This window comes from Pristiophorus japonicus, chromosome 4 (assembly GCF_044704955.1).
Source record: "Pristiophorus japonicus isolate sPriJap1 chromosome 4, sPriJap1.hap1, whole genome shotgun sequence".
Lineage (NCBI taxonomy): Eukaryota > Metazoa > Chordata > Chondrichthyes > Pristiophoridae > Pristiophorus > Pristiophorus japonicus.
In genome coordinates this window covers 31,469,489-31,541,577 of record NC_091980.1, presented here as the reverse complement: position 1 = coordinate 31,541,577, position 72,089 = coordinate 31,469,489, and the positions used below count along the sequence as shown (strand labels likewise).

The 72,089-nt window shown below is 44.2% G+C and overlaps 1 protein-coding gene across 3 annotated transcripts; it reads right to left on the bottom strand.

Moving 5' to 3' along the window:
- Positions 1–19,898: 19,898 nt before the first annotated feature.
- Positions 19,899–55,996, bottom strand: g3bp1 (GTPase activating protein (SH3 domain) binding protein 1). 3 transcript variants are annotated; one of them, XM_070878083.1, is made up of 12 exons: positions 55,786–55,996; positions 52,578–52,694; positions 50,716–50,797; positions 48,749–48,922; positions 47,126–47,216; positions 40,172–40,265; positions 38,634–38,814; positions 37,584–37,685; positions 36,685–36,787; positions 24,761–24,904; positions 21,591–21,709; positions 19,899–21,090 (listed from the first exon to the last, which is right to left on the bottom strand). In XM_070878083.1, exons 2-12 carry the CDS (start codon positions 52,670–52,672, stop codon positions 20,824–20,826), a joined length of 1,452 nt encoding a protein of 483 aa, XP_070734184.1. In that variant the 5' UTR covers positions 52,673–52,694; positions 55,786–55,996; the 3' UTR covers positions 19,899–20,823. The 3 variants fall into 3 exon arrangements, with proteins under 3 accessions (XP_070734184.1, XP_070734185.1, XP_070734183.1); XM_070878084.1 differs by lacking the exon at positions 55,786–55,996 and adding an exon at positions 55,031–55,437; XM_070878082.1 differs by lacking the exon at positions 55,786–55,996 and having other exon boundaries at positions 24,761–24,889.
- Between the last annotated feature and the right edge of the window lie 16,093 nt (positions 55,997–72,089).

The window sequence follows — 72,089 nt, the reverse complement described above, 5'->3', positions numbered from 1 at the left end:
GTGTTGCAGAGGGTGCGGTCCTTTCGGAATGCTAAAGGGGAGGGGAGGGGAAAATGAGTTTGGTGGTGAGATCACGCTAGAGGTGGAGGAAATAGCAGAGGATGATCCATTGAACGTGGAGGCTGGTGGGGTGAAAGGTGAAGACAAGAGGAACCCTGTCGTGGTTCTGGGAGGAAGGGGAAGGGGTGACAGCCGAAGTGTGGGAAATAGAACAGACACGGTCGAGGGCCATGTCAACCACGGTAGAGGGGAATACTCGGTTGAGGAAAAGACATAGCGGAAGCACTAGTATAGAAGCTGACATTGTCAGAACATATGCGACGGAGACAGAGAAACTGGGAGAATGGAATGGAGTCCTTACAGGAAGCGGGGTGGGAGGAAGTGTAGTCCAGGTAGCTGTATGAGTCAATGGCTTATAATGAATGTTTGTCAATTGCCTATCCCCAGAAATGGAGACAGAGAAGTCAAGGAAGGGAAGAGTCGGAGATGGACCATGTGAAAGTGAAGGAAGGGTGGCAAAGTGAATTAATTTTTTTAGATCAGGGCAAGAGAGCTGGAAACAGCACCGATACAGTCATCAATGTACCAGAAAGAGAGGTGAGGGAGGGGATCGGAGTAGGATTGGAACAAAGAATGTCCCACATATCCCATGAAAAGGCAGTCAAAGCTTGGACCCATGCAGGTTCCCATAGCAACACTTTTTTTTGATTTGGAGGAAGTGAGTGGAGTCAAGAGAAGTTGTTCAATGTGAGAACAAGTTCAGCAGACGGAGGAGGAGGGTGGTGATGGATCAAGACTGGTTGGGCCTCTGTTCACGGAAGCGGAATGTCCTCAGGACATCCTGGTGGGGGAGGAAATGTAGAGGGATTGGACATCCATGGTGAAAAGGAGACCGTTGGGGCCAGGAAATTGGAAACTGTTAAAATGGCGAAGGGAATCGGAAGAATCGCGGATGTGGGTGGGAAGAGACTGGACAAGGGGAGAAAAAATAGAATTGAGATAGGAAGAAATAACTTCTGTGGGGCAAGAACAGGCTGAAACAATGGGTCTACCAGGGCAGTCCTGTTTGGGGATCTTGGGAAGGAGGTAGGAGCGGAGTTGGGGAACTGAGGTTGGAGGCCATGGAAGGAAGATCTCCAGAGAAGATGAGATCAGTGATGGTCTGGGAAATGTTGGCTTGATGTTCGGTAGTGGGGTCATGGTCCGGGGGAGGTAGGAGGAGGTGTCAGAGTTTGGCAGAGGTCGGTTCGCCAAAAAACAGCGCCACCCCTTGTCAGCAGGTTTAATGACCATGTTGGGGTTGAATCTGAGAGCGTAATGCTGCAAGTTCAGAGGGAGGTAGATTGGAGTGAGGGGAGCAGAGAAATTGAGAAGGCCAATGTCACGCTGGCAGTTCGCAATGAAAAGATCGAGAACAGTTAGGAAGCCAGAGGGAGAGGTCCAGTTAAAACGAGAATTCTGGAGAAAGGGTCAGCTGTGGGGGGAGGACACCCTTGGCCAAAGAAATAGGCACGGAGACAAAGGCGATGGAAAAAGAGCTCTGCATCTTGCCAAGCATTTAATTCATTTGAGGTGGGTGCGTAAGGGGATGAAGCTCAGGCCTTTGCTGAAGACTGATTGTTCGGGATTAGCGAGGTGGTCAGAGCGGATAGTGAAAACATGGCAGGGGGTGAGATTGGAAGGAGGATGGGTTCAGAGAGAAGTGAAGGGGAAGGTGGTTCCAGAGGGGCGTTGTCCAAGAGTTGTTGAAGCTTACGATCCTTGACGTCTGAAAGGAAGGAAAAAATGTTTTGTTAAAGCACCAGATGAGGCGAAGGATGAAATGGAACTGCGGACCAGGACAGCTCTGAGATAGTGAGTCAATGCTGTTGAAGAGAGGTCGAGAGCGTGCATGTGGTGGCGCATGACGTTGAGCGTGGATCTCGTGATGCGGCGAGAGCAGTGGTTCGAGGAACACTGAATATCTCGGAGATATCTGTAATCCTGGATGGATCCAAAACATGAGGGGTGGAATTTCAGTTGGATTAAGTCGGCGTCTGAGACAGTTGCTGAGGAAAGAGATGTGGCTATGAAAGCGCGTTTTGGTAGATACTTGATCAAACACGAGAAGGGAAATAGAAAGCAATGAAGCTGAACAAGGTTAAAGAGACAAACGGAAATCCCAAGTGAGAAGAGAGCAGAACTTCAAGAAGAGAAGCGATAGTGAATTAAACACTAATACAAAAGCAAAATGTTGTGGAGGCTGGAAATCTGAAATAAAAACAAAGATGCTGCCTGACTCAGGTCAGGCAGCATCTGTGGAGAGGTCGAAAGGGCCGATGAAATTTAATACAAAAAAGTGTGGTGATATTCTTTCTACCAAAATGTGAGGAGAGGAAATATAAACTAAAGGATACAATCGTAAAGGGGGTGCAGGAACAGAGAGACCTGGGGGTATATGTGGACAAATCATTGCGGTTAAAAAAAAAAACTTACGGGATCCTGAGCTTCCCAAATAAAGGTATAGAGTACAAAAGCAGGGAAATGATGATGATCCTGTATAAAACACTGGTCCAGCCTCAACTGGAGTATTATGTCCAATTCTGGGTACTGCACTTTAGGAAGGATGTGAAGGCCTTAGAGAGGGTGCAGAAAAGATTTACGAGAGTGATTCCAGGGATGAGGGATTTCAGTTAGGTGGATAGACTGGAGAAGCTGGGATTGTTTTTCTTCGAGCAGAGAAGATTGAGCGGAGATTTGATACGTGTTCAACAGCATATGAGAGAGCGAGAGACCATTGGCTGAAGGGTCATAAACCAGAGGCACAGATTTAAGGTCATTAGCAAAAGAACAAAAGATGACATAAGAAAAAACATTTATACAGATAGAGTGGTTAGGATCTGGAGTGCACTGCCTGAAAGGGTGGTGGAGGCAGACTCGATCACTGCTTTCAAAATGGAATTACTGAAAAAGATAAAATTGCAGGGCTCCAGGGAAAGGGCAGGGGAGTGGGACTAACTGGAGGTGCTCTTGCAGAGAGCCAGCACGGGCTTGATAGGCTGAATGATCTCCTTCCGTGCTATAACCAGTCTATGATTCTATGCGTAACATACATATCCGCTCCATCATCAAGACTGCCTAAATCGCCCGAATCCACCCCCGCTTCAGCTTATCTGCTGAAAACCTCATCCATACCTTGTTTTTATTATCTGTAGGCTGGACTTTTCCAATGCTCTCCCGGCCAGCTTCCCATTTTCTATTCTACACAAACTTGAGCTCATCCAAAACTCTGCTGCCTATATCCTAAATTATACCGAGTCCCATTTATCAATGATCCCAGTGTTTGTTGGCCTGACGTCTCGATTTTAAAATTCTCATCCTTGTTTTCAAATTGCTCTATGGCCTCGCCCCTCCCTATCTCTGCAATCTCCTCCAGCTCTACAACCCTCCAAGATCTCTGCGCTCCTCTAATTCTACACTCTTACACATCCCCGATTTTAATTGCTCCATCATTGGTGGCTGTGTTTTCAGCTGCCTAGGCCCGAAGCTCTGGAATTCCCTCCCTAAATCTTTCCGCCTCTCTATCCTCTAAATTATAAATTACAATTATATAGGTGAGGTCACACCTGGAGTTCTGGTCTCTTTACCCAAGGAAAGACATACTTACCTTAGAGGGAGTGCAACAAAAGTTCACTTGACTGGTTCCTGGGATGAGGGGATTGCCCTACGAGGAGAGATTGAGTAGACTAGACCTATATTCCTAGAGTTTAGAAGAATGAGAGGTGATCTAATTGAAACATATAGGCTCTGAATTTGCGGTCAGGAAAATGCCTCAGATCCACAAATAAAATCATTGCGTACCTGGTGGCCCGGGAGATAGAGATTCGCGGTCCTGGGCCTCTCCAGGTACCCGTGGGTAGAGGCCCATGTATCCCAGGGGCACATGTGGTTCGCAAGTGCCCAGGATTATGTGGGCCGACCTAACCAATAAAAGGGAATCCCCATTCATGTTTATCGGGATTCCGTATGTACAGGAACTCCATAATCATGAATGGGAATACCCCAAAAAATACATCTACATTTCCAATAAAAAAACATTTTAAATTACATATTTAAAATCCATTAAAATGACATTTATTTAAATAGTTAAAACAAAAATGTAACTTTTTAACAAATAAATTGACATGTTTCAACTGGGCTAAAAATCAGCTTACCTTATTGCACAGGGTTTTTAATGTGCAACTGATTTAAAAAAAAAAAAACAAATTAAAATGTTATCAGACTCTTACGCTGGTAAAAGCAGGTCTTACACTTGCTTTTACCAGGCGTGAGAATTTCAAGGGCATTCGCTGGGCAGTAGCCCAACGCTGCCCGCTGATGCCCCTTTCCCGGGTATGCGTTGGATCGGTCAAGAAAATTCTTGACAAATTGTAGGTTTCGGGTTTTTTGTGCATGCGCTTGTCGGGCACATGCGCCCCTTAAACGCATCAGTAGGAGCTGCAAATTACGGCTCAGAAGATTAATGGGCTTGACAGAGCTAATGCTGAGAAAATGTTTTCCCTGGCTGGGGAATGTCTGGAATATGGGGTTACAGTCTCTGAATAAGGGGTCAGCCATTGAGGACTGAGATAAGGAGACATTTCTTCACTCAAAGGGTTGTGAATCTTTGGAATTCTCTACCCCAGAGTGCTGTGAATGTTAAGTATATTCAAGACAGATAAATTTGGGGATAGTGTAGAAGGTGGCGTTGAGGTAGATCAGTTATGCTCTTGTTGAATGGTGGAGCAGGCTCAAAGGGTCAAATGGCCTATTCCAGCTTCTATTTTATGGGATAGAAATTCCGACATCCCGGGTCCGTACGAAGTTTCTACGGACCCGGGAAGGCATTGGAAAAGCTGGTTTTCAGCGTGCATTGCGCATGCGCTGAAAACTGGCTTTTCCGATCTGTCAAGCTGGAGCTCGACAGATCCTACACATCGGGAGCGAGGACATTTGTATGTGCAAAATTGCGATATTTACGCATATCTTGCCCAGCAATTGTCCTCAAAAATCTTGCGCCTGAAAAAGTAGGCGCATAGCCTACTTTTACAGGCGGAAGGGTTTTAAAACACGCAAACATTAAAGTAAAGTTATGAAAACATATTTTATTGTTTAAAAACCCTCCCCACTATGGTAAGTTTATTTTAAGGTATAATTTAAAAAAAATTTAAATTGGGAATTTTTTTAAAATAAGACATTAACTAATTTAAATGAATCTTATGTAGTGTATATTCTATTTTTTATTAGTGTTTTTGGTGTTTGGGAGGGTTTCTCATTCATAATAATGTGAACTCCAACTTATTGAGTTCCCATTATTATCAATGAGAAAATACTTACCTGTGATTGGGTGTCCAGAGACACATCCCGACGAGCACACGCTGTGACGCGCAGGGAGAGGAGGCCTGTGGATCGGGAACTCGAGCGGGCACAGCAGCTTCAGGGTAGGTGTACATTTTTCCACTAAAATCTAGTCGAACGCCCTCGGAAAGGAGAAAGCGGAATTTCTACGCTATTATGTTCTTAAGTCGCTCCTTAAAACCTCGCTCTTTGACCAAGCTTTTGGTCATTTGTCCTAATAGCTCCTTAAGTGGTTCAGTTCAAATTTTGTTTGGTAAAGGAAGAGCACCATGTGACTCCTGTGATGCGCCTTGTGATGTTGTACTTTGTTAAAGGTGCTATATAAATGCAAGTTGCTGTTGCTGGCCTAAAAGTGGAAGAGGCCAGGGACCTCCCAGCTGGGAGAGAAATCCAACTTTGAAGCCCTGAACTTTTCTCGGCTTTGAATCAACAACAGCGGAGGCTTTCTTGTGGGCTGTCTACCATCCCAGCGGGTAGGAATAACTCATCGTACAGGCGGTCCAGAGAAAGAAAAAAAAAGGATGGGAAAATTATAACTCCTTACCAAAAAAAGGAAAGAGCACCACGTGACTGCTGATCTTGGCTCAGATGCAGTGATGGACACTCTAGTAAATGGTCACATCTAACTGTTATGGAGAACCAAGGACTGGGAAAGTGGTGTCCTTAGGTGGGTCAGATCCAAAATTACTCGTATTGGTACAAAAGAACTTTCTTTGCTTTTGCTGCAAGACAAGATCATTTTCAAATGGATTGTACATTGCATTTTATCAGTGGTTTCAAACACTCTCAACTCTAACACAATAGTTATTTTAAAAAAAAATGTCTTCCATTTTACTTTTTCTTTGCCCTCTTATTGATCATTCTAGGAAAATCTATGCAACAAACCCTTGGCAGAGACACCAAAGCTACAGTTTGCTTTTATTTGTATTGTGCTTCATTCCTGTTCCTGAATTGCTTGGTCTTAAGATTTTTAAAAACTCAGTCCCTATTGATAGTCTCAACAAATTGGTTTGGAAGAAACGCTGGAAGTGAAAAGACAAGATGATTGGATTTTGCTTAATTGTATTTTTTCTTTCTCCAGATCAGTTTTAAATGCACCACATAATGGGATTAAAAAAAAAATAGGATTTGTAATCCTTGTCCAAAAAAAGAAACAAATTCCGCATCTAGTTTATCTGGAGCACAGCAAGTGCTAATATGGCTTAAGCAAGTTGAAATCGTCTCTCCAATTGCTTTAGGTATCTCCAGCATTACCCATAGAACAGCTCCACTGCAGTTTTAAACTATTTCAGAATTGAATTCTGAAGCCTCCATTAATTGAGAAGTTATACAGGACTCGCGTGTACATGAAAACCCCAGTTAAAATTAGCTTTGCACAAGGAAACCCCATCAGTTCTTCCAGAAGATGCAAGCACTCCAACTCAATTACCTACACATGGTCTAATAGCTCTTGACAAGCTCTCTGAATCATGATATCCTCAATCTAGAATATGGTAGCCAATATTTAATTTCAATCTTGGATAATTTTCATATCACAGCAGTAAGGTGTGCAGCCTTGTGGTAAGATGGCCGCGTAAATTCAGTAATCTTCCACTGATCATCAGTGAACAATATATTTCATGCATCCATCTGGAATTGATCGATGAAGACAGGGCAAACTCATTCCTTTGATAAAGTCAATGACACATAATCCAGCTGCAATATTCCTTCCCAATGAAAGCTGCAATTAGACTGGATCTGTGTGAAGCAGCTTTATGCCCCCATTTATGAGAGTGGTGGTATAACTCTAGAAACAAGACCTGCCCAGACTAGCAAGGGCGCCAACACCAATCAGTACAAGATCCTTGTTAGAAGTCTATTTTGCACCAGCATGTTGGTGCCAAGGGAAGTATAATTCCAATCTAGAGTGAATCAGAGTTTATAAAGTGCTCATGCAAACTGTTACATTTAGTACCGAGTGTTTTTAATTTTGTGGGAAAGCAGACCCTGATATCCACTCTCTAATAATAACCACTGGGATAGCAGCGCTTGGGTTGTACACAAGTGCAATTTGCAGCCAAGCACAGCTTGCAGTGTAGCTCCAGTCTTGCCAGCTCTCTACAGCTACTGATTTCTACAACTATTGGTCTGAGGCTAGTAGACACGGTAGTCTAACTGCACAGAAGCCCCGCATATATCCGCAATGCATGGATAATACTGTACAGAAAAGTTGATCTTATTTATTGTGACATCAGTTAAATCCTCACTGACTCTGAAATGACAATGCACTGTTTAGGGGCAAACTACTTCAGAACATTAAATCCAATCTTCTTTGCACTTCGATAACACCACAGTACTGGTAGTACAGGATTTTGGACAACCCTGCACCATAACTCCCAAAACGTTGTTCTATCTTCTTCTCAAATGTGACCCAAGGAAAAGCATTAGCAAAGTGCTCAGATATGCCACTTTACTCAAAACTGACATCTAGCTTAACCGTCTCCTTTCATTGGTTAAGAGAGCACATCCCATCTTGGGCACAGAAACAAAGAAATCTACAGCGCGGAGGCCATTTTGGCCCATCGTGTCCGCGCCGGCCACCAAAGAGCTGCACAGCCCTCGGCAGCAGCCCTGAAAGTTACATATAAATCAATGAACAATGGCGGATAGGTAAAGAGCACCCAGCCCAACCCACACAACTGCAACATCCTTTGCACCAAAACATTCTACACCCCACCCCAACCAGAGCCATGTGATCTCCTGGGAGGGGAGTGGGGGGGAAATCTCTCTGACCCGTCCAGGCGATCGAAACTAGTGCAGGAGATCACCCTGGCCATGTTCGATGCCCTACAGTACTCACCATCGTTATCTGCGCCAGCCAACAGGTTATCCAGTCTAATCCCAATTACCAGCTCTAGATCTGTAACTAAGTGGCCATTCAAGCACCTTTTAAATGTGGTGAGGGTTTCTGCATCCATCAGCCTTCCAGGCCGTGAGTTCCAGACCCCCACAACCCACTGCGTGAAGAAGCCTCCCCTCAAATCCCCTCTGAACCTTCCACCAACCACCTTAAACCTATGCCCCCTCATAATTGGCCCCTCCACCAAGGAAAATAGACCCTTGCTATCCACTATATCCAGGCCTATGAAAATGTTGTACACTTCAATGAGGTCTCCTCTCAATCTCCTCTGTTCCAATGAGAACAAAGCCTGCCTATCCAATCTGTCCTCATAACTAAGATTCTCCATTCCTGGCAGCATTCTAGTAAATGTCATCCTCTCTAGTGCAATAACGTCCTTCCTATAATACGGCAACCAGAACTGCATACATTACTCCAGCTGTGGCTTAAGCAGAGTATTATACAATTTAAGCATAGCCTCCCTGTTCTTGTATTCTATGCCTCGGCCAATAAAGGCAAGCATTCCATATGCCTTCTTAACCATCTTAGCCACCTGGCCTGCTATTTTCAGGGATCTGTGGACAAGCACACTAAGGTCCCTTTGTTCATCTACACTATTAAGTGGCCTACCACTTAATGTGTATACCCTTTCCTTATTAGCCCTCCCAAAATGCATTCGCTCACTTCTCCGAATTAAATTCCATTTGCCACTGCTCTGCCCATCTGACCAGTCATCATCATAGGTAGTCCCTCCGGGTTGAGGATGACTTGCTTCCACACTAAAAATGAGTACTCAGGTGACTGATGAACTCATTTTAAACAATGGAAGATGCCTGTGTGTGAATTATTTTAATGTAGGGTGGTCGTTGCACACCAGCCACCACACGGGCTTGACTGAGCAAGGTCTTGGTCCAGTGGCAAGGGGATCGAAGACGACTGGAGACCAGGTTCCGCCCCGCAAGTGCCAATACATACACACAAACTCAAACATACACCTACTGTCTGACTTCCTTCCTCCTTCCCACAGGATTTCTCTACATGGAATTCATAGTTCACAATGTGAGACTCACAGCCTCGCTATTGCCCCGTGCTGCGCCATCCCTTGGTCTTGTCCACGCTGCTCCACCTCTGGGCTCCGACATCCATGCCTCGTCCCTCCCCTCCGCGCTGCGTCACGCTTCACCGCTCCCGGCCCGAGTCACGCCTCCTGCAGTACATGACTATCCTCAATTTCACATTCAGATGGAGGGCGAGAAAGTTGGATCGTACTAAGCTTAAATAAAGGATACTATGAACGTATGAGGGCAGAGTTGGGTAAAGTGTACTGGGAAAATAGACTAAAGTGTAGGACGGTTGATGAACAGTGGTGTACATTTAAGGTGATATTTCACACTCTCAAGAAAAATTTATTCCAGTGAGTGCAAGGGTGCAAGAGAAAAGATAGCTATCCATGGCTAACTAAAGAAATAAAGGACGGTATCCAATTAAAAACAAGGGCATACAAAGTGGTCAAAACTAGTGGGAGGACAGAAGACTGGGAAGCTTTTAAAAGCCAGCAAAAAAACGACTAAAAAAACTTAAGGGAAGATAGACTGAAAGTAAACTAGCACGAAATATAAAACAGATAGCAAGAGTTTCTATAGGTATATAAAAAGGAAAAGGGTGGCTAAAGTAAATGTTGGTCCCTTAGAGGACGAGACCGGGGAACTAATAATGGGAAACACGGCGAAGGCAAAAACTCTGAACAAATATTTTGTATCAGTCTTTACGGTAGAGGACACTAACAATATTCCAACAGTGGATAGTCAAGGGGTTTGGGGGGGGGGAGGAACTTAACACAATCACAATCACTAAGGTGGTGGTACTCAGTAAGATAATGTGACTAAAAGCAGATAAATCCCCTGGATCAGATGGCTTGCATACTAGGGTCTTAAGAGAAGTAGTGGCAGGGATAGTGGATGCATTGGTTGTAATTTACAAAAATTCCCTGGATTCTGGGGAGGGCCCAGCAGATTGGAAAACTGCAAATGTGACACCCCTATTTAAAAAAGGAGTCAGGCAAAAAGCAGGAAAATATAGACCAGTTAGCCTCACATCTGTGGTTGGGAAAATGTTGGAGTCCTTTATTAAGAAACAGTAGCAGGACATTTGGATAAGCAAAATTCAGTCAGGCAGAGTCAACATGGATTTATGAACGGGAAGTCATGTTTGGCAAATTTGCTGGAGTTCTTTGATGTAACGAACAGGGTGGATAAAGGGGAACTAGCGGATGTGGTGTATTTGGACTTCCAGAAGGCATTTGACAAGGTATCATATAAAAGGTTACTGCACAAGATAAAAGGTCACGGGTTGGGGGTAATATATGAGCATGGATAGAGGATTGGCTAACTAACCGAGAAAAGAGAGTCAGGATAAATGGTTCATTCTCTGGTTGGCAACCAATAACTAGTGGGGTGCCGCAGGGATCAGTGCTGGAACCCCAACTATTTACAATCTGCATTAACGACTTGGAAGAAGGGACTGAGTGTAATGTAGCCAAGTTTGCTGACGATACAAAGATGGGAGGAAAAGCAATGTGTGAGAAGGACACAACAAATCTGCAAGAGGACATAGATAGGCTAAGTGAGTGGGCAAAAATTTGGCAGATGGAGTATAATGTTGGAAAGTGTGAGGTCATGCACTTTGGCAGAAAAAAAAATCAAAGAACAAGTTATTATTTAAATGGAGAAAGATTGCAAAGTGCCACAGTACAGCAGGACCTGGGGCTACATGTGCATGAAACACAAAAGGATGGTATGCAGGTACAGCAAGTGATCAGAAAGGCCAATGGTATCTTGGCCTTTATTGCAAAGGGGATGGAGTATAAAAGCAGGGAAGTCTTGCTGCAGTTATACAAGGTATTGGTGAGGCCACACCTGGAATAGTGCGTGGAGTTTTGGTTTCCATATTTACGAAAGGATATACTTGCTTTGGAGGCAGTTCAGAGAATGTTCACTAGGTTGATTCTGGGGATGAGGGGGTTGACTTGAGGAAAGGTTGAGTAGGTTGGGCCTCTACTCATTGGAATTCAGAAGAATGAGAGGTGATCTTATTGAAACATATAAGATTATGAGGGGGCTTGACAAGGTGGATGCAGAGAGGATGTTTCCAGTGATGGGGGAGACTAGAACTAGAGGGCATGACCTTAGAATAAGGGGCCGCCCATTTAAAACAGAGATGAGGAGGAATTTCTTCTGAGGGTTGCAAATCTGTGGAATTCACTGCTTCAGAGAGCTGTGGAAGCTAGGAAATTGAATACATTTAAGACAGAGTTTCTTAAAAGATAGAGGGATATGGGGTTATGGGGAGCGGGCAGCGAAGTGGAGCTGAGTCCATGATCTTTGAGTGGCGGAGCAGGCTCAAGGGGTCGTATGGCCGACTCCTGTTCCTATTTCATATGCTCTTATCCTCTTCATTATTAACCACACAGCCACTTTTAGTGTCATCTGCAAACTTCTTAATCATATTCCCTATATTCAAATCTAGATAATTGATGTATACTACAAAAAGCAAGGGACCCAGTACTGAGCCCTGCGGAACCCCACTGGAAACATCCTTCCAGTCACAAAAATATCCAACCATTACCCTTTGCTTCCTACCTCCAAGCAAATTTTGGATCCAACTAGCCACTTTGCCCTGGATCCCATGGGCTTTAACCTTCGTGACCAGTTTATGTTGTGGGACCTTATCAAAAGCTTTGCTAAAGTCCATATACACTACATCGTACACACTACCCTCATCGATCCGCCTGGTTACCTCCTCAAAAAATTCAATCAGGTTAGTCAAACACGATCTTCCCTCAACAAATCCGTGCTGACTGTCCCTAATTAATCCTTGCCTAAATTTAGATTTATCCTGTCTTTCAGGACTTTTTCCAATAATTTTCCCACCACCGAGGTTAGGCTGACAGGCCTTTAATTACTCAGCCTATCCTTTTCTCCCTTCGTAAACAAGAGTACAACATTAGCAATCATCCAGTCCTCCGGCCATGCCCAAATCCAAAGAGGACTGGAAAATGGTCAAGGCCTCTGCTATTTCCTTTTACTTCGCTCAACAGTCTGGGATGCATTTCATCCAAACCTGGGGATTTTTCTACTTTCAAAGCTGCTAAACCCCTTAATAAGAACATAAGAATTAGGAACAGGAGTAGGCCATCCAGCTCCTCGAGCCTGCTCCGCCATTCAATAAGATCATGGCTGATCTGGCCGTGGGCTCAGCTCCACTTACCCATAACCCTTAATTCCCTTATTGGTTAAAAATCTATCTATCTGTGACTTAAATACATTCAATGAGCTAGCCTCAGCTGCTTCCTTGGGCAGAGAATTCCACAGATTCACAACCCTCTGGGAGAAGAAATTCCTTCTCAACTCTGTTTTAAATTGGTTCCCCCGTATTTTGAGGCTGTGCCCCTTAGTTCTAGTCTCCCCGACCAGTGGAAACAACCTATCTGCCTCTATCTTGTCTATCCCTTTCATTATTTTAAATGTTTCTATAAGATTACCCCTCATCCTTCTGAACTCCAACGAGTAAAGACCCAGTCTACTCAATCTATAAGAAGGTAACCCCCTCATCTCCGGAATCAGCCGAGTGAATCGTCTCTGTACCCCCTCCAAAGCTAGTATATCCTTCCTTAAGTAAGGTGACCAAAACTGCACGCAGTACTCCAGGTGCGGCCTCACCAATACCCTATACACAGTTGCAGCAGGACCTCCCTGCTTTTGTACTCCATCCCTCTCGCAATGAAGGCCAACATTCCATTCGCCTTCCTGATTACCTGCTGCACCTGCAAACTAACTTTTTGGGATTCATGCACAAGGATCCCCAGGTCCCTCTGCACCGCAGCATGTTGTAATTTTTCCCCATGCAAATAATATTCCCTTTTACTGTTTTTTTTCCCCCAAGGTGGATGACCTCACATTTTCCAACATTGTATTCCATCTGCCAAACCTTAGCCCATTCGCTTAACCTATCTAAATCTCTTTGCAGCCTCTCTGTGTCCTCTACACAACCCGCTTCCCCACTAATCTTTGTCACACTACACTCTGTCCCCTCTTCCAAGTCATCTATGTATATTGTAAACAGTTGTGGTCCCAGCACCGATCCCTGTGGCACACCACTAACCACCGATTTCCAACTCGAAAAGGACCCATTTATCCCGACTCTCTGCTTTCTGTTAGCCAGACAATTCTCTATCCATGCTAATACATTTCCTCTGACTCCACGTACCTTTATCTTCTGCAGTAACCTTTTGTGTGGCACCTTTATCGAATGCCTTTTGGAAATCTAAATACACCACATCCATCGGTACACCTCTATCCACCATGCTCGTTATATCCTCAAAGAATTCCAGTAAATTAGTTAAACATGATTTCCCCTTCATGAATCCATGTTGTGTCTGCTTGATTGCACTATTCCTATCTAGATGCCCCGCTATTTCTTCCTTAATGATAGCTTCAAGCATTTTCCCCACTACAGATGTTAAACTAACCGGCCTATAGTTACCTGCCTTTTGTCTGCCCCCTTTTCTTTTTAAAAAACAGAGGTATTACATTAGCTGCTTTCCAATCCGATGGTATCTCCCCAGAGTCCAGAGAATTTTGGTAGATTATAACGAATGCATCGGCTATAACTTCCGCCATCTCTTTTAATACCCTGGGATGCATTTCATCAGGACCAGGGGACTTGTCGACCTTGAGTCCCATTAACCTGTCCAGCACTACCCCTCTATTGATAGTGATTGTCCTCTGTTTACTTCATCCAGAATTTCACTCCTCGATAGCAGTATCTGCATTGCCCCTTTCCTTTGTGAAAACAGGCGCAAAGTATGCATTAAGAACCATACCAACGTCTTCCGCCTCCACATAAAGATTACCCTCATGTTCTAATAGGTCCTATCCTTTCTTTAGTTATACTCTTGATCTTAATATATTTATAGGACATCTTTGGGTTTTCCTTAATTTTACTCGCCAAGTATTTTTCATGCTCTCAGCATTCCTAATATCCTTTTTAATTTTACCTCTCAACTTTCTATATTCCTCAAGCTTCCAGTGTTCAGCCGTCAGTATATGACATAAGCTTCCCTTTTTTCTGTATCCTCCCCTGTAAATCTCTAGACATCCAGGGGGCTCTAGAATTATTATTCCCACCCTTTTTCTTTAAGGGCACATTTTTGGCCTGAGCTTTCCGGATCTCCTCCTTGAATGCCTTCCACAGTTCCGACCCTGATTTACCCACAAGTAGATGTTTCCTTCAAAGAAAAAAAATGTTATGTTGAATAGAGGCATTAATTTTCAAAAATATTCAATGGAGTATTTGTAACAGAAAAGAGTCTTCTGATAATTGATTTTTTCTTTTGGCAAAATATCTAATTTATTCAACAAATTAAGTAAAAACAACAAAGTAGGAATGTTATGCTCATAAAATTTCAGTTAACTGATCATTTAAATTAAGAACTGAATTAAGAGTTGACTATTAGCATGGAAGTAAAGTACTGACATTTACATTAGGATCAAAATTATTTTAAAATTTATTAAATTTACAAATGCGATTTGCTGGGCTTCTCTAAAGATCCCTATGCAAACAGAACGAACATGTTAGGAGTAACGCAGACCATGAAGAATATCTACTTCTGATTTGAGTGTGAACAGTCGCTGCTCATCCTTAATTTAATAGTAATAATTCTTAGTCATCAAAAACTTGAGAGAAAACAAATCAGAGCTCCCAGGTAATGTAATAGGACTCCATTTACAAGATAAAATGTAATCATAATCCTATCACACCTCTCATTCTTGGCATTGTGTCAATGCTTATGAATTGCACAGGATCTTTCTGGAATAATACAGGATACCTAGCCAAACCAAACTAACTTGGGATGGGGTGGTGGAGGGGAAAGAGTTTTACACATCTCCAATTAAACTGCAGACATCAGCATAATTGTGATTTTAAAATCCTTTTAATTTGCTGCCTTTATACCTGTACTTAAATGCAACAGAGTTCGCAACAAAAAAAAAATCCAGGAAATTATTTAAAACACAGTTGCATCTTTCGAGATAAACATTATAGTCACATTATTGCAGGACATCCATAACAATAAGAACAACCAGTGGAAAAATGAGATGCGGCCATTCAAGCTACCAAGCCATTTCAGTCTGATTGTACTGCAGGTAGCGAACCAACCGTCCAGTTATCCTTCATTGTTGAATTCCTTCCCCCACACACCCCATTCCCCTTCTTGCCCTTGATTTAAAATTTGCATCACCTCCATCTCCTGCAACCATCAGGCATCCTTTTGACTAGATCTAACTTATCCTCATTGCAAATTTCCCATGGGCTTTTAAATATGGGAAAAGTTATCAGCAGCTTCCCAAATAAAAAAAGCATGGTCTTATCATTTGATTAATTTGCACTTTACTCGCATTCTTTCTTTTATTAAAATTTATTTTATTAAAGGGAGTAAGTGGTTCATTTGACTTGTCCCCATAGCCAAGTGAGCAGAATTCAGATGCTCTTATCTTCTGCAACTTTTTAAAATATTCCTAGTGTTAAGAACACAGTACATTAGCGATTGTGCTCATCACATCCCTGAGTTGGTACTCCACATGATTGTGGCAAAGATCCCAACATTGCTTTGCATTAATTATAATCTTGCACTGCCAGCATTCAAGCAGCAGTATTTAGACATGGAACAGGTGTAAGAGTACAGTACACTTGGTATGCACAGATAAGGTTAGGGCAGCCAGAAACACTACTTTTATTAAGCAGTTGGGCTTCTTACTTTGAACAGTTAATAGAATGGACAAACACTGCAACAAAATCAGAAACGCAATCTTATATAAATGGATTTATGGTTCCACTACACATCATAGAAAATCTCCACTAGTTAGCCTGTAGTGGCTAGTTTTGTAAGATTTACTTTGGTGTAGAGAAACATTGCTATCTATTATTGGAGAGAAAGTTACGTTCAACAGCGATCAGTAGATGTTAAATATGAGATTTTCCACAAAGTGTCTAGTACAGATGTAGATATAGAGGACAATCTGTTTCCCACTTTTTCTCTGCCCCCGACTCAAAAATTCCTTCAAAACTCCCGTTCCCAAACTTGCACTTAATGAACTATCTACCTGTTAATCAATTATTTTACCTACATGGAAAAAAAACATTGGAAATACTTTTCATTTAGCCAGCAGCATTTCTTTTCACTCCCATGAACTAATATGAACAATTCCCATTTTGGTCAGCAGGTATTAATTACTAGCCTGCCCATCTTCAACAGAAATGTACAGGAAAAACCATCCGTTCCAATTTATAAATGTGCCTTTTAGTATGGAAAATGAGGTGGCAGAGTCAGAATACCATCAATAACATGGCAAAAAGTTTGAATCCATCTTAAAATGACAACTGTAAATGCCCTACGTGAAATTAAATTGCATATTGAGCCATTGCACTAAACTGCCTGGCACTCACGTTATTCAATGTTCACACCAGTGAGCTGCCCGAAACAGTCCTGCAAGTTCGTATACGCTGATGACATTGCCTTGGCCACGCAAAACATGATTCTGTGCCACTGAAGAGACCCTGACTCGTGATTTAGAGGATGGAGGCCTGCTTACACCGATGGTGACTTCAGCCAAACTCACAAAAGACTGTCACCTCGATATTCCATCTCCACATCCATCAAGCAAATCAAGCATTGAAAGTCTTCTTTTGCAGTGCCGAGATAAACCATGCCAAAAAACCCTCTTATTTAGGAGTCACGCTTGACCACACCAAGTCATATAGACATTTCCAGAACCTTGGGAAGAAACTAAAAAGTAGGGTCAATTTGATTCAGAAACTCGCTGGATCTACATGGAGAGCAGACGCTCAAACACGCTGTACGACAGCACTCGCCCTGGTGTACTCTACAGTGGACCCCTGCTCTCCGGCATGGCTATCAAGTCGCATGTCAAGTCCGTTGATGTCCAACTGAATTCTACTATAAGAATTATCACCAGTACGCTTTTATCAACACCAACACCATGGCTGCCCGTGCTTGCAAACATCACACACCTACAATGCAAATATGCAGTCTCCAGAGAATACCGCTACACCAGAAAGACATGCCGATCCAGGCCGACTTGAACAACCTACCACCAACCCGTCTCAAATCTAGGCCATTTTGGACTGTCGCCAAAACCCCTCCCCTCAGCCTTGATGACCTATGGTGAAATGCTTGGAAGAACTGCAACATACGGAATGGATTCCTTATAGAGGATCTCATAGTACAACCTGAAGGATCAAACATTCCTCGCAAACAGTGGACAGACATCAACTGTCTCAGAACTGGTCATGGTAGATGCTGCTACCTTCTCCATGGATGGAAGATTAAAGCGTCCCCATCATGCGACTGTGGAGCTCCTAATCAGACCCTGGATCACATCATTGAACACTGCCCTCAGAGGAAATTTTCAGGCAGCCTACAAGATATCCACGCTGTTACACCGGAAGCTTTGGCCTGGATATCCAACTTAGATATTGACATTTGATCTGCTTTGCTACTACCATACAAAAGATGACGACAACTGCTCACAATTCAATATAAATTGCCAATCTTAAAGAGATCTGGTCGCTGAGAATTTCAGACAATAAGCTGGCTCCATCATACTGACACTTGCTGCAGAGAGCTTAAATAGCTTTCATCTGGAGAAATGGAAAAGCCCCATTTAAAACACTAGATAAAAAAAAAACAATTGCTTCAGGAAAGCTCTCTGGTCATCAGTTGAGGCCTCAATTTTTTTTTTAAATGGAGAACTTGTTTCACAGCAAACTAGGACAGGTAAAGCTCTGCACGTATATGTGGCAGTCACAGGTAAATGATCGTGGATGGAGGCAGTAGTCAATGATTCTAAAAGGTTTTCCGGTAATGCTAAATTATTTTAAAATACATACAATTTATTTCTCACTTGTGCCTGCTAACCAAATTCTTTTGCTCTGAAGACAAAGATTCATGGACACGTTTGGTGACAACGGTGTCAATAATGGCTTCCACAGGCACTCCCCGTATCTCTAATGCCCCAAACTTAACACTAAATCCCAAAAGCCCAAATCATGCAGCGCAGGACCTGCTATGCTTTCAGTCGTGACATTGGAATTTAGAAACCGTTGGAACTGGTGACCGGCCTTTGGCCAATAATCTCCTTCTTCGCAAATGAAAGCCACTTGCACCATCCCACCACTGTTAATGGGGACACATTCTTTAATTTTTATGGCCCACAGTCTCAATATAGCAGTGTACTTATCCATCAGTAGACAAATTTTCTTCGTATAGATATATAGGGGTCATATTTTTGCCCAACATAGAACTTTACAGCACACCAGGCCATTTGTCCGGTCAAGCCTGCGCCGGTTCACCACCCATTCTCATGCTCTTATCCTGTAGCCTTTAAAATACTTCTTTGTCAAATATTTATTTCCTTCCCTTTTAAAAGCTATTATGGACATTGCTGTTCCTCACTATTTCTGGCTAGGCAACCCTCTGCTTAATAAATTCTCCTTACCTCCCTTTGTTTTCCCGATGATCATAAATGGATTTCCTTAGTTACCAACTCGTCAACCAATGGAAAATAGCTCTTCCCCCCCGCCCCTCCCTAATTTAGCTCATCAGAAACCCTCTGAATTCCACAGCTTTTTTTCACTTTGAGTTATTAGCATCGAACTCCGATCAAGTGCCAATCTTGAAATGAGCTGCTCGGTCATTCTGAAACATGTCTCATAAACCCATCTCCTCATCTCCAATACAAAACATTGCAATAAGCTAAAGCATTGACTGTTCATTGCTTTAGTGAAGTTGTCAGTTAGCTACTGTTCTACTTTGGTTCCAGTGTTTGGCTGTATCAATTGGGAAGGAAAAAGTACCCGAAAACGAAGTCTCCACATTTGTGGTCCTGGCACTGACACATTAAAAAAGTACAACGTTTTTCATAAGCAAAGCAAATGCAATTCATGTCCTAACTGCTAAATAAAACTAATTCTCCAACTAACAGAAAACTGTTTACACATTCTAAAAGCAAACTCAGCTGAAGCTCAGATGAAAACAGGTTCCAAAATCCATTTTATTCAAAGAACTGAACAAACATTGCTTTGCAAGCAATCGAAACGGAAAGAATAACCTACAATGTATGCGTGGAGTAAGCTCCTACAAAAGCAATGCAAGATCTACTACTACCCACACAAGCTGCTCATCAGCAACTGTTGCTGTTTGTTATAGGACTATAGCTTTTATGTAAAACTGCAAATACAACCAAGAGCTAAATGCGGCTGTAGGACCTAGGTTTCATGGTCATGATCTGTGCTTGCCATTCCAGTGTATTAGACAAAAAACATTTCTAAACAAGGTTTCTTTTGAAACAGCTGTGTTTTAAAGACAAACTATTGAAGGGTTAAGAGGTTAGAAGGAACTTGGGTCTACATTGTATAAAATTTAACTGAATTGAATTAAGAACCAATGCAATGCAGCTTAACACTTCCCAGCTTCTCTCATTTTCACTACAATTTTACTCAGTCAGCTAACCAAATGTCCATCCCAAATGGCCACCTTCCCTGAACAAACACCACAAAGCCATGCATATTGAATAAAGCAATCTACATTTATTTGTACAACTTTGCCAAGATTGGAATGAGAGATAAATAGAAGGCACAACCATACGCTTTACAATACAAACTAAACCAGAAAAGTTTTTCTCCAATTTACAGTTTTAAAAAAAATTCACAATTCCAGAGGAAACGTGTCTTGATGTCAAGTATGTCAGAGTTGAATGTTTTTAAAAGTCCCACTGTAAAAGAGATTCTTCCAATGATGAAAACAAAAAGTTAAAAGAAAAAAAGTTGAAGACTTACATCTATTGTATTAGTCCACTCCTGATCTTAATAGCACAGCAGTTCTGCACAGGAACTGGTAACTTTCTCCAGTTTACAGCATTGCAACTTATTACCAACCATCTAGTGATCACATTGGTTTCGGTCCAAATACAGATAGCACCGTACCCCCTTTATCAAATAGGAGAACACTATGCCAAGTTGACAAGAGTGCTTTAAAAATTGCCGAGTGCTACATTACAAGTTTTTCTGAAGGTGGATGTCTGTGCGGGGAAAAAAAAGCGACCAGGTTTCCAATTTTAAAAATCTGCACCAAATTTCACTCTAAGGGCCAACACGTTCCTGGAGCAGCTGGGAGGCAGCAGGTACTAAAATCCAGTTCATAGCTGTTAGTCACCCCAATCCACTGCAGTCAGAATCTGTCTTCAAGCAAGAGATTCTGGTCTTAAAATCCTTTTTTTTTTTAAAAAACAAATAAAAATTTCAGACAGGATGTTTCGTGGGACGACGACTACTACACAAGTCGAGAACAAAAAAAAAAGGCCATTTTCTGTACTGAAAAAAAAATGATAATCTGTACAGGTCGAAATCACATTCCAAAAACAAAGCTGAATCACAAGAGCATGAGAGAGAACATTAGTACCATCAGCTCACACCAATAGCCAGTGAGGGTACTTTCAGTGGCGTGGCCCCGAGAATCGAGGCTCCCCTTGACCACCTCCTCTTCCAGCTCCTGGTCCGGGTTTCTGCGTTAGCCCTCCTCTGGACAGGCCGCCCCGGCCCTCCCGATCACGCATCATTCCACCGCCAAGACCACCACGGGGTCCACCAGGTCCTCTTGGTCTATTTTCTCGGCGGTCATCGCCCCTACGTTCACCTTCACGAATAGGCCGGGTTTTCTTCTCCTCCACATTTAGTCGGAGTTCTCCTCGGAATTTAATGGGCTATAGGGAAGGAGAGTAAAAACGAACAGATAGTCAATTTAGGCAAAATGCTTTCTGGTCTCATCCATACAAACAATGACATCTACTTAACTGTGAATTCTAACTAGCACAAAAAAGAAAATCAGGAGTCTACATTGAAATAATTTTCAACCTAACTTGCAGCGCAGGAGTATAAACCTGGGTTTCAGAGCAGCCATGTACTTTTGAATTAATTTCGCTTTGCAAATCACCAAGACCAGACTCACTGGATTTACTAAGTAAGATATTTACATCTCAGATCATAAAATGTTAACTTGACAGCAAAACGGATAGGTTTCCCACAATTGTATTTTATGTTTTATGATGAATGATAAACAGGAAAAGCTCAACTTTATTTTAAAAAGGTAGGTGAGGGCCTGGGAGGGGGGGCAAGGAAATACTCCAGACATTAAACAATAAAGAAATTGACCAGCTGCTTACATTCTTGGAGTGCGAGAAGAGTGCTCCCTATTATACATTACCTTGCTGCTCAGGATCTTCTGAACTGGCTCTGGATCATCAAAAACCACAAAACCAAAGTTGGGCAGTTTTCCCCCACTACTCTTGGTGTTAATGCGGAGTTCCACCACATTGCCGTATCCTGCAAAGAAAAGGAGTTGTCACATTGTGATACCCAATACAGTTCTCACTTTATTATGCATGCAGAGTTCTGTAGTGCACTTCCTGCTGGCTGATGTCCTGTACTGTGTGGAGCAGATTAACTGTACTACAACGACAAACTAAGAGTACACATATCCAGTTCTCTCCAAGCAGTTGTTTATGACCTCAAGTACACAAATTTCACCTTTTAAGTAGCCAGAGAGCCAGTTATTCAGCACATTTCAACAAGGTGAATGCTATAGTTATGGCACACATTTAAACAGCAGGAGCAAGTATTCTACAGATTTACGGTGGTAGCATTCACTCAGGCAAGTTTGCAGTGCAAAGAGTCACTAAAGAAATGTCTCAGTTTAGTTAATTTATAGATAAAACCAATCCAGTTTAAATGCTAATCACTGTGCAGTTAAAACAATGGGAATAAAAATGGAGCCACCCCTTTCAGGCACTATCATTTACTTAAGACTGGCAACAGTGTGTAAATCATACCAGTACATATCAGGAGGCTGAATCTGGAGATTCAATGGGCTAGAGTTTCCCCAACGTGTTTTTCTGGCGCCCTCACCCGAGATGTGGTGTTTTGGTGCGCCTCCAAGCGTGCCCGAAAAAAGACGATGGTATTCTGGCCGTTCCCCGGCCTCTCTTCGGTCGTGGTGCAGTGTGGCCCGATGGATTGTGGGCAGAGTCAGGTCCCGGTGCTGAAAACAGTGCCGGGACCTCTGCACATGCGCACTAGAGTCTGCGTGCATGTGCAGTAGGTCCTGGCAGGCAAAATCTGTGAGTACGCTCTGCAGGCTGTGTGGGAGGGGCCCGAAGCACACCGTCCCTAGCCCTGGCCGAATGGGTTCCCTCATCGGCAGCCCGCTGCGTTCCCTAAGGTAGGACTTCTATTTTTTTATTTATTTGTTATTTACTGATTGATTTTGGTGCTTTAGGTGCAGGGTTCCTTCTATTTTATTTGTTAATTAATTGCTTATTACTTTTTGTGCTTTGTTTGGTGCTTGGTGGTGCTTTAAATGTAGTTACTTGAGCCGATTCCTTAACTCTAGGTAAGGTTAACTGTGTGGACAAAAGTGGCAACATAAGCTGGTCTAAGTTAGTTTGGAGCAACTATTTGCTGGCCAAACGCCTAAAACAGGGGTTAAGTGGCTGGGAACGCCCCCTTTTGAAAAAAACTTTAAAAAAACTAACTCACTTACACTGGCACAAATTAAATGGCCAGAATTGCAACTAAAAAGATAGTCCAGAAAAATCAAGTTGCTCAAAAAAAAAAGGAGCAACTCCTGGGGAAACTTGGGCCCAATAAACCTCTCCGGGACAAGTATTGAAATCCAAAACTTAAACTTGTCTGTGATATCAATCAATGCTTTTATGCCTGAAGTAGCCAGCAATTATAAGCTAACATTTATCAGACTAAAGCACAGTGGATATAATTTTCCTGTCAATCAGCTCAGAAAACAAGAGGCATGCTATTTAACTCATGTAAACATTACACAAGAGTGCAGGCACACAATGCTGAAACCAATAGGTGCCAGCAGAAAGTGATTGAAAACAGAACAAAATTCCTTACATAAAATGGTTTCCTTGATGGCTTCATAAGAGCGCACCTTGTGACCAACAGATTACTATGATGCCTGAAATAGTCAGCAATTATAAACCAACACTCATCGGACTAGAGCATATAACTTTAAACCATATGGGCCAGAAGGTTGCAAGTACTGCATTCAGTCTATGCCGATTGAACTGATCTCATCTAGTATAGCAGCTGCAATGTTAAAATTATCTAAGTACAGGAGTACTCAGGACTTCAGGCAAGGACAGGATCAAGCTCAACTGTGATGTCCTCATCATATGAACAGCCTGCTGGCGATGCCGGAGCTTACATCTAAAGAATGGCCAATTGGACATGGTATTGGAGGGGTGTGGAACGGTATAGTCAATGCCTTTAGGGGGAAGAAGAAAGTAGGAAAAAGGAAAAATCTGCATGTTATAAAGCAATAGGCTGTGATTCAAGACTGTAATCTAATCTTGGGTTCAGGTGACTGCTTGAAATGCGATCATTGGAATACCTTGATTAGACTAGACTTGCAACCACTATTTTCAATATGTTTATCAACAACAGTTTTCACTTATATAGCACCTCTAATGTAGAAAAACATTCCAATGCACTTCAGTTGTGTAGTGAAAAATGGATGCTGAGCCAAAGTAGGAGTTATCAGGAAGGGTAACCAAAAGTTTGGTCAAAGAATTTTAAGGAGGGTCTTAAGGGAGGACAGGAAGGTGGCGAGGTAGAGGGGGTTACGGAGGCAATTTGAGGGCACCGGGGCTTCGGTTGCTGAAAATAGCCACCAATCATGAGGTGAAGGGGAAGCACAAGAAGCCAGTTAAGAGTAAGAGTTTGAGGGGAGGGGTGAGGTGTAGGGCTGGAGGAGGTTACAAAGCTCAGGAAGGATGAGACCGGGAAAGGTTTGAACACAAGGACGTAACCACAGAAGGGGATGGAATCGGTGGCAGGGCTACAAAGACTGAGACAGCGGCCGAAGACAACAACTTCAGTCTCCTCAATGTATAGCTGGAGAAAATTTCAGCTCATCCCAGACTGGATGTCAGACACACAGTGCAACAGCACAGAAGCAGTGGAGGAGTTGAGCAGTGGTGGAGAGGTAGAGCACGGTGTTGTCAGCGTACAAGTAGAAGCTGACCACAAATTTGCGGATGATGTCACAAAGGGGCATCATTTAGATGAGGAAGTCAAGGATGGGATCTGGGGGGGGCGGACTCCAAATACCATTTCTGGAAATGTGCGTGATAATTATCCTGAACAGGTAGAACCTAGCAAGAGTCTGTGCCCTTAGGGGAGTAAGAAAATTAGGAAAAATAAATCAATAGGCTGTGATTAAAAACTGCAATCTAATCTTTATGCTGTGAATACAATGTTAAACTATAGGTTACAGAAAAAAGCCACACTAAAGTGATGGGATTTTAAAAAACAAGCTCCGCCCCCCAACACACTATAATGAAAAATTCAACAAACCTGTGAAAAATTCTTTCAGCTCCGTCTCATCTATATCATGGGGCAGGTTCCCAACAAATAACTGATGACTGTCTGGATATCGGATTGTGCGCCGTGTTTCCGTCTCCCCCAGTTCACTTTCACTGCGACCTGAAACAAGAAAACCTACTTTCAAAAACCTCCAGTATGTCCTTGAACACCAACTATAGCAGCAACATCATAATCAAACAATGGTGTTTAGGGTGTTGTTGTAGTTTGTGATTACTGTACTGTGAATACTGCACATTACTTGAAGATTGAACACTTCTACAAACTAGCTGTATTCTGTCTCCATTAGCGTCTGTTATAATATAAAAACCCTATAGGTCACCGAACCTAACCAGCTCAGCCCCGAGACATATAAATTGATAAAACTAAATTCACTGTACGGTAAGATTTAAAATAAAGAGGTACACCACATATCATGAGGTAAAGTAGTGTAATCAACTGGGAAAATATGGTGGATACTTCTTTTACTTTTCAGTCAAACTCTACATATCTTCCTTAAGAATGCTTTCTTAGACTACCCAGGACCAACTTCTCTTACAGCATAAATACCTCCAAATAACTGTCCAAAAATCTTTATTTGGAAGAACTTCACTAACTTCTCGATCAGCTCTCATAGCTCAGCATTCACTTGTTCATTCCTTTATCTATCTTTTCCCCTCATGTGATGTACTCGGGACGATTAAAGGAGCTGTACAAGTTGCTCTTGTTGTAATAAATGATTCATATTTTACTTGAAAGGGTGCCTTTTAAGGCAATTTTTTCAGAAAAATGGAGACTGAAATCATAAACCTGGGGAAATTCTGTACCCTAACTTGTACAATGCTCCCTTTGAGATATATCTGTTTGTCCAACTGGGAGTTCCTACCTGTTTGGGCCATCAGCAGCTAAAGTAAGCTGTGCAGTTTTAGCCCTGGTTGTGTTGACTTGTTACTAAATTCTCTGGTTGGGATAAGTGGAATATATGCACTCCATGCCAGGCAAATAGACACCCAACAGTTTTATTTACTTTTTATAATTAATTCTCAGGTTGTAAGTGGTGCTGGCAGATCCATCCCTAGTTGTCCTGAGGTGGTGGTGCTAGAACTCCTTGAACTGGTACAGTCTGTGCGAAGGTGCGGTCAGGTAGGAAGTTACAGAATTTTGACCCAGCAATAATGAAAGAATGGCAATATGTCTATCTTAGGAAGGTGTGTGACTTGGAGGGGAGCTTGAAAGTGATTGTATTCTCATGTACCTGCTGTCCTTCTCCTTATAGGCAACGGAGGTAATCTTGTAGCGTTGCCACAGTGCATCTGAGAGGAGCGGATACAAAGAGTGGGAGAATTGGCTGAGAGGAGCGGATATAAAGAGCGGGACAATCTGCTGAGAAAAGTGGATATAAAGAGCGGGAGAATCTACTGAGGTGCGGATATAAAAAGCAGGACACAGCGGACCTGGACGGCATAAAAAAAACAGGGAATGACGTCACAGGACAGCAGGTAGGTGACTGGTCCAAGAGTTCTACAGTTTTTAAAAGCTAAGAGCTGGGGAACAATAACTATTAAGTTATTAAATATTAATTATTTAGTTTATCTAGTTAAGTTAATATAACTACAAATAATCGTTTGATTAAAAACTTTAACTAATTAAATAAGCAAATAAATGAAATCTAGAGACAGCAGGACAGTTTACGTGTCGGGACTGTAGTCTGCAGGAAATGTCTCTGCCTTCAGTCACTGGCTCAGAGTTGGGCTGAAAGGCCGGTTTCTGTGCCGTATATCCTATATAATCTTGTAGATAGTATGCCAGCATACTTCAATGGAGGGGGTGAACATTTAGGCTAGTGGATAAGTACAAATAAAGTGGACTGCTTTGTCCTAGATGGTATCCAGCTTCATTATTATAGCAGTTACACACATCCAAGCAAGGGAAGAGCATTCTATCACAACTTGTGCTTTATAGTTGGTGGAGTGTCACTCACCACAAAATACCCAGCCTCTGACCTGCTCTAGTAGGCACAGCATTTATGTGGTTTGTCCAGTTGAGATTCTGGTCAATGGTAACCTACAGGGGGCTGGATGACGGGTGACTCTACAATAGTAATGCCAAAAGATGTTTAGTCTCTCTCTTGTTGGAGATAGTCACTGAATGGCACTTGCATGGCACAAATGCAACTTGCCACTATCAGTCCAAGTCTGGATGTTGTCCAGGTCTTCCTGCATTCTGGCATGCTTCATTATTTGAGGAATTACAGTGTCAGAGCAGTGGGAGGCATTTAAGGAGGTGATTGCAAGGATTCAAAGCAAGTATGTTCCCTTAAAGAAAAAAGATGGGACCAACAAATCTAGAGCCCCCTGGATGTTGAATCAGTTGGGTGGAGATAAGAAATAATAAGGGGAAGAAGTCACTGGTGGGCGTAGTCTATGAGCCCTCCTAACAGTAGCTACACTGTTGGACGGAGTATGAATCAAGAAATAATGGAGGGTTGTAAAAAAAGGAACAGCAATAAACATAGGCGATTTAATTTTCAAACTAATTGGACAAATCAAATTGGCCAAGGTAGCCTTGAGGAAGAGTTCATAGTGTGCATCCGGGATAGTTTCCTTGAACAGTACATTGTGGAACCAACCAGGGAGCAGGCTATTTTACATCTGGTACTGTGTAATGAGACAGAATTAATAAATGATCTCCTAGCAAAGGATCCTCTAGGGAAGAATGATCATAGCATGGTTAAATTTCAAATTCAGTTGGAAAATGAGAAAATTGGATCTCAAACCAGTGTCTTGAGCTTAAATAAGGGAGATCACAAAGGTATGAAGGCAGAGTTGGCTAAAGTGGATTGGGAAAATAGATTAAAGTGTAAGACAGTTGATAAGCAGTTAAGGAGCTAGTTCATAACAAAAATATATTCCAGTGAAAAAGAAAGACTTTGAGAAGGGAACACTCCTATACGGCAAGCGAGCCCAAGGTGGACAGAGGAAGCGTTTCAAGGACACCCTCAAAGCTTCCTTGATAAAATGCAACAGCCCCACCGACACCTGGGAGTCCCTGGCCAAAGACCGCCCTACGGAGAGGAAATGCATCCTGGAGGACGCCGAGCACCTAGAATCTCATTGCCGAGAACATGCAGTAAACAAGCGCAGGCAGCGGAAGGAATGTGCAGCAAACCAGTCCCACCTACCCTTTCCTTCACCGACTGTCTGTCCCACCTGTGACAGAAACTGTATTTCCCATATTGGACTGTTCAGTCACCTAAGAACTCACTTTTTAAAGAGTGGAAGCAAGTCTTCCTCGATTTCGAGGGACTGCCTATGGCGATGATGATTATTAAGAGAAGGGAGAACCATCCGTGGCTAACTAAATAAAGGACGGTATCAAATTGAAAACAATGGCATACAAAGTGGCCAAGTTTAGTGGGAGGCCAGAGGATTGGGAAATTTTTACAAACCAGCAAAGGACTAAAACAAAATAAAGAGAGGGAAGATAGATTATGAGAGTAAACTAGCAAGAAATCTAAAAACAGATAGTAATAGTTTCTACAGGTATATAAAAAGGAAGAGTAGCTAAAGTAAACGTTGGTCCCATGGAGGATGAGACTGGGGAATTAATAATGGGGAACAGGGAAATGGCAGAGACTTAATTTGTAACAAATATTTTGTATCGGTCTTCACAGAAGACACTAAAAACATCCCAATAATGGATAATCAAGGTGCTGTAGGGGAGGAACTTAAAACAATCACTATCACTAAAGAAAAAGTATTAGGTAAAATAATGGGACTAATGGTGGACAAGTCCCCCAGACCTGATGGCTTGCATCCTAGGGTCTTAAAACAAATGGCTGCAGAGATAGTGGATGCCATGGTTGTAATCTACCAAAATTCCCTGGATTCTGGAACAGATTGGAAAACCGCAAAGGCAACGCCCCTATTTAAAAAAAGGAGGCAGACAGAAAGCAGGAAACTATAGACCAGTTAGCCTAACATCTGTCTTTTGGAAAATGCTGGAGTCCATTATTAAGGAAGCAGTAGCAGGACATCTGGAAAAAAATAGTCAAGCAGAGTCAGCATGGCTTTATGAAAGGGAATAATGTTTGACAAATTTGCTGGAATTCTTTGAGGATGTAACGAGCAGGGTGGATAAGGGGGTACCAGTGGATGTGGTGTATTTGAATTTCCAGAAGGCATTCGATTAGGTGCCACATAACAGGTCACTGCACAAGATAAAAGCTCATGGGGTTGGGGAGGTAACATATTAGCATGGACAGTGGATTGGCAAACTAACAGAAAACAGAAGTCGGGATAAATGGGTCTTTTTCCGGTTGGCAAACGGCAACAAGTAGGGTGCCACAGGAATCTGAGGAAGGACGTTCTTGCTATGGGGGGAGTGCAGCGAAGGATCACCAGACTGATTCCAGGGATGGCTGGACTGACATACAAGGAGACTGGATCAACTGGAACTTTATTCACAAGTTTAGAAGGATGAGAGGTGATCTAATAGAAACTTATAAGATTCTGACGGGACGGGACAGGTTAGATGCGGGAAGAATGTTCCCGATGTTGGGGGAAGTCCAGAACCAGGGGACACATTCTTAGGATACGGGGTAGGCCATTTAGGACTGAGATGAGGAGAAACTTCTTCACTCAGAGTTGTTAACCTGTGGAATTCCCTGCCACAGAGTTGCTGATGCCAGTTCATTGGATATATTCAAGAGGGAGTTAGATATGGCCCTTATGGCTAAAGGGATCAAGGGGTATGGAGAGAATGCAGGAAAGGGGTACGAAGGTGAATGATCAGCCATGATCTTATTGAAAGGTGGTGCAGGCTCAAAAGGCCGAATGGCCTACTCCTGCACCTATTTTCTATGTTTCTACACCTATTTTCTATGTTTCTATGAATCGTCGCTGGGGCCTCAACTATTTACAATCTATATTAATGACTTGGATCAAGGGACTGAGTGTAATGTAGCCAAGTTTGCTGATGATACAAAGATGGGTGGGAAATCAAGTTGGGAGAACACAAAAAATCTGCAAAAGGATATAGACAGGCTAAGTGAGTGTGCAAACGGAGTATAATGTGGGAAAATGTGAGGTTATCCACTTTGGCAGGAAAAATAAAAAGCAAAATTAATGAAATGGAGTGAAATTGCAAAATGCTGTCGTACAGAGGAACCTGGGGGTCCTTGTGCATGAAACACAAAGTTAGTATGCAGGTACAGCAAGTAATCAAGTAAGGCAAATGGAATGTTGCCCTTTATTGCAAAAGGGATGGAGTATAAAAGCAGGTAAGTCCTGCTACAACTGTACAGGGTATTGATGAGACTACACCTAGAGTACTGCATACAGTTTTGGGCTCATTGTTTATGGAAAGATATACTTGCATTGAGGGCAATTCAGAGAAGGTTCACTCGATTGATTCCTGAGAAGGGGTTGACTTATGAACAAAGGTTGAGCAGTTGGGCCGATACTCATTGGAATTCAGAAGAATGAGAGGTGATCTTATTGAAACATACAAGATACTGAGGGGGCTCGACAGGGTAGATGCAGAGAGGATGTTTCTCCTTGGAGGAATCTAGAACTGGGGGGGGGGGGGGGGAGGAGAGGGGGGCATAGTTTCAGAATAAGGGGTTGCCCATTTAAAACTGAGATGAGGAGGAATTTCTTCTCGCTGAGGGTTGTAAATCTGTGGATTTCTCTGCCCTAGAGAGCTGAGGAGGACGAGTCATTGAAAATATTTAAGATGGAGATAAGACATATTTTTGAACAGGGAGTGAAGGGTTATGGGGATCGGGCAGGGAAGTGTAGCTGAGGTGAAGATCAGCTCAGCAGTGATCTTATTGAATGGTGGAGCAGGCTTGTGGGACCAAATGGCCTACTCCTGCTCCTATTTCTTATGTTTTTATTTTTAAGGGGCATACAGGGTAGGATAAACAAAAACGGTAAGGCTTAGATAAGAAATAGGAAATAGGAGCAGGAATAGGCCATGAGGCCCCTCGAGCCTGCTCCGCCATTTAATACGATCATGGCCTCAGGTCCACTTCTTTGCCCGCTCCCCATAACTCCTTATTGGTTAAGAAACTGTATATCTCTGTCTTAAATTTATTCAATGACCCAGCTTCCACAGCTCTGAGGCAGCAGATTCCACAGATTTACAACCCTCAGAAGAAATTGCTCCTCATCTGTTTTAAATGGGCGGTCCCTTATTATAAGATTATGCCCCCTAGTTCTAGTCTCCCCTATCAGTAGAAACACCCTCTCTGCATCCACCTTGTCAAGCCCACTCATAATCTTATACTTTTCAATAAGATCACCTCTCATTCTTCTGAATTCCAATGAGTATAGGCCCCACCTACTCAACCTTTCCTCATAAGTCAACCCCCTCATCTCCAGAATGAACCTAGTGAACCCTTCTCTGAACTGCCTCCAAAGTAAGTCATCATCATCGGCAGTCCCTCGAAATTGAGGAAGACTTGCTTCCACGCAAAGCGAGTTCTTAGGTGACCTAACAGTCCAATACGGGAATTACAGTCTCTGTCACAAGTGGGACAGACTGGCATTGAAGGAAAGGGTGGGTGGGACTGGTTTGCAGCACACTCCTTCCGCTGCCTGCGCTTATTCTCTGCGACGAGACTCAAGGTGCTCGGCGCCCTCCCGGATGCACTTTCTCCACTTAGGGCGGTCTTTGGCCAGGGACCCAGGTGTCGGTGAAGCTTAGGAAAGCATGGGCCTTACACTAAACATCCGTAAAACAAAGCAAGTATATCCTTTCTTAAATATGGAAACCAAAACTGTACGCAGTATTCGAGGTGTGGCCTCACCAATACCCTGTATAACTGTAGCAAGACTTCCCTGCTTTGATACTCCATCCCCATTGCAATAAAGACCAAGATTCACTTGCTGTACCTGCATACTAACCTTTTGCGTTCCATGCACCAGGGCCCCCAGGTCCCACTGTACTACAGCACTTTACAATTTTTCTCCAATTAAATAATAACTTGCTCTTCGATCTTTTTTCTGCCGAAGTGCATAACCTTACACTTTCCAACATTATACTCCATCTACCAAATTTTTGCCCACTCACTTAGCCTGTCTATGTCCTTTTGCAGGTTTTGTGTGTCCTTCTCACACATTGCTTTTCCTCCCATCATTGTATCGTCCGCAAATTTGGCTACTTTACATTCGGTCCCTTCATCCAAGTCGTTAATACAGATTGTAAATAGTTGGGGTCCCAGCACTGATCCCTGCGGCACCCCACTAGTTACTTATTGCCAACGTGAGAATTAACCATTTATCCCGGCTCTCGGTTTTCTGTTAGTTAGCCAATCTTCTGGCATGCTAATGTATTACTCCCAACCCTGTGAACTTTTATCTTGTGCAGTAACCTTTTATGTGGCACCTTGTCAAATGCCTTCTGGATGTCCAAATACACGCCATGCACTGGTTCCCCTTTATCCATCCTGTTCATTACATCCTCATAGAACTCCAGCAAATTTGTCAAACATGACTTCCCCTTCATAAATCCATGCTGACTCTGCCTCAGTGAATTATGTTTTTCCAAATGTCCTGCTACTGCAACATTTTCCCAACCACAGACGTCAGGCCAACCCATCTATAGTTTCCTGCTTTTTGTCTGCCTCCTTTTTTAAAAAAAAAAGTGGCGTTGCATTTGCAGTTTTTCAATCTGCTGGGACCTCCCCAGAATCCAGGGAATTTTGGTTAATTACAACCAACGCATCCACTATCTCTGCCACTACTTCTCAAGACCCTAGGATGCAAACCCATCAGGTCCAGGGAACTTATTCACCTTTAGTCCCATTATCTTACTGAGTACCACCTCCTTAGTGATTGCGATTGTGACAAGTTCCTCCCCCCTCCACCCCAATAGCCCTTTGACTATCCACTGTTGGGACATTTTGAGTGTCTTCTACCGTAAAGACTGATACAAAACATTTGTTCAGAGTTTCTACTATCTCCATGTTCCCCATCACTAGGCTTATGACAGATACCGAGAGTTCAACACTGCAGAAACCCTAGAAGAGTATAGAAAGTGCAGTGGTCCAATGAAAAAGGAAATTAGGAAAGCTAAGAGCATGAGTAACCCAAAGGTGTTTTATAAATACATTAAGAGCAAGAGGATAACTAAGGAAAGAGTAGGGCCAATTAGAGACCATAAAAGTGATGTGTGTGTGGAAGCAGAAGACTTGGGTATGGTTCTTAATACTTTGCATCTTGTTTTCACAAACGAGAGGGGCGATATAGACATTGCAATCAGGGGGAGTGTGAAATAAACAGTGAGAGAGGAAGTATTAAGGGGTTTAACATCTTTCAAAATGGATAAATCCCCAGGCCCGGATGAAATATATCCTAGGCTGTTAAGGGAAGCAAGAGAGGAAATAGCAGAGGCTCTGACCATCATTTTTCAATCCTCTCTGGCTACAGGTGTGGTGCCGGAGGACTGCTAACCTTGTACCGGTGTTTAAAAAGGGGAAAAAGGAGAGACCGAGTGATTACAGGCCAGTCAGCCTAACCTCAGTAGTGGGGAAATTAGTGGAAAAAAAAACCTGAGGAACAGGATAAATCTTCATTTGGAAAGACATGGATTAATCAAGGACAGTCAGCATGGATTTGTCAAGGGAAGGTAGTGTCTGACTAACTGGATTGAATTTTTTGAGGAGGTAACAAGGAGTCGATGAGGGTAGTAGGTTTGATTGTGTATATGGATTTTAGCAAGGCTTTTGATAAGGTCTCACATGGCAGACTGGTCACGAAAGTAAAAGCGCATGAGACCTAGGGCAAAGTGGCAAGTTGGATCCAAAATTGGCCCAGAGGCAGGAAGCATGGTTGAATGGTGTTTTTGTGACTGGAAGACTGTTTCCAGTGGGATTCCGCAGGGCTCAGTACTAGGTCCCTTGCTTTTTGTTGTATACATCAATGATTTAGACTTGAATGTAGGGGGTATGATTAAGAAGTTTGCAGATGATACAAAATTGGCTGCGGTCAACAATGAAGAAAGCTGTAGACTGCAGGAAGATATCAATGAACTGGTCAGGTGGGCACAACAGTAGCAAATGGAATTCAATCTGAAGAAATGTGAGGTAATAAATTTGGGGAGGGCTATCAAGGCAAGGGAATATACAATAAATGGTAGGACACAGAGAAGTGCAGACGAACAAAGTGACCTTGGAGTGCATGTCCACAGATCCCTGAAGGTAGGTCAGGTAGATAAGGTGGTTAGGAAGGCATACGGAATACTTGTATTCTATGCCTCGGCTAATAAAGGCAAGAGTAGGAAGGTTATGCTTGTACTGGATAAACCACTAGTTAGGCCACAGCTAGAGTATTGCGTGCAGTTCTGGTCACCACGTTACAGGAAAGATGTGATTGCATGAAAGAGGGTACAGAGGAGATTTAAGGGGGTGTTGCCTGGACTGGAGAATTTTAGTTATGAGGAAAGATTGGATAGGCTGGGTTGGAACAGAGGAGGCCAAGGGGAGACCTTATTGAGATGTATAAAATTGAGGCGCCTAGATATGGTGCATAGGAAGGATCTATCTCCCTGAGCAGAGATTTTAAACCCAGGGGGCATAGATGTAAAGTGATTGGTAAGAGATTTAGAGGGGATTTGAAGGGAAATGTATCCATCCAGAGGGTGGTGGGGGTCTGGAACTTACTGCCTGAAAGGGTGGTACAGGCAGAAACCTCACCACATTTAAAAAGTACCTGGAGATGCACGTGAAGTGCTATAACCTACAAGGCTACAGACCAAGAGCTGGAAAGTGGGATTAGGCTGGAAAGCTTTGTCAGCCGGCCCGGCCTCCTTCCATGCTGTAAATATCTATGTTTCTAATTACACATGAAGCTGAACACAGAAATCACCAAAAGTCCCACATCGATCTTATAATGAAGGGAACATCACAATGAGGCAACTGATGATTACTGGGCCTAAGACGCTGTCCTGAGAAACTCATGCAGCGATCCCCTGGGACTGAGGAGAATGACCTCCATCTTCCTTTGTGCCAGTGGAGCTTTCCATCCAATTCCCATTGACTTAAGTTTTACCAGGGCTCCCTGATGCCACACTTGGTCAAATGTTGCCTTGATGTCAAAAACAGTCACTTTCACCTGAACTCTGGAATTCAGGTGTTGTGTCTATTTTTTTAAAAACTCTCTCGTGTCCAAGATCAGACTATGCCGGTCATCAGCTTTGGAGCAGAGTGATCCTGGCAGTAGCCAAATTGAGCATCAGTAATCAGATTATTGATGAGTAAGTGGCCCTTGATAGCACTGTTGACAAGTTCTTCAATCACTTTGCTGATGATTGGGAGTAAGCCAATAGGTTGTTTATTGACCACTTTGGATTTGTCATACTTTGTGGACAGGATATACCTGGACAATTTCCCACATCACTGGGTAGATGCCAGTTTTGTAGCTGTACTGGATCCGCTTATCCAAGGGTTCTGGAGCACTGCAGCCAGGATATTGTCGGTAGCCTTTCCTGTGACCAGTGAACTCAGCCGCTTGTGGTCACGTGGAGTAATGTGAATTGGCTGAAGACTGGCACCTCTAATGGTGGGGACCCCAGGAAGAGACAGAGAAGGATCATCCACTCCATACTTCTGCCTGATGATTGGTGCAAACACTTCAACCTCACATGCTGGGCTCCATCAATTAGGGTGTTCATGGAGGCGCCTCCTTTCATTAATTGTCCACCACAATTCAAAGCAGACATTTAGCCTGATCCAATGGTTGTAGGATCACTTGTCTGCCTGTAGCCTGCTGCTTTTTGTTTAGCATGAATGCAAGTCTTGTATTGTAGTTTCAGAGTTGGCACCTTATTTTGAGGTATGCCCAATGCTGCTCCTGGCATGCTCCTCTACACTCCTCATTGAGCCAGAGTTGGTCATCTGACTTGATGGTGATGGAAGAGGAATTTACTGGGCCATGAGGTTGTCGTTACGAATGTGAATTTTTAGAATATTACAGACAAAGGCTGTAATACTTGTGCCTGTATGCCAAGAACGAATTTAGTCAAATGCTTGCAGATTTATAGGGTTACATTAACCTGAACCTACTCACGGCCAATCACAGAGATAACATTGGCCATACAAGATGTACACATTACAGCCAGTTCATCTCTCCAGATGCCTACCTTCATCCAGCAACTCACTTCAATTGTTTTGCTTTTTAAGCTTGGCTAAAAGGCCATCACATCTCCTCAAAGACCCATTTCCCACGGTCAATCTCCATTCTGACATTTTATGCTCTTAAGTTGTGCAGAAAAACATTGGTGTTTTAGGGTCAGCAGGACACAAAAGTAGCAATACTGCCAAAACAATACTGAGCCTCCAGTATAGGAGTGATAAAGCAAATCTAAATGTAAACATATGGAAGCCTGGCCTTAAAGACTGCGACAATAGCTCATAGCAGACACATGGTCAGTATTTCAATTTTAGGTTTAACTACAGAACTTAATACAAGTGAATTATAGCATATAGTATAAAATAAAAGTAACTATATTGTGCAAAATGAATTAACTATTTCTCAATCTTAATTTTGAACAGTTATAGATCATGGTAGCATAACAATTCTGCTGCTATTGATGGCCCACAGCACCTCATGACTATGCCCCCTCTTGAGCTGCTGAATTAGTTCTAATTTATCCCACTTAGAATTGTAATACCTGTACTGCCACACGACACAATGGAGCGTGCCCTCCATGTGAAGATGGGACTTGGTCTCTACAAGGATTGTGTGGTGCTCACTCCTAACCTATTCCCTCACGTTTGTTCTGACTATCTGTCACAAGTTGGGTACACATTTCTCAGCTTGATTTGGAGACTTAAATATGGTAATGACTTATGTTCCAGATATCCTAAATAAAAACTATTGCAATCACAAACTTCTTGTGTAACAGCATTTTACCTGGCCTGGGACCCCGTGGTGGCACACCTTGCCGTTCCCTAATTCGCTGATCCCGAGGCCTTGGGGGTGGAATCTGTATTTCTGGTTTTGTCTCCGGTCGTGGCTATAAATAGAAATAATTTAATAACCATCTGTTCTTCTCGTACTATACTTCTCAAAAAAAAAAAAATTATTCAGATAAATATCATAAAAAAACACTAAATTTGAGCATTCACATCCCAAGGGTGCAGCATTTAATATTAATTTAACCTTACAAGAGTGTTAAGTGTGTGGAACTGCTAGAGTCCCACTGACATCCAATCTCATTCACTTTAGAAAAACTGAGATCACAAATGCATGAAAAAGAACCCGGCAGCATGAATTCAGGTACATACATAAGCTGTAGTTTACCCAGAATTAGGTACAAATAACATTTATCAACAGAAAAGTACCGACTTTCACAGCCTAGTGTAAACATGATTTTCCACATCAAGATGGTTTCTATCAGGGACACAAGCTAAATATAAATATACACAATTCGATCTCAAGTCCCTTGAGCTCGCTGTAAGGCTTACAGAATGAGGTGGTTTCAGGTTGGATCCACCATCTATGCTGAGTGCTAGAGCTTCAGCAGGTTTACAACAATGGGCCTCAACAGCTGTGCATTAAGCAAGGGGAAAAATAGGGGTCCTGCTCACAAGCCCTGCTGTAATTGCAGAAGTGCACATCAATTGAAGGCAGAATTGGGCCTACAGATGATCAGTGGCCACTGTCATGAAGTACCAAATGGTAACTGGCACCCACTGAATTGTACCCAGTAAGCAGTCACTGCTTCAGGAAAGAGTGGGAGAAGAAAATTGGCATGGATTTTTTTGTAAGAAATAGAACTTCACTGCCAGCATTAACAGATTAATCATTACCTGTGGTGTTGGGGCTTTGACAACATGAGGTGGAATTCCAGTGGTGGGGACAATGCCACTTGGGGGCAGATTTTTACTCGTTACTGAAGCCCAGGAGAATGTCTGTGGAGATATAATAGTTAAGTTTAAGTCAGAAGCCCAGATCAAGTTATCACAGTTTAAAAAGAATGCCAATCATGCACAAAGCAACAACAAACTTTATTCAAAATATTTAGATAAGACTTTGACTATAATTGTAACAGCCCATGTATTCACTGGAGTTTAGAAGAATGAGAGGGGATCTCATAGAAACATATAAAATTCTGATGGGATTGGACAGGTTAGAGGCAGGAACAATGTTCCCGTTGCTGGGGAGTTCCAAAATCAAGGGTCACAGTCTAAGAATAAGGGGTAAGCCAATTAGGACTGAGATGAGGAGAAACTTCTTCACTCAGAGAGTGGCTAACCTGTAGAATTCTCTACCGCAGAAAGTTGTTGAGGCCAGTTTGTTAGATATATTCAAAAAGGAGATAGATATCGCCCTTACGGCCAAAGGGATCAATGGGTATGGAGAGAAAGCAGGAAAGGGGTACTGAGGTTAAATGATCAGCCATGATCTTATTGAATGGTGGTGCAGGCTCGAAGGGCCGAATGGCCTGCTCCTGCACTATGTTTCTAAAGTACAAACTTCACCAAATTGCAAAAAGCCTGACACTATTGATATGTGAATTAAAACAAACAGTCACTTTAATGATAAATCCACAAATCAAGGATAGGAACAAACCTGAAGCCCAGGATTCCTCGAATTCTGAAGTGAAAGTAAATTCAGCAAATAAAATCTCTTGATCAGTTAGCACCAGGGTTGGACTTTTTTTTTAATATAAATAAAAGCACCAAAATTTCATGTATGAATTTGCAAAATTCACTATTTTGCAGACTATTTTCAAAATCACGACCCCAAAAAAATTCAATTAAAGGATTACTGTTTAATAGAGGTAAAAATACTAATGAGTGGACTGTGGAACTAGATGTGGACGCTTCTATAGCAAAATGAAAAAAAAGTGCTCATACCCTGGAATCCTCAGCCACAACAGGTGCTGGATCGGCAGGTGGAGGGGATGGAGATTTCACCACAGGGTCCTCGGCAACTTCCTCCTCCAATACAGGCTCAGGCTTTACTTCCTCCACAGTTGGCTCTGGTTCTGGTTCTGATGCAACAATGTGTTCTTCCAAGGGCTCCTCTAAACCATTACTGTAATTGGACAATGCAAGAAGTCAAGACACACCAATCTATCCTGGCACATTTAAGTAGTTCATTAACTATTGTCCAACAATCCAAGAATCATCACCATTAATCCAGTATCATTAGTAATAATGTCTTCTTCCTAGGCAGTCCCTCGTATCGAGGATGACTTGCTTCCACACCAAAAAGGGATGAGTTCACAGGTGTTTCAATGAAGGACCTGACATTCCAGATCCCAAACTACATATTGAAGGATGGAAGATGCCTGTGCATGAATTTTTTTTCGTGTGGTGGCCGTTGCACACCAGCCACCACATGGGCTTGACAGAGCTAGGTCTTGTTCCAATGGCAAGGATTAACCAAGACGACTGGAGCCCAGCTCTGCTGCACAGATCTAGTGCGCGCACATATCGCAGTGTGGGCTATGCTCCCCCTGGGCCCTCAACACTCCTGAGGGCTCCGATCACATCACTCTACAATCTCTTGTCGCTCCTTTGCCCCAAACTTGCCACTCCTCTGCTGTTTGCTGCTTCTCCTGTTGTACCTGCCCACACTCCAATCAGTGACCTGGATTTTGGTGACGTCCAATCCTGACAGGTAACAGCAAGGACACTGGCAGAGTAGCAGTGATGGGAGAGTGAATGCTGTCATCCTGAGAGAGGACAGCAGGTTCGTGCTCCATGGAGCCACTGTCACTCCTCCTGGGGTAGCGCCTCAGCAATACTAGTAATCTGTTGGTGAACAGATTGCTAGACTGCTGTGACACCCTACAAGGTATGTATTTTTTTTCCAAAACTCTTCTATCACTTTTCAGTAATGAGCACACTGGGGGGGAAAAGCAAAGAATGAAGTTATTCATTTCTCAGCATTGAATAGAAAGGAGAGATTAACGACCCAAGAACCACTGGGATCACTTAATTCCCTCTGCAAACACAGGATAATGTACACCTGTAACCCGTCATGTCAAAATAGTCGTGACATCCAAAATCTAGGATAATCCTATTATTACAATCTGTAAACAAATAAGAGTGGCTTCATTCTCTACCATAGTGTCAAAATACTTTTGTATCCCTTACCAAAATGCAATTGAATTGCCGTGACTCAGACGGAGTTCCAAAAACTATTAAACTTGTACAACTTCAATTATAAGAGTAACCAGGATGAAGACAGAGAACTCCTCTTAATCTGCCCATTAATTCATTCCCCGGGACAGAGTTGTCCAAGCTACACAATAAGATTCCATGACGGGTAGGAACTGTTTCTAACAGAACGAGTGCCCCAAACTCAAATAAGTAACCAACCCAAATATGCAATCCCAGAGCTTGAAACTAAAAATATCAACGTAGAGCAATGAACATTCCTTTACCTCACGGCTGGGTCATAGTAAACTCCACTGTCATCTTGGACAGCTTCTGGTGATGGCTGACGCTCTTCAGGTTCCTCTACTTCTTCCTCAGACTCTGCAATAAATAAACCAGTAAGCAACTCGAGTCTCACCATACAAAGCATCCCAAGATTATACTAATGCCCAAAGAGGCAACATGTTGGCTGGATGTTTGTATAATGCCCAGCTACATCCCCTTCCTGAACCGCACCCATTTGACAAAGAAAGAAAATATGTATAGCGCCTTATTCTTTGACACAAGAATCTAGCTAATGCCCAACTGCTATTGCACTAAAGGTCTAATGTGCTGATGTTTAACTGCCATGAGAAACATTATCTATCCATGCATGAAACACCACAATGCAGTGATGCACGATCTCTGGAACATTTCCACTATGACCTCATTTTCAGATAGGAGGAAGCTTTCCTCAATGTAGTGGATTGTTTTGAGACAATTCCTTGGTGAGTGAACACTTATAAACAGCAAGCAACATGTCAAAGATGTTTGTAAAAGGGTCTATTTCAAAATCAATTCAATTATTGCCACTACTCAAGCTGCTATCTCATTCACAAGAGAGCAACAATTGCAAGAAAACAGTCAGTGACATCGCTTTGGCAGAATCTAAGATAAAACACATGGTCACTGCTCAGGCCTTTAGGAGAGTGAAATGTAGTTCCAGACATTGAACTGACCAACAGTGGGTAACTATATCATGCTCTGAAAGTACGGTACCCACCACCCATGCTTATGGAGGGCAACAATCTATATCGGGCAATTTTCCATAACCATAGAAATCAATTAAAGGTGCCGCTTACTATGCATCAAGTGTGTCAGCTATTTCGGCCAATTCATAAAGCTCTTCAAACCTTCGGTGCTAACGAAGAACATTTGAAATCCTCTAATATCCTGACATTCCAGTGGCAAAATGATTTAGACTAAACAAAAGAAACTCTTTATTTATTTTGCACAAATCAGAATAAGAGGTAGCAGTGAAAGCTGCCAGTACTGCCTACGAACTAAGCTGGTGAGGGAGTAATGGATGGCCCAGGTACACAGAGAAATTCATCTCAGTGCGTATTTAAAAAACATTTATCTTAAGTTTTAACTTTGAACTAGTTTCTATACAACCATCGCATGTTGCCAACACCTTGCCACTCCAACGCGAGTTGATCAATTTGATCAAACATTGAATTGTGGCCCCGGCTCAAACACTGAACCGGCCCTGAAATTACTCTTCAGGAGAATTTTCCTACCAGATCAGAACAAAGCCCAGAGTTGGAATCAAAACATTACTAAAACACACTTCATATTGAAATTGATAGTGACACAAAAAAAAACTGTTGGAAACTGATGGTTCCATTTACTTCAAACACCACTGATCCGATCCTCCAGCAACAGGCGGGAGCAGAGAAAGAATATACTATAACTAAAATCACAAAGTTTATTGATTTGAAGTTTAGGCACAACTTGAACAAAGCTTGTCAGTTATTTTTCTAAACTGAAGTTACATTTTATATAGATTGACCCTATCCTACATCATGGCCACAGCAGCCATTTTGGAACTACAGTGGAAGCAGCTGGTCTAGTCCCTGATCAATTTGGACCACCACCATGATATGTTTTTACTAAAAATGGATCCTGCTGCTGGAAAATATCAAGCTAGCAGGTTAAAACATCTAGAAATACTTATAATTAATATAGGCTTAAATGTAGAAAGGGCATATAGAATTGATCAGGTTGTATTTGAAGAGTCAGACAAAAGAGTAATTGGCGTCCATTTTGAAACTTCAAAAAAGACACCGATTTCAAAGAATAATGACCGATATCCTCCCCAAAACATCTCTGCACATCAGAGAAAATGATATACCGTTCAATACTTGATGTGACATCAGGACCACAGTTGCATTAACTATTACATTTTTCATTAGTCACATTCCAGAAAGACAGGGTACTTGCTAGACACAAAGGGCCAAATTTAGAGCAACAAAGGGGTAATATGGGGGTTGAAGGCAGTTACGGAAGGAGTGAGGCCAGAGAGAGATAAAAACAAGATGAGAATTTCAAATTTAAATATTAGGGGACCAGGAGCCAATGTAGGTCAGTGAGGACAGGTTTATAACAACCCTATCATTATTACACAAATAGTATACACATCATAGCCCAAGTGATAAAGATAAACTTTATAGGTATGTGTGCAAGGAAAATCCAAAGCCAACATTCCAACATTCTGGTTAAATGTACCAATGAAAGTATGACAAAAATTCAGAAGTAAACTTGTTGGAACAAGCTGTGGACCTGTACTCTAAAGCCTTCCCATTCAAGGATCTTTCTGAAAAATCTCAAATTAAGAAAATCTTTCATTGTTGCATTTTTGGCATGGCCTTCATGACCAGTCAATGCTATAGGTAAACATATCACTACCTATGTTAAGGATCGAATAACTCCATGAGGCCAAGTACGGTGAGCTAGTTCAGGCATGACCTTACTCCAGTTTATTTATTCTCAAAGTGAGGATTCAACATGGCTGCCAACATTATCTACACGGCTTGTACGTGTCAGCCAGTGACCATTAGGACTCCGACAGCCGCACCCTCCGGTGGCAGGTGAAACCCATTTAACAGACATAACATCATTCCCCCCCCAAAGTCCTTGATACAGGTTGTATTTGCAAGTTGAGAGGGTCCGGGGCCTTCCGCTCCCTGGTTGATCTTCTCAGTTCGAACCCAAGCTTGGGCGAGTTAGTAGGACCATTGCTGCATTGCGGAACAGTCGGTCCAACAGGACTGTTGGGGATTGGAGGTTCGTCTTCGTGAATGACACAAGGGTCAACTGATGGTTGGATGTGTGTTGGTTGTTCGATGAAGACATCATCTTCAATTTGTTCTGGGTTGTCTGTGAATCGCAGTTTGGTTTGGTCGATGTGCCTCTTGCACGTTTGGCCATTTAACAGTTTGACTACAAACACCCTGTTCCCCTCCTTGGCCAAAACCATGCCAGCAACCCACTTTGGACCATGACCATGATTCAGGACAAACACACGGTCATGAAAAGCAATGTCATGTGATACAGGCGCACGATCGTGATACCATTGCTGCCATTGCCTTCTGGTTTTGACATGATCATTGAGATCCGGGTGTACAAGGGAGAGCCTGGTTTTGAGGCCATTAACAGCTCAGCAGGAGGGACCCCGGTGAGCAAGTGGGGTCTCATCCAATAACCGAGCAGAATGTGGGACAAGCGTGTCTGTAGGGAGCAGTGGGTCACGCGTTTTAGGCTCTGCTTAATGGTTTGGACAGCCTGCTCCGCTTGACCGTTAGACGCGGGTTTGAAAGGGGCAGACCTGACATGTTTGATGCCATTACGGGTCATAAACTCATGGAACTCAGAACTGGTGAAACATGGTCCATTGTCGCTGACAAGGACATCGGGCAGGCCATGGGTGGCGAACATGGCCCGGAGGCTTTCAATAGTGACTGTGGATGTGCTGGACGACATGATTACGCATTTAATCCATTTGGAGTAAGCGTCCACTACCACTAAAAACATTTTGTCAAGAAAGGGGCCAGCAAAGTCTGTGTGGATCCTTGACCACGGTTTGGATGGCCATGACCACAGACTCAGCGGAGCCTCTACAAGCGCGTTACTCAGTTGCATGCAAGTGTTGCACTGATGCACGCATGACTCCAAGTCCGAGTCAATGCCGGGCCACCAAACGTGAGACCTGGCAATGGTCTTCATCATGACAATGCCTGGGTAGGTACTGTGTAAATCTCATGAAAGTTTCCCTGCCTTTTTTTGGTATAACAACACGATTACCCCATAACAGATAATCAGACTGAATATACAATTCATCTTTGCAGCAGCTATAAGGCTTAATTTAATCCTGCAATTCCCCCGAGAATGGCAGACCAATTTCCATTTAGGACACACCTTTTTACGCTTGACAGTACAGGATCCTGGCTGGTCCAGGTCCTAATTTGGCGAGCCATCACGGGTGACCCCTCACTCTCGAAGGCATCCATGACCAGCAAGTCCGTGGATTGCGGCATTTCCACCCCAGTTGTGGGCAATGGTAGCCGGCTAAGCGCATCAGCAGAGTTTTCAGTGCCTCGTCTGTGGCAGATGATCATAAGCATATAATGTCAGTGCCCATCTTTGGATGCGGGACGAGGCATTGGTGTTTATACCTCTTTCTCTCAGAAAACAATTAAATGAGCAACTTGTGGTCCGTTTCAAGCTCAAACCGAAGCCCAAACAGGTATTGGTGCATTATCCTAACCCCATATACGCATGCTAAAGCCGCTTTCTCTACCATACTATAGGCTCTTTCAGTCTTAGGACAGACTTCTGGACGCATATGCAACTGGTTGGAGTTTGCCTGATACAATGGCTTGCTGGAGTACACAACCGACCCCATAGGATGAGGCGTCGCAGGCCAGCACTAACCGCTTACATGGGTCATAGTGTACCAGTAATTTATTGGAACATAGCAGGTTCCTGGCCTTCTCAAAAGGTTCTGTCTTGAGATTTGCCCTAAAGCCAGTCATCATCCTTTCTCAGCAACATGTGCAAGGGCTCTAGCAATGTGCTCAATCTAGGTAGAAAGTTACCAAAATAGTTGAGAAGACCCAGGAACGAACACAGCTCCGTCTCACTCTGGGGAAATGCACTTGGAGCATTTTAGCCTGAGTCCTAATCTGTCCAGACGACATAGAACCTCTTCCAGGTTGTGCAGGTGTTCGGTATCGTTGCGACCGGTGATCAGGATGTCATCTTGGAACACGACGGTTCTCGGGACGGACTTCAGCAAACTCTCCAAGTTTCTCTGAAATATGGCTGCCGCCGAACGAATTCCGAAAGGGCATCTGTGGCACATAAACAGTCCTTTGCAGGTGTTGATGCACATCAGTTTTTCAATGATTCGACCAGCTCCTGTAAGCGGAAGTCAGGTCCAATTTGGTGAACGACTCTCCTCTCTTCTCCCCACCCCCCGCTAGCGTTGCAAACAGGTCGTCAGCCTTGGGTAACGGGTACTGATCCTGCATCGAGACTCGGTTGATCCTTACTTTGTAGTCACCGGAGATCCTGACCGCGGCATCACTTTTCAACACCGGGATAATTGGACTAGCCCAGTGAACTCGACTGGTGATATGATTCCTTCCCGCTAAAGTCTGTCCAGTTCAATCTCTACTTTCTCCCTCATCATGTACGGAACCGCCCGAGCCTTGTGATGGACAGGTCTTGCATCCGGGCCTAGGTGGATCTGCACCTTGGTTCCCATGAAGTTGTCGATGCATGGTTCGAACGAGGGAAACTTGCTCAGCACTTGAGCACACGAAGCATCATCCACTGATAAGGCTTTAATATCGTTCCAGTTCCATTTAATTTTCTAAAGCCAACTCCTGCCGAACAGCATTGGACCACTGCCTGGAACGATCCACAACGATAAATCATAGACAGCTCCATCGTACGATACCTTTACTGCCGCGCTGCCAATGACTGGTACGAGTTCTTTGGTGTAGGTATGCAGCTTCACATTGATTGGGCTCAGTTTGGGTCTTTTTGCCTTAGTGTCCTACAGCTTTTCGAAAGCCTCTGGCTCATTATTGACTGACTCGCGCCAGTGTCCAATTCCATGGATACCGGAACCCCATTTAATTTAACTTCCAGCATTATTGGAGGACTTTTGTTAAAAGAATGTACCCAATACACTTCTTTGTCCTGTACCTCGGGTTGAGTTGCCTGTCCAGCGTGGATCAAACGGCATCGATCATCCTCAGCCATGTGGTGTGTTGCAGCACGCTTGCTCGGTTGCGGACACATTCGCTGAAAATGCCCCATCGTTGCACAGCCTTTGCACACGTATTGCTTGAATCGGCATCGATGGGCCTGATAGCCCCCGCAACGCCAACAAGGCGAGATTTGATTCACCCCCGATGGCGGACTTTGAGCAGTTACAAGTCGGACGAACGCGGAGTAGGCCCTGCCATGTGCAGCTCTGCCTGCCGACGATATTATTTTATGCACAGTACTTGCCAGTGAGTTTCGATGCTGAGAAGATATTGGTTGAGTTTTCGTCCGTGGACATTCATACCTGGGCGATTGTGATGGCCCTACTCAGGTCGAGAGATTCAGCAGCTTGCGAAGGATGACCTCGTGGCCAATGCCAAGCACGAAAAAGTCCCGCAGCATTACCTTCAACGCAGCTCCAAAGTTGCACGGCCCAGCGAGACATCTCAGGTCAGCGACAACTTCCGCCATGTCCTGATCCTCGGAGCGATTGTGCATATAGAAACGATACCCCATGATGATGCGTTCCTTCGGTTTAAAGTGGTTCCGAACCAGCGTACACAATTCATCGTAAGTCTTATCTGTTGGTCGAGTCGGAGAGAGTAGATTCTTGATAAGGCCATAAATTTTTGACCCACAACAATGAGGAGAACCGTCCTGCGCTTAAATGCGTTATCTGTTCCTTCCAATCCGTTGGCTACGAAGTACTGGTCGAGGCGATGAGTGAAATCCTACCAGTCTTCCCCTTCCACGAATCTCTCCAAAATACCAACAGACATGGTTGAGTGAAAGTTCGTATTTTTAACTAGTCACCAATTGTTAAGTATCGAATAACTCCACGAGGCAAAGTACAGTGAGCTAGTTCAGACATGACCTTACTCCAGTTTATTGATTCACAAAGTTAGGATTCAACATGGCTGCCAACATTATATACACGGCTTGTAACGGCAGTAAAACCCAGTTAACATACATAACAACCCATGTTTATGTTTACTATACTATTCAACTGCATTTCAGACAGACAGCAAACTACAGGTTAAATGTACAAGTGCAGTAAAGTTGAAACTCTCATAATTAGTGAGGGATCAGTATGGCTGGATGTGTCCACTGCTAACTAGAGAAATTATTGAAGAATGTTTGCTTACCTTCAGGGGGCTCAGTATCTGAATCCCCAAAGACTTCATCTTGATAGCGGAAAATATCATTGTGGACATAAAACTTGTTTGCAACAGAACCCTGAGGAAAAAAGATGTGGCAACAAATCATAGCAATGAGCATTAATCATTTCCTTCCCCTTACAAAATCTTATACTGTGCATTTCGCTCTGTACCATGTTCAATGTGAGCATCACGTTTAACACTTGGGCAGTACCGTAGGCATCACTGAAGAATGGGCTTGGAAATTAAATCAGGTTATGGTGATTTCTTTTTCCCCCCCTTGCTGTTTTTTTTCTGTTCTGAAAAGACAGACTCCTTGATGGATAGATTCCACAGGCACCCTCCATCACCTCACCCAAGTGGCCAATTTTCATAGGTGAACCGTGACAGCGAGTTTCAGCATGCTTTGTAACCAGTGATCATCATAGACAAGCTTTGATCCTGCCCGCCCACATTATGCAGAAAGGTACACTTTCAGCAATTTAGCAATCAGGAAGCCTTGCGTTTTAAGAGCATCATCGTCATGGCAAAAATCTGCTAACTAGACAGTACAGGAGATGCCACAGCACCAAAGTATCATCATCATAGGCAGTCCCTTGGAATCGAGGAAGACTTGCTTCCACTCTTAAAAAGAGTTCTTAGGTAGCTGTACAGTCCAATACAAGAGCCACAGTCTGTGTCACAGATGGGACAGATAGTCGCTGGGGGAAGGGGTGGGTGGGACTGGCTTGCCGCATGCTCTTTCCGCTGCCTGCGCTTGATTTCTGCATGCTCTCGGCGACGAGGTTCGAGGAGCTCATCGCCCTCCCTGATGCACTTCTTCCATTTAGGGCGATCTTTGGCTAGGGACTCCCAGGTATCAGTGGGGATGTCGCACTTTGAGGGTGTCCTTGTAAAGTTTCCGCTGCCCACCTTTGGCTTGTTTGCCGTGAAGGAGTTCCGAATAGAGCGGCGCTTGCTTTGGGAGTCTCGTGTCTGGCATGCCAACTATGTGGAGCTGATCAAGTGTGGTCAGTGCTTCAATGCTGGGGATGTTGGCGTGGTCGGGGTTGCCAACGTTGGTGCGTCTGTCCTCCCAGGGGACTTGTGGGATCTTGCGGAGATATAGTTGGTGGTATTTCTCCAGCGACTTGGTGTCTACTGTACATGGTCCATGTTTCTGAGCCATACAGGAGGGCGGGTATTGCTACAGCCCTATAGACCATGAGCTTGGTGACAGTTTTGAGGGCCTGGTCTTCAAACACTTTTCCTCAGGCGGCCGAAGGCTGCACTGGAGGCGGTGTTGGATCTCGTCGTCAATGTCTGCTCTTGTTGATAGGAGGCTCCTGAGATAAGGGTAACCAAAGTAACCAATAAAAATACTAGCATGAGTTTTCCAATAACCAAATTGCCCAGGTTCAAAGTCTTCAACTCCAGATATGATTTAATTATTTGAAGTATTTTGTGCTTATGGAAATATAATAAAAACAAGTTTAAAAACAAGAACTTCAGCAAGTCACTGTGTAGAAGACTTCTATGAAGCTTATTGCCCCTCTCCCTATCAGATGTCTTACACACTTCAAAAGAACCCAAGGTAAATGTACTACAGTATTATAATACTAGCTCCCTTACCTCAGGTGCTAGGACGAAAGTCTGCATGAAGCGCCTCATGGGCTGTCTGTTGTTGGACAGCTCACCCATAACTTGTACTACCACCCCATCGTTCAATGTAGCATGAGCATCTACATGTCTGATCTTCGTGTGGCAGTCACGGAACTGAAGAGACATAACTTTCTTGTGGATTTCCTACAGAAAGAAAGAAAGCAAGCCAAAGTTTTCAGATTATGAGATCCTACCATTGACAAAGAATGTATTTTGATATTGCTTTAAACATGAAGGCTGGTCAGATGAAAACAATCCAGGCAAACCTTAAATTTAAGTTTGACATTTCAAACTGCTTGGATCTGCCTGCACATAGATCTCTTGTACTTCATATTGGTAAAATTCTACATTAAGACAAATTGCCAATGTGAATTTGCTACCAAAATAGAAAATAAGGGAAGGGTCACATCTGAACTGTATCTTGTCTGTTCTCTCCACAGATGCTGACTGACCTGCTGTATGTTTCCAGCATTTTCTGTTTCCGCTTCCGATTTGCAGCATTACCTTCCTTTTCACTTGATAGGAATTATGTGCTGTTTTAAAGAGTTTAGACCTAGGTTATATAAACAGAATTAACATTTCAAGTCTGTGACCTTTTGTCAGAACCTGAAACGTTAACTCTGTGTGTCCCTCTCCATAAATGCTGCCAGACCTACTATTTCCAGCATTTTCTATTTATATTTCAGATTTCCAGTATCTGCAGTATTTTACCTTTAAAATCACGTGATACCTCGAAAAGAAAAGAACTGAGCGAACAAAATGTTGAGCTATGTTACCAAATCAATAGAACTCAAGTCTGAGGCCATCATGCTGATCCTCTGCTCATTACTCCACAGCTTGAAAACTGTGCTCAATGCTAGTCAATGAAAGACATGGAAACATTCAATCGCTGGAAGAGATGCAGAGAAGGGCAATGAGACTGATCCTTAGTGTCAGAATAGTGCACGGAAAAATGTTTAAAAAAGCATGGGACTCTTCAGTCTTGGAAGGCGGCATATGACAGGGGGTTTGAGCATATATGAGCAGGCTGTAGCGATTTCTGGGGTATAGTTCTAGGAGTATCGGCAATCATCCAACCTAAACAATGAACACTAGCAAATTATTCCACAAAGGAGGGAGAGGAGGAAAATAAAAAAAGTCATAACCATGTCTAATTCTGTCCTCACCGAATGTCTACATACATACTATCCAGCAGTAAGTGACTTGCAAGGAGCAGTCACCTCTAAGTGTGTCCTTCATTATCCGGGTATTGCTAACTCTGTTTCTACACCTGTACTTGACCCTGATGAAAAATCTCATCAGTTTTAATTGCGTAGACACAAAATTAGAATCTACATGTAGCATTAGCACAGCAGTGTAATTTGTCTGTCAGTCAGTCTTAAGGAGCTCAATGTGAAGGTTTATTTATTACTTAATCCAACCCTACTGCTAAAGGTAAATAACTAGGTAAGTTGGGACATTTCAAGAACATACCAATTGGTAAATTAGTATCAGTGCACATTTTCCAATAACATTGGCATTACATAAATGATTAAATCAAGGAAATATATTTCTAACTAAAAGTTTTAATACCAAGAGCAATAGCAAGACAATTGGAACAAGCTCTCTTTAGCAGTAGGATTATTAGGTAATGGAATATTAAAGCCTCAACTATATATGTTAAGTCATTCAGTAACAGGGTCTCAAAGAAAATCTGGAGATTGCAGTCTGCCAAGGCATTTATAGCACTGAATCCAAAGTGCCACAATGACAAGAGTCTTGTTTCAGGTAGCAGAGCTCAAATTGCAATCCTTCCCCTGAATAGTAACCAGTGCCAAAAGCACTCTGGTTTTAACCTAGATATACAGCAAGCAGCTGCAAATCTCACACACACTAGACCCACTAGATGCTTTTGTAAGAAACTTTATACATTATGTGTACCGGCTAAGATACATTACCGCTTGTCCGTACACTGCCTCTGCTGGATCTCCATTTGAAGTCAATCCACCATGAACATACGAAGAATTCTTTCCATAAAACCTACAATACAAAACATTTTTTTTATTTTTTTAAGATGGAACATCCCCATCAGTGAAGGTAAGAGAGAAAGTGCACATCACCATGAACATGTACGTCATTCTGCCATGATCAAAAAGGATTTAACATACAGCACAATCATGAGAAATAATCAAATACAAGAATGTATCCCACTTATGAATAATAATTAGAATTTTGGTTTAAAGTTTATATATATATGCAATCTGAAAGACATATAGGGATTCAGGACAGGAGGGAAGAACTTTAATATGTACAAAAACCTCCATCCCTGAAGCTTCCAATATACACAAAAAAAGCTATTTGCCCAAGGGTCAATGGATTCTTGGACCCATTGAATGCAAGCTTCAAACGTCAAAAAGAAGAAAACTTACACCCTTAGTTATCAAAATTCACAATACATTAACATGGAAGAACTCCCTAATGCAGTCAATTTCAAATAAACACGAGTAAAGATAAGTAACAGATGCAATCGTTAGCTGTTTTGAGTTATGATGGTCTGGAATGCATTGTCTGAAAGGGTGGTGAAAGCAGATTCAATAGTAACTTTCAAAAGGGGAATTGGATATATACTTGAAAAAGAAAATTTACAGGGCTATGGGAAGCAGCAGGCGAGTGGAACTAACTGGATAGCTTCAGTTCAAAAAGTCGGCACAGGCACGATGGTTGAATGGCTTGCTTATGTGCTGTATGATCCTATGTTTCAGCAACTGTTTACTCCTCGAGTATCAGTGTCAGCGCTATTTTCACTCACCAGTAATTCCCATATGTAATGGACAACATTACCTGCAGGTAGCGGTCACATTTTAGAATTAATTCAGAGCTGCAATGCATCAATGAGTTAACATAAGCCATATTATATAAAACCATAAAACTGAATTCTTATTGCAAAATGTTAATCCATTTACAGAACTTCAAAGACAACAAAAATGCATACAATGGAAAGAATACCCCACATTAATAGCTTGAGAGCACTCGTGTACAAGGAAGCAACTACTGCCTGCAACTGACAGATAGATTAGCCTCTGTATTGGAAGAACAGGTATTTTCTTAAAATTCTAGGTTGGGGACAATCTTTCAGTAAACAATGAGTTTGTAAATTTTAGTCTGGCAAAAATACAAAGGAAACATTATGTAATTGAACAGGTTGTATTAAATATTCATATCTATAATGGTTATTAATGTTAGACCACCAGTTACATATACATGTGATTTAAATGTAATCATCCAGGCCAAATCTGTAATAAATAGAACATGTTAGTAAGTGCCAGGGCCCTTTGCAAAATATAATCTACAAACTTGCTACAGTCTGAGCCAGCAAGAACTTTCCTTCAATTTCTAATTAATTCTGCAGAGGACCCAAGGGATTAGTAAAATATAAAATTCACCAACCCGGAGGAGGAAGGTACTGAGCAGAACTGCAGGAACTAAAAGATATTGTAGTTCTAGTCTAGCTTTCAGAATGCAACTGGCATGACCAAAATGAACATGTTTAAGTATTAGCCATCAGCCAGCTAACTGCTGCACTCTGGGGTGGCAAGAATCGGCAAAGCGACCTTTAAGAGCTGGCAGAAACAGATCAAACAAGTGGTCCCATTCATCCTGAAAGTGGAACTCATTTCTTTTTTGTCTCTTGCCATAATTTCCACACCAAAATGACCCCAAGCAACCACTTCCCAGGCTTCAGTGGACTCAAGTCACAAATGTGCTCTTGCTTTCATTCTACATAGAAAAGCAGATGTTTGCAAAAAAAAAGTTAGCTTACCTGTGTAAATAGTCAGGGGCCTGGTTCAGCAGTGTGTAATACTGCCTCACAAATTCCCGCCCTACAAGCAGGGGACTTGGCTTCTCCATCACCATCTCTTTGGTCAACTGAGAATTGCTATAAAAAGAATTTAGAAAATAAACAGTGACATCATGGTAGGGTTATACAAACCAACCATGTTCAACTAAAGTTAGTTCAAAGATTCGTGCCAAAAGCATAAAACTACTCCGAATGCAGCAATAAAAACTCAGACACAAGGATTGTTACACTGGTCAAACAAGGTCTCCCGCTCGTGTTGGACTAGTGATGGGAGCTTTACTCTCCATTTAACTATACAAAGTCCAAACTGGAAGTGCTTGACACATCCTAGGTGCCTGAAATGAGAAGATGTTCTATACTCCAGCTCTGGTACCCTTCACCTTGATAAGCACAAGTTATAAAAAGTCAATACATTTTTGAAGCTGGGGACCAGTGATCACTTCTCGTGACCTGGGTTTGATTCCAGCCTATACAGGCAGAAGAGGTTAGTTGTAAAAGTCCTACGTGAAATAAGATTGGGCAATCTCAACCTAACTTCAAGAGGACACATATTCATAACACAAAATTTATAAAATTGGCACTCTCCCCCAGAGTCAATGGGGGTCCGCCAGGATGAAGCAGAAAATGGAAAACTGTCACAATGATTCAAGTGGGTGCTCATCTGAGATCGGAGAAGTTTATGGGAGTGTTCCTCTGCACCTAGCCATAATTTTATCCAACTAGCCATCAGGAGAACTAGTCTTTTTAAAAAAAAACCTGGGCAATAATTGAGAATAACCCACAGAACGTCTTCATTTTACCCACAGAAGCCAGGCAGCACATTATCACCCTCATAATGCCACATGCGGTCAGCATTTGACACATGACTCCAAAACTGAGGGCCATAATTAGATGACAGTCACCAATAAATCCACTGGGGAATTCAGGAGTAACTTCTTTACCCAGAGTGGTCAGAATGTGGAACTCTCTGCCATAATGAGTAGTTGAGTTATCTAGCATAGATGCCTTTAAGGAGAAGCTAGATAAGTACACAAGGGATAAAGTAGAAATTTATGCCGATAGGTTTAGATGAGGCCTGTTTCCGTGCTGCAAATTCTATGCAACCAGTTTCAAAACTCAACATATGCTCTCTTCTGAATTTAGAAACCATCAACTTTTCTGCACAATTATTTTGGAATTCATATTTGCAGAATTATTCAGTTGAACCACACATTGATGGGATATCAAAAATATTAGGAAGAGTGAAAGTATAAGATAATAAGCTAGGCTATATAACAACTTTTAACGTACACTTTTGTACTCTAATCACATAATGCACCTATATTCCACTGTAGAGTACTTTATTGGTGAGTCAACCAGTTTTGCTTTCAGGTCACCGAAGTAATTAATGCCACAGTGAGCCCATGATGATTCTATATTGTATTATGACACTGTATGGAAGGTGGGTCAGGCAGTACGTGGGCAGAAAGCATAGCCACAGCCACTCAACCTGCCCAATTTTAAGAAAGGCAGCGCTGATAAGGTAACAAGGGCGATTTTACTTTTCAAGCAGCAATTTTCCACATTCCTGGTTTGTTTATGTAAGGAAGTTGTAGGTTAGTCTCTTTATTAGCATTATTCTAGTCATGAAGTCTGTACCTTTAAATTGGTCATCTCAAGATTACTTTTTGGTTTTCACTGACATTCTCACACAACTTATTTGCTTTTTATTTTTAAAAGTAATCACTTGTCAAAATAGTCAGCAGATATGTAAACATCTATACTTTTAAAAAAAAATAGCTGTCCATATCACCTTATGAACAGATTTACTTGGAGAATCATTACTCAGGCAAATGTCACAAAAAAAACACAAACAGAAGAGTCAAAAATTGGTATTGCCAAATTACTGAGAAATGCTACAACTTTCTACTACGGACTTCTAATAATGAGAAATAAGTCCAGTTATGTGGTTAAATCAGAAACACTCAAAGCCCTGCAACACACTTGTTTCCTTTTGTTTCCCCATTCCTCAAACTACCATGACCGACAGGAACAGGTCTTTTCAGTTTCTAGTTCCATCCTGGGCAATTCTGCAAACACTGCAGGACTGGAGAGTCCATTTCCAATTTTTGGTTGTAGTGTCAATTGCAAAACAGTGTGAATTGCCAAGTTTCAATCAAATAACTAATTTACAAAGAAGCATATACATTGTGAAGGTTTCTCCTCTCCCTACCCCTCAAGAATTGAGGACAAGAGCTATCTGGCCATTTTAGCAAAGCGGTAACATTATCAGACAATAGGGTTTTCATTTTGCCTCAAAGGGCAGGCATTGTTCTCCCTTTCCAATTGATCCAGTGCTATATGCAGGATTCATTTTCACGAGAACTAATACAGGTTTAAATCAGAGTCTTTGCCGAAAGCCCTGAAAAGCTCACCACTGATCGGGGATCAACTCACAGAAAGGGGACTAGGAGAAAGAGAGATCGCCAGGCAATGCCCAGCCCTGGGACCCTCTCTCCCTCCGCCCTGCCACACGCTCGATAAACCGATGCAAGGTCTCTGCTGCCGGGATCGGCACAGCGCGAACGAGGGGGGGGGGTCGGTGAGACCGAGATGGACACGTGGAGAGGGGAAGCAAGGCCGCAAAACGTAGAAAGGCGGGAGGAGAGAAAAGCAGCGGGCTCAATCGTCGGAAGTATCCGGCGCGGGACCACATTTAGAGCGGCGGCTGCAGCCGGAGCCCGGGGCCAGCCTCTCCGGGCCAGCCACGTGCGGACTCGGGAATGGCATCACAACCAGAGCCCTCCCTCCCGCGCAGCAGGCCCGCCATCAACCCCGGAGATGATAAGGAGAGGGGTGATGAGCGGCTCTGGTGGCAGCAGGGTCGGGGTGGGCCATTAACTAGTACCCGAGTCGCCACAGGAACAAAGGCCGGAGAACAATCCCCCAAACAGCACCGCAATGAGGAGCCCGGCCGAAAGGCCGCACAATCCCATTCCCTCCCTCTGTGCCCAACCGCTGCAGCCGGCGATCAGGACGCGAACTCTGGGCGGCGTGTGTGAAGCCCGAGCCAGGCCGCCATGCCATGTCTGTCTGTATAAAATGGCGGCGGCCTTGCCACCGGCTCCAGTCCCTCCGCTTGTTTTTCTCCCCCCTCACACTCACCACTCACCACACACAACACACTTACCTCAAGGGGTTTGGGGGGGGGGGGGGGGAAAGAGGCCGAGGTTCAAGCGAGTACTGAGTGACCCGAGGGGTGGGGGTGGGGGGGAAGGGAAACGGCGGTTTAAAACCCAGCGGTTCTCAATCCGCGCAGAAAATAAATGTTTTGTATTTTTTTTTAATTTTATAAAGAAATCCTCCCCGCACCGCGACCGAGAGCGCCGGCAGGATCACACACTAACCTGTCAGCAGAAAGGCGGCGTTGATTGACAGCCGCCGCAGTCAATCGGGGGCCGCCTTGCGCCGCGATGGGCGGGATTCCCGCGAAGGTAATCCAATGGGAAGCGGGGGAGGGCGGGGCTCAGTCACCAGCGAGTTAGGTGGAAGCGCGAGGCTGCAGGAGCTGGGAGACCCCGTAGAGGGGGCGGGTCGTCTATCCCCGCAAAAGCCAATTAGATTCGAAATCGGGTTTGACTGACATGTAAGAAGGCGGGCTCTGGCTGAGACAGCTGTCTCCATATAAGGGATGAGTGCCGGGAGGTTTGCAGGTTATAGCTAGCACAAATAATACAATGTTTTAAAAGTTCTTTTAAGAGTCATCCAAATTCTGATCATAAGTATACTTATAAAGTAGAGATGAAGCAGGTGTCAAACCTCCAAAGAAGATTGTAATGTTTTTATATTTCTCAGGTGATCACTGCTGGGATGATTTGGTTATGTCACAGATGCTGTCATCAGGCAAGCCTAGCGTCACTGGTGAATTATTTTAAATATCCTCGCAATGTTCATAACAACTGCATTGCTGTGCCTGAGCCAAAGTAGTAGCCACTGTATTCCTTTCACCTGAGAGAAAGAAAGATTCTTCTAGAAGGTAATAACTAATAAAAGTGAGCTTGTTGCTTAATGTAGACATCTTGCTATTTTTGCCAGTTACAAGTTAATGATCGCTTTCATTTTTTTGTATTGAAGGAAATGGGTATTTGGCAGTCCCTTCTCTAATTGCTGTTGTTCCGTCCACTCTATTCTAATGCTGACTATACCACCTATATCTATATGTGACCCGTGCCCATTCCTATGCCAAACATTATACATTCTGTGTTTTGCGCTTGGTAAGGCTAGTTGTTGAGTCACCAATGCCAATTGTGATAACCATGTCAAAAATGGCATCTTTAATAGAATGTTTACTGAGTCCTTCTATAACGATAGTGCTTCAGGCCATACCATCAGAAGCTGATCCATTTGGGGTAACTCAATGATGACCCAGTTTGGGTTGCAGTATTTATTTTTATTATGGCAGTCAACAGAAGGAAGCTTTGCCAGCCACACTATTTATGCCATGTAAAATACCAATACAACTTTAAGATCTCACTCTTTAGATCATTTTCTCCCCTTCTGTGAATACATCTTCCTGTTCTTATCCCCCACTTTCCCACCTATATATACCCCTGACAGTATCAGTTGATAGATACCCCTGAACCCTGATACAATCTACATTCAATGAAACTCCAGGTTTATCTGAGAATCTGATACTTTACAGTGGAACTAGTGGGCTGACCTTGGATTAGGATTTGAACTTGGACCTCTTTGTTGAGTCCGAACCAATGTGTCCTAATTTTCCAGGTGGCAGTGTGTGTTTAAAGGATATAAATAAATAAAATATTAACATTTTGTAATTGTTGATTTAATTCCTGTGATTGACCTGTGCCAGGTCGATTAAAGAATATAGGCTTTTTTTTGTTCATGCCTCTTGTATTCGTGCAAAAGGTGAATGTGCGACAGCAACTGCACCCTCTACCTAATCTGGAGTAAATTAACTTGAAGTTACATTCTATGCAAAAGGAGTGAGGTATGAGATGTGATAAAAGTTGACTGTTTTGTGTGGTGCCTAATTTTCACTATTCTAAAGCAAAAGCTACTATACATTCCTTACATGTAAGTCTGCATATGACAAAAGTTAGGGGACACAGTCAGTTGTGTAGATAGGCAGGAAGTTACAAAGGGATAAGGACAGACTAAGTGAGTGGGAAAAACTATAGCAGATGGAGTTCAATGGGAGGAACTGTAAGGTTATCCATTTCAGATCCGTGAAAGAAAAATTGGAACATTTTCTTAATGATAAAAGACCAAGGAACCTAAATTACCCCGTTTTATAACCCTGTTAGCGCCTCCTGGGGGAATTAACGGGCCCAATGAAGTTTTCGCCTGGGCGAGGGGGGTCTTGCGCCTCCCGGGAAATTAACCTGGAGGTTTGTGGGGTGTTATGCCAGTAGCACCGCAATTTGCGCCCCATGTTGGCACACGCCCGGCAATGATGTCGTTGTCATGCACACCAATCCCTTACCGCACCGACCCCTTTGCGTCCCGTGGGAGAATGGCACCATGTGGATGTCGCCACAGGGCGTGAAGCTGGAGGACATCTGACATCGGGGCTCCCCTTAAGGGGAAGGCCATCAGTGCCGTGGGCAGCCATGTTTTTTTGTCGGCTGGCTCACATCGACTGGGCCGCCCGGTACTCCATTATGTGTGCTGGGCTGCTGGCCTGGTTGATTGCCTCCCTGGTGGTCCAGTGGCGGTCACCAAAGGGCCTGCAGAGTGCATAGCGGCCCTCCCCTTTAAATGAAGGGGAGGGGCGATGTAGCGCATTAGCGCTATGCATGGCATCTGCATAGTGCTGTGCTCCTGAGCAATGTCCTGCACTCAGCGCTACGCTCCCAGCCCGGGAACACCCCTCCAAGGACGCGGAACGCCGGAGACAGCGCTCTGCTTCCTTGGAGGGGCGCACGTGTCCAATTCCGCGTCGGGAGCGGGACCTCCAGGCTGGGCGATAAAAGTCCTGGCCTGGAAGTTTACCGCCCCCAATCGGGGCGCGGGGCAATTTCAGCCCCTAGAGCTGCGGAGGAGCAAAATTAGTATAAACAAGGTAGTGCAGGGGTCCCTTCTGGTCATCCCCCTGCAAAACAGATACACTGTTTTGAGTGCTGTTGAGGGAGATGACTCATTAGGGGAGAGCAACAGCAGCCAAGTTCATGGCACCGTGGCTGGCTCTGTTGTACAGGAGGGCATAAAAAAGAGTGGGAGAGCGATAGTGATAGGGGATTCAATCATAAGGGGAATAGATAGGCGTTTCTGTGGCCGCAATCGAGACTCCTGGATGGAATGTTGCCTCCCTGGTGCAAGGGTCAAGGACGTCTCCGAGCGAGTGCAGGACATTCTGAAAAGGGAGGGAGAACAGCCAGTTGTCGTGGTGCACATTGGTACCAATGACATAGGTAAAAAAAGGATAAGGTCCTACGAGATGAGACCTCAAAAGTAGTAATCTCGGGATTGCTACCAGTGCCACGTGCTAGTCAGAGTAGGAATCGCAGGATAGCACAGATGAATACGTGGCTTGAGCAGTGGTGCAGCAGGGAGGGATTCAAATTTGTGGGGCATTGGAACAGGTTCTGGGGTAGGTGGGACCAGTACAAACCGGACGGTCTGCACTTGGACAGGAACGGAACCAATGTCCTAGGGGGAGTGTTTGCTAGTGCTGTTGGTGAGGAGTTAAACTAATATGGCAGGGGGATGGGAACCAATACAGGGAGACAGAGGGAAACAAAAAGGAGACAAAAACAAAAGACAGAAAAGAGATGAGTAAAAGTGGAGGGCAGAGAAACCAAAGGCAAGAAGCAAAAAGGGCCACTGAATATAAAAGGGCTGCAGGAGGGGTAAAAACTAAAAATCATGGTTTAAAAACTAGGATGAAAACACTCTACCTAAATGCACGCAGCATTAGAAATAAAGTAAATGAGTTGACGGCACAAATCATTACAAATGGGTATGATTTGGTGGCCATTACAGAAACATGGTTGCAAGGTGGCCAAGACTGGGAATTAAACATACAGGGGTATCTGACGATTCAGAAAGATAGGCAAGAAGGGAAAGGAGGTGGGGTAGCTCTGTTAATAAAGGATGATATCGGGGCAGTTGTGAGGGATGATATTGGCTCCAATGAACAAAATGTTGAATCATTGTGGGTGGAGATTAGAGATAGTAAGGGGAAAAAGTCACTGGTCGGCGTAGTTTAAAGGCCCCCAAATAATAACTTCATGGTGGGGCGGGCAATAATCAAGGGAATAATGGAGGCATGTGAAAAAGGAACGGCAGTAGTTATGGGGGATTTTAACCTACATATCGATTGGTCAAATCAAATCGCAGGGGGTAGCCTGGAGGAGGAATTCATAGAATGCATACAGGATTGTTTCTTAGAACAGTTTGTAACAGAGCCTACAAGGGAGCAAGCCATTTTGGATCTGGTCCTGTGTAACGAGACAGGAAAAATAAAAGATCTCCTCGTAAAAGATCCTCTCGGAATGAGTGATCACAATATGGTTGAATTTGTAATACAGATTGAGGATGAGGAAGTTGTGTCAGAAACGAGCGTACTATGCTTAAACAAAGGGGACTACAGTGGGATGAGGGCAGAGTTGGCTAAAGTAGACTGGAAACAAGGACTAAACGGTGGCACAATTGAGGAACAGTGGAGGACTTTTAAGGAGCTCTTTCATAATGCGCAACAAAAATATATTCCAGTGAAAAAGAAGGGTGGCAAGAGAAGAGATAACCAGCCATGGATAACCAAGGAAATAAAGGAAAGTATCAAATCAAAGACCAATGCGTATAAGGTGGCCAAGGTTAGTGGGAAACTAGAGGATTGGGAAAATTTTAAGCAACAGCAAAGAATGACTAAAAAAGCAATAAAGAAAGGGAAGATAGATTACGAAGGTAAACTTGCGCAAAACATAAAAACAGATAGTAAAAGCTTTTACAGATATATAAAACGGAAAAGAGTGACTAAAGTAAATGTTGGTCCCTTAGAAGATGAAAAGGGGGATTTAATAATGGGAAATGTGGAAATGGCTGAGACCTTAAACAATTATTTTGCTTCCGTCTTCACAGTGGAAGACACAAAAACCATGCCAAAAATTGCTGGTCATAGGAATGTGGGAAGGGAGGACCTTGAGATGATCACTATCACTAGGGAGGTAGTGCTGGACAGACTAATGGGACTGAAGGTAGACAAGTCCCCTGGTCCTGATGAAATGCATCACAGGGTGATAAAAAAGATGGCGGAAGTTATAGCAGATGCATTTGTTATAATCTACCAAAATTCTCTGGACTCTGGGGAGGTACCAGCGGATTGGAGAGCAGCTAATGTAACGCCTCTGTTTAAAAAAGGGGGCAGGCAAAAGGCAGGTAACTATAGGCCGGTTAGTTTAACATCTGTAGTAGGGAAAATGCTTGAAACTATCATTAAGGAAGAAATAGCGGGACATCTGGATAGGAATAGTGCAATCAAGCAGACGCAGCATGGATTCATGAAAGGGAAATCATGTTTAACTAACTTACCGGAATTCTTTGAGGATATAACGAGCATGGTGGATAGAGGTGTACCGATGGATGTGGTGTATTTAGATTTCCAAAAGGCATTCGATAAGGTGCCACACAAAAGGTTACTGCAGAAGATAAAGGTACGCGGAGTCAGAGGAAATGTATTAGCATGGATAGAGAATTGGCTGGCGAACAGAAAGCAGAGAGTCGGGATAAATGGGTCCTTTTCCGGTTGGAAATCAGTGGTTAGTGGTGTGCCACAGGGATCAGTACTGGGACCACAACTGTTTACAATATACATAGATGACCGAGAAGAGGGGACAGAGTGTAGTGCAACAAAATTTGCAGATGACACTAAGATTAGTGGGAAAGCGGGTTGTGTAGAGGACTCAGAGAGGCTGCAAGGAGATTTGGATAGGTTAAGCGAATGGGCTAAGGTTTGGCAGATGGAATACAATGTCGGAAAGTGTGAGGTCATCCACCTTGGGAAAAAAAACAGTAAAAGGGAATATTATTTGAATGGGGAGAAATTACAACATGCTGTGGTGCAGAGGGACCTGAGGGTCCTTGTGCATGAAACTCTTTTTGGGAGTAAACAAAAAACATTAAACCATGCCCCCCCGATCTGGGGGAAACACCAAACATTTACAGGCCCTTTTATTTTTTTGTGGTATTTATTTTTTTTGTTAGTTTGCAGGTGCAGCAGGTAATCAGGAAGGCAAATGGAATGTTGGCCTTCATTGCGAAAGGGATGGAGTACAAAAGCAGGGAGGTGTTGCTGCAACTGTATAATGTATTGGTAAGGCTGCACCTGGAGTACTGCGTGCAGTTTTGGTCACCTTATTTAAGGAAGGATATAATAGCTTTGGAAGGGGTACAGAGACGATTCACTAGGCTGATTCGAGAAATGAGGGGGTTACCTTATGATGATAGATTGAGTAGACTGGGTCTTTACTCCTTGGAGTTCAGAAGGATGAGGGGTGATCTTATAGAAACATTTAAAATCATGAAAGGGATAGACAAAATAGAGGCAGAGAGGTTGTTTCCATTGGTGGGGGAGACTAGAACTAGGGGGCACAGCCTCAAAATACGGAGGAGCCAATTTAAAACCGAGTTGAGAAAGAATTTTTTCTCCCAGAGGGTTGTGAATCTGTGGAATTCTCTGCCCAAGGAAGCAGTTGAGGCTGGCTCATTGAATGTTTTCAAGTCAAAGATAGATAGATTTTTAAGCAATAAGGGAATTAAGGGTTACGGGGAGAGGGCGGGTAAGTGGAGCTGAGTCCACGACCAGATCAGCCATGATCTTGTTGAATGGCGGAGCAGGCTCGAGGGGCTAGATGGCCTACTCCTGTTCCTAATTCTTATGTTCTTATGATTTAGGTGTCCATGTAGACTAATCGCTAAAAGGCTTATGGAATGGAATTATTTACTATTCCCCCTACATTAGTATTGTCTTCAAATTTAGGCACCTCTTCGTCTAGCCCTATATCTAAATTATTATATATTGATGTACACAGTGACCAGAAGCAGTCCATTAACAGAACCCTGTAGTTAACCAATTCTGAGAAATTGCCCTGAACACCTATTAATATAAAATAAAAACAGAAAATGTTGGAAATACTCAACAGGTCAGGCAGCATCTGTAGAGAAATAAACAGAGTTAAAGTTTCAGGCCGGTGACCAAAGGTTCCCCCTAAGGTGTGTGGCCGCGCATCAATCTAGGATTCGGAGAGTAGTTGAACGGTTCTTTTTTGGACTGGTGATCCCCAGGGGTCAGTTCTAAGACCACTGTTTTCTTGATATACATTAATGACTTCGAATTGAGTGTATAGGGCACAATTTCAAAACTTGCAAATGGCACAAAACTTGGAAGTATAGTGAACAGTGAGGAGGAGAGTGATAGACTTCAGGAAGACATAGACAGGCTGGTGAAATGGGCGGACACGTGGCAGATGAAATTTAATGCAGAAAAGTGTGAAGTGATGCATTGTGGTAGAAAGAATGAGGAGAGGACATATAAACATAAGAAATAGGAGCAGGAGTAGGCCATTTGGTCCCTCGAGCCTGCTCCGCCATTCAATAATATACTGTGTAATGGGGCAGGATTAATAAATGATCTCGTAGTAAAAGATACTCTAGGAATGAGTGACCATAATATGGTTAAATTTCATATTGAGTTGGAGGATGAGCAAGTTGGTTCTCAAACCAGGGTCCAAAGCTTAAATAAAAGAGACTTCAAAGGTATCAGGGCAGAAATGGCTAAAGTGGACTGGGAAAACAGACTAAAGAATAGAACGGTTGATGAGCAGTGCAGACATTTAAGGAGATATTTCATAACTCGCAACAAAAATATATCCCAATGAGAAGGAAAGACTGTAAGAGAAGGGATAACCATCCGTGGCTAACTAAGGAAATAAGGGAGGGTATCAAATTGAAAAAAAAAGGCATACATTGTGGCCAAGACTAGTGGGAGGCCAGAGGATTGGGAAATTTTTAAAAGTCAGCAGAGAACTGTTATGTATGTATGTAAACCTCACCAATATATAAGACTTGCTACCAGGGGGCAAACCTGTGGGAGACCTAAGGGTCACCTATGCACCCTGGGCAAGCAGGTATAATAGGTAACTTACCATGCTGCTTCCTCACTCTGGAGTCACATTAAAGAGACCAAGGTCACAACTGTTTGTGCAGTCTTGTGGAGTTATTCCGATCACAACAATTGGCGACGAGTAACGGATCACGAACTTTCACGTGGTTATGGCAGCCGTTGGTATTCTTGAGAGATTTGTTGTTGAGAGATTTGTTGAGGGTGATGATTGGGAAGCCTTCGTTGAGTGTCTCGACCAGTACTTCGTGGCCAGCAAACAGGACAAGGCTGAGACGGCGGTCAAGCGCAGGGCGATTCTCCTCATTGTATGTGGGTCTTCGATATATGGCCTCCTCAAAAATCTGCTGGCACCGGACAAACCAACGGACAAGACTTACACAGAGCTGTGCACGCTGGTTCGGGAACACCTCAAGCCGAAGGAGAACATCTTAAGGGCCAGGTATCACTTTTACACTTACCATCGCTCCGAGGGCCAGAATGTGGCGAGCTTTGTCGCTGACCTATGACGCCTTGCGGGACAGTACAATTTTCCGGATCCTTGGGGGAAATGTTGCGGGACTTTTTCGTGCTTGGAATCGGCCACGAGGTCATTCTTCGCAAACTGCTGTCTGCTGAATCCCTAGATGTGAGCAAGGCCATCACGATAGCCCAAGCTTTCATATCCACGAGCGACAACACGAAACAGATATCTTCACAGAATCGAAGTTCACTGGCAAGTACTGTGCATAAAATAATGCTTTCAGCAGGCAGAACTGTACATGGCAGGGCCTACACGACCGCAGAGGCCAGACCTAGAGTGATCCAGAGTCTGGCGTGGGGCATGAATGCGTATCCATTAACACCATGTTGGCACTGCGGGGGCAGTCATAGAGCCATGTCGATTCAAGGACTATGTGTGCAAGGGATGTGGAACAATGAGGCACCTCCAGCGAATGTGTAAACGACCTGTGACTTACCACATGGCAGAGTAAAGAGAGGATGACCGATCCAGAGAGGATCAAGCTGAACGAGCAGGAGAGACAACTCAACCTGAGGATGAAGAGGAAGTATATAGGATACACACCTTCACCACCAAAAACCCTCCGATAATGTCAAAAGTTAAATTCAACGGCATTCCAGTTTCCATGGAATTGGACACGGGGGCGAGTCAATCAATAATGAGCCAGAAGGCATCCGAGAGGCTGTGAGGCGACAGAGCACAATGACCCAAGCTGATCCCGATTCAGGCAAAGCTGCGCACCTACACCAAGGAACTGATACTAATTATTGGTAATGCGGATATAAGAGTATCCCATGAGGGAGCGGTGTACGATTTACCACTGTGGATTGTTTCAGGTGATGGGCCAACGCTGCTTGGCAGGAGGTGGATGGGGAAGATTCGATGGAACTGGGAAGACCTCTATGTACCTTCTTCAGTGAACGACGTCTCACTTGCTCAAAGGCTGAGCAAGCCCCCACTTCAGTTGAACCAGGCATCAAAGTGCAGATCCATTTGCAGATCCCCGAGGCTTATTACGACCATGAGGAGATAAAGATCAACCGAGCAGTGGTACAGGCTCGGTACACACACCCAAAACCGACGACCTCTTCGCGACGATGGAAGGGGCTCCAGGTCGACCAAGCAGAGTGGGACTCCGGCCGAAACGATCCGAATGCGTCTTCCCGACGCCAGAGGCAAAATCCCTGGGGAGGAAGATTGCGGCAGTCAGCATCACGGACAAGGACGAGAGTGCGTCCAGACCACGGAACGAAAGAGCACCCAGACCACAGGATGAGAGAGCATCCAGACCACGGGACGAGAGAGCGTCCAGACCACGGGACGAAAGTGCGTCCAGACCACGGGACAAGAGAGCGTCCAGACCACGGGATGTCGCCACAACGAATCAGAGACATGTGTTGCCCAGCAAGGAAGACGACTGGGTTTGGGGCAAAGGTAAAGGGGTGGCCGCTGAGAAGGCTAGGAACCCACTATGTTCCAATAAGTTGTTTGCACTGTGTAACCCATGAGAGTGCTCTTTCGCGGCTAATGATGTATAATCATATGAGGTCGGGGGTACCTTACAACACGCCAAAGTAGTGGGCGAACACCAACCGGTCGTATATATATCTGATAAATACTTGTAGCAAGTGATGTGTTATCACGCGGGGTCGGGCGTGGTGTACAGCAAGCTAAATGAGCGGGCGAATCCCAACCAGTTGTATATGTATCTAACAAGCATTTGTAGCAAGTGATGTGTTATCACACAGGGTCGGGCATGTTGTACAGCAAGCCAAAGTCGTGGGCGAGCCCCAACCGGTTGCATATGTATCCAATAAGTTAACCACGGCAGTAGCCTGCATTCACGGGACAAAAGAGACGTACCAAAGAGTGTCCCAATACTTGCTCAAGTCAGACAAGGTGCCAATCTCACAGTTTTTGGAGAGCAGAGGCACTATTATCAATGCTTTGTTTCGAATATGTCTAACACTGCCTGTGCACTGTAACATGATCCGCCACGGGCCAGGCACTGAGAACAGCGCTGATGCCCTCAGTTTGCTACCGTTGCCTACCACCGGGGTGGAAACAGCGCAGCCCGCAGACCTGCTCGTTGTTATGGGAGTACCGGAAAGTGAGGGGTCAACTGTAACGGCCCCCCAGTTTAGGACCTGGACCAGCCAGGATCCCACGTTACCGCCTGCTAACGGTGAACCGCTAGACGGGATGTTGCAGCTTATCTGTCGCAAAGACGAAATGCTCATCCCAACAGATTGCCCCCTATGGGGCAACCCTGCAACGTTGCAAAGAAAGGCAGGGAGGCTTCATACAGTCGGTGGTCCGGGGCCTCCAAATCATGGCCCAGGATCCACGGGGACCACACGGCCTCCCGCCACTACTGAAAGTTTCAAGGCCATATCGGCCATCTTTGGCTTGCCAGACCTTAGGGTCAGTGACAATAGTCTGGAGCCGGCAGCCCAAATCAGAAAGCCAAACACCTCACATGTCACGGTAGACTCCCTACAGACCAAGCTATCCCGGGTGTTACGCAGTCACCGGACAGAATCACTCAGAATCAAGCCTTCCGTATGCTATCAGCAGAGACTATACCATGATCATACGGCTCCCCCGCGCGACATCAGAAAAAATTATATAGACCATGTTCATGGCCTCAGATGGGCTACTAGCACTGTATTAGCCAAAGAGTGGAACGGAGTGTTTGTTGTGAAACCGTGTGATGGGCAAACATAGAAAGCATTTGGACCAGACCAAACTGCGAACTACAGATAACCACGAACCATTGTGAAAGGACCTGGCCCCCAGCGACCCACAAACACAATCGACCTCGCTGCCAACCACGAGAATGAACCCACCATGCCCGACAGTCCGTTCAGACCAGCCGTGCAGCCGTGCACCAATGATCCGACCAACTCACCCATGCCAGGACTTCAACTCAGGCGATCGACCCGGGAACGCAGAGGGCCAGATCGCTTCAACTTGTAAATAACTTGTACATAAGACTTTGGGGGGGAGGGATGTTATGTATGTATGTAAATCTCACCAATATGTAAGACTTGCCACCTGTGGGAGACCTAAGGGTCACCTGTGCACCCTGGGCAAGCAGGTATAAAAGGTAATCTATCATGCTGCTTCCTCACTCTGGAGTCACATTAAAGAGACCAAGGTCACAACAGTTTCAGCTTACAATACAGTCTTGTGGAGTTATTCCGAACACAACAAGAACGACTAAAAAAATGATTAAGAGAGGGAAGATAGATTATGAAAGTAAACTAGCATGAAATATAAAAACAGATAGTAAGAGTTTCTACCGGTACATAAAAAGAAAAAGAGTGGCTAAAGTAAATGTAGGTCCCATGGAGGATGAGACTGGGGAATTAATAATGGGGAACAGGGAAATGACATTGAACAAATATTTTGTATCAGTCTTCACGATCGAAGACACTAAAAACATCTCAATAGTGAATAATCAAGGGGCTATAGGCAGGGAGGAACTTAATGCTATCACTAATGAAGTAGTACTAGGTAAAATAATGGGACTAAAGGCGGACAAGTCCCCTGGACCTGATGGCTTACATCCTCGGGTCTTAAGAGAAGTGGCAGCAGAGATAGAGGATGCATTGGTTGTAATCTACCAAAATTCCCTGTATTCTGGGACGGTCCCAGCGGATTGGAAAACCACAAATGTAACATCTCTATTTTAAAAAGGAGGCAGACAAAAAGCAGGAAACTATAGACCAGTTAGCCTAACATCTGTCGTTGGGAAAATGCTGGAGTCCATTATTAAGGAAGCAGTAGCAGGACATTTGGAAAAGCATGATTCAATCAAGCAGAGACAGCATGGTTTTATGAAAGGGAAATCATGTCTGACAGATTAGCTGAAGTTCTTTGAGGCTGTAATGAGCAGGGTGGATAAGGGGGAACCAGTGAATATAAACAGTAACGAGTACAAACAGTAACTAGTGGGGTGCCGCAGGGATCGGTGCTGGGTCCTCAACTATTTACAATCTATATTAATGACATGGATGAAGGGACCGAATGTAACGTAGCCAAGTTTGCTGATGATACAAAGATGGATGGGAAAGCAAATTGTGAGGAGGGCACAAAAAATCTGCAAAGGGATATAGACAGGCTAAGTGAGTGGGCAAACATTTGGCAGACGGAGTATAATGTGGGAAAATGTGAGGTTATCCACTTTGGCAGAAATAATAAAAAAGCAAATTATAATTTAAATGGAGAAAAATTGCAAAGTGCTGCAGTACAGAGAGACCTGGGGGTCCTTGTGCATGAAACACAAAAGGTTAGTATGCAGGTACAGCAAGTAATCAGGAAAACAAATGGAAAGTTGGCCTTTATTGTAAGGGGGATAGAGTATAAAAGCAGAAAAGTCCTGCTACAACTGTACAGGGTATTGGTGAGGCCATACCTGGAGTACTGCGTACAGTTTTGGTCTCCGTATTTAAGGAACAATATCCTTGCATTGGAGGCTATTTTGAGAAGGTTCACTAGGTTGATGGCGGAGATGAGGGGGTTGACTTATGAGGATAGGTTGAGTAGGTTGGGCCTATACACATTGGAGTTCAGAAGAATGAGAGGTGATCTTAGTGAAACATAAGAAAATGAGGGGGCTCGACAAGCTGGATGCAGAGAGGATATTTCCACTCATAGGGGAAACTAAAACTAGGGGACATAGTCTTAGATAAGGGGCCGCCCATTTAAAACTGAGATGAGGAGAAATTTCTTCTCTCAGTAAATCTATGGAATTCTCTGCCCCAGCGAGCTGTGGAGGCTGGGTCATTGAATATACTTAAGACGGAGATAAACAGATTTTTGAGCGATAAGGGAGTAAAGGGTTATGGGAAGCAGACAGGGATGTGGAGCTGCGTCCATGATCAGATTAGCCATGATCTTTGTTATGTCCTAGGATGCTTTGATAATAACTCCAGGAGGCAATGTGTTGTACTTGAACTGTAGTGACCTTAATCCTTTATTGATAATTCCAGAGTGACGATCACACCTGGTGGCCTGCCTTTTATACTAGGCCAGGCACACCTGTACAGGTAACCTACAAGTCTCCCACTTCTGTGCCCTCTGGTGGCACACCTTGTGATAGTACAAACAAAGCCATGTAGGATACATGACATCACTCTCCCCCAAGCCTTTGGTGCAAATCGCCTCTGCATTGACTGTGCTCTGGGCTTAGCTCTATCAGATTGACCCTTGATGGGTCATTTCAATCTTGGGTGAGTGGTTGGTGTTTCGTTGGCAGTAGAGTGCTGGTGGTTGCTGTTTGTGTGTGTCCCTGGCCACTCCATTCTCTCCCCGCCCCCCCCCCCCGCCCCCCCACACACACACACATATAGATTATGCTGGAGGCTCATTGCATTCATATACATTCAAGTCCAGAGAAACAAGTTGGCTTTACATTTGTGGTTCAGTTGTGAGACAAGTACATTCGACTTGGGAGATACATTATCGATACGTACTGGGAATCGGTAACCGGTGCGTAAGGACAAACTAGTTCCAGAACTGCTGGATTGAATCCAGGCAGTCTGGTGGTGGCGCGGTGCCCAGTGCTGGCAGTGGGAACCCAGTTGGCTCAAGTTGCCTGCTCTTGGGGCTGTTGCCGTTGCTCCTAACGTCAGACAGGTTCACAGATGCCTGTGACCTCCCTGTCCTTTCTTTGCACCCCGGGTCGCTGCTGCTCCCCGAGGAGCTGTCGTCTAGCAGTGCACAGGGAACTGCTGACTCGCTGGCCTGGGCGTTGTTTGGTTTGGGATCCTGGCTGGTTCCGGTCCCCTTTGGGAGAACTGTTGCGGGTGACCCTTCATTCCCGGGTATTGCCTTGATGGCAATGGGGTCTGGGGGCTGCGTCTTATCACAGTTTGCTCTTTCAGGCTCGTGGCGGTTGGTGCCATCGGGTGCCTGAGAGGCGAGCTGATTAGGGGCAGGGTATCGATACTGTTGCCCTCCTGGGATCGCTTGCTCTGCAGCTTGTGTGCATTGGCTGCTTGTGGCCACACTCCATGGTGCATAACTCTGGTCCCAGGGACGCAGGCCACAGCGTTGGGTAGCTTGCTGGACCTGTGTGCTCCCGATGGGTGTTTGTCCACTGCATTAGCTGTATGCAGTTTAAATCCTACAGTGCACAATGTTTCATTACTTATTGTGAATACCCTGTAGCTCCGATCACGATCGCGCGACTTTTCCTTGCTCGTTGCATGTACACATCTCTGATCATCAGTTACACATTTTACATGTTCGCAATCACGCGACTTTTCCTTGCTTATTGCATGTACACAACTCTGATCATCAGTTACACATTATGGGCCCAAGTTTCGAGCCGCGCCTAGAACGGCGCCGTCCCGACCTGGACGCCCGTTTTTCGCGCCACAAAGTGCGCCTAAAAAAAATCTCCAGAGTCTCCAGCTCCCTGCAGGTAATTTGCAGCTCAGCGCAGCGCAGCACGAGCAGTAGTAGGCGGGAACCAGGTCCCTGCACTGAAAACAGTGCCGGGACCTCTGCGCATGCGCGCTACAGTGGGCGCGCATGTGCAGTAGCTCCAGGCGCCCAAAACTGTGTGGGAGGGGCCGAAGCACGCAGCCCCAAGCCCTGGCTGAATGGCCTCACTGGGGCTGCGTGAATAAGGCTGCCTCCCACGCCCAGCTCCTGCTTCCTCCCGACCCGACTCGACTCCTGCTTCCCGCCTCCCGCCTCCGTACCGGACCCGACACCGACCCCGACTCCCGCTTCTCCCCCGCCGTCCCTGGACCGGACCCGACCCCGACCCGACTCCCGCTTCCCCCCCTGGACCGGACCGGAACTGACCCCGACCCGACCCCGACCCGACTCCCGCTCCCCCCCCCCCGCCCCGGACCCGACCCGACCCCTCGGACTGGACCCGACCCGACTCCCGCTTCCCCCGCCTCCGGATCGGACCCGACACCGACACCGACCCGACTCCCGCTTCCCCCCCACCCCCGGACTGGATCCGACCTGACCTCCCTCCCCCCGACCTGAACTCCCTCCCCCCGACCTGACCTCCCTCCCCCCGACCCGAACCGAACTGACCTCCCTCCGCACCCCCCCCCGACCCACGCTCCCCCCGACCCGACCCAACGCCACCTACCTGTAAATCTGGTGCTGGGGACGGGCCCGGCCCGAAGTCTCGGGCCCGGCCTGTTCAGCCTCCCTCCCCCTTCTCCTTCCCCCCCCCTTCTCCTTCCCCCCCCTTCTCCTTCCCCCCCCATCTCCTTCAAACCCCCATCTCCTTCCCCTTCCCATCTCCTTTCCCCCCCCCATCTCCTTTCCCCACCCATCTCCTTCTCCCCCTCCCCCCTTCTCCCCCCTCCTCCTTTCTCCCCTCTCCCTTCTCCCCCTCTCTCCCTTCTCCCCCCTCCCTCTTCTCCGCCCCCCTCCCCTCCCCCCTTTTCCCCCTCCCCCTTCTCCCCTCCTCTCCCTTCTCCCCCCCATCCCCTCCTCCCCCTTCTCTGCCCCCCTCCCCCATTCCTCCCCCTTCTCCCCCTTCTCCCCATCCCTGCCCCTTCTCCCCCATCCCACCCCCATCCCTCCCCCTTCGGGCTGAACTGCTTCTCTGCTTGTCGTTTCATAATCCGCGCTGGATTCATGGTCATCTGCAGACTCTTCATCGACACAGTGAGTCATATTTCTCTTACACATTTGCTGGAGGTGGCCCTTTTGCTGCAGCCTTTACATACATAGTCTTTAAAGCGGCACTGGTGAGCCCTGTGGTTCCCTCCACAACGCCAGCATGGGGCTACTCGATTAGCCCCCCTCAGCAGACTCTGAGTTAAGGGACTCAGGGGCCTGTACTCTCTGCCCTGAGAAGGTTTGCGTT

Coding starts and splice junctions, on each gene's coding strand:
- g3bp1 (XM_070878083.1), bottom strand. CDS start 52,672: ATGGTGATGGAGAAGCCAAGTCCCCTGCTTGTAGGGCGGGAATTTGTG. Junction 40,266..47,125: donor AGATACTGAGCCCCCTGAAG/GTAAGCAAACAT, acceptor TATTTATTGCAG/AGTCTGAGGAAGAAGTAGAG. Junction 38,815..40,171: donor TACTATGACCCAGCCGTGAG/GTAAAGGAATGT, acceptor GTCCAATTACAG/TAATGGTTTAGAGGAGCCCT.